At 31.3% G+C, this 64,683-nt stretch overlaps 7 protein-coding genes and 2 long non-coding RNA genes across 9 annotated transcripts; all 9 read right to left on the bottom strand.

Annotated features, from left to right (window-relative positions):
• Positions 1 to 7,490: 7,490 nt before the first annotated feature.
• LOC147658279 (uncharacterized) lies at positions 7,491 to 8,112 on the bottom strand. The gene is made up of 2 exons (XR_015290715.1): positions 7,740 to 8,112; positions 7,491 to 7,650 (listed from the first exon to the last, which is right to left on the bottom strand). It is a non-coding gene; the product is annotated as an uncharacterized LOC147658279 (long non-coding RNA).
• Positions 8,113 to 9,547: 1,435 nt separating this feature from the next.
• LOC116414682 (uncharacterized) lies at positions 9,548 to 12,654 on the bottom strand. Its single transcript, XM_086903218.1, has 9 exons — positions 12,102 to 12,654; positions 11,745 to 11,858; positions 11,474 to 11,591; positions 11,043 to 11,304; positions 10,865 to 10,978; positions 10,690 to 10,780; positions 10,454 to 10,593; positions 10,256 to 10,388; positions 9,548 to 10,005 (listed from the first exon to the last, which is right to left on the bottom strand). Exons 1-9 carry the CDS (start codon positions 12,243 to 12,245, stop codon positions 9,946 to 9,948), a joined length of 1,176 nt encoding a protein of 391 aa, XP_086759344.1. The 5' UTR covers positions 12,246 to 12,654; the 3' UTR covers positions 9,548 to 9,945.
• A 599-nt stretch (positions 12,655 to 13,253) lies between these two features.
• On the bottom strand, positions 13,254 to 15,796 carry LOC100866436 (uncharacterized). Its single transcript, XM_086903220.1, is given in 9 exon segments — positions 13,254 to 13,304; positions 13,386 to 13,518; positions 13,605 to 13,750; positions 14,053 to 14,173; positions 14,520 to 14,781; positions 15,081 to 15,198; positions 15,275 to 15,394; positions 15,602 to 15,634; positions 15,636 to 15,796. Coding segments are annotated over 9 exon segments (1,095 nt in total). The 5' UTR covers positions 15,747 to 15,796.
• Positions 15,797 to 16,644: 848 nt separating this feature from the next.
• LOC100866549 (uncharacterized) lies at positions 16,645 to 19,331 on the bottom strand. The gene is made up of 9 exons (XM_086903222.1): positions 19,191 to 19,331; positions 18,613 to 18,732; positions 18,421 to 18,538; positions 17,820 to 18,081; positions 17,568 to 17,684; positions 17,380 to 17,470; positions 16,995 to 17,140; positions 16,784 to 16,916; positions 16,645 to 16,710 (listed from the first exon to the last, which is right to left on the bottom strand). The coding sequence occupies exons 1-9, from the start codon at positions 19,329 to 19,331 to the stop codon at positions 16,660 to 16,662; spliced, it is 1,179 nt and encodes a 392-aa protein (XP_086759348.1). The 3' UTR covers positions 16,645 to 16,659.
• Positions 19,332 to 21,777: 2,446 nt separating this feature from the next.
• On the bottom strand, positions 21,778 to 23,187 carry LOC100869966 (uncharacterized). Its single transcript, XR_015290714.1, has 3 exons — positions 23,074 to 23,187; positions 22,880 to 22,997; positions 21,778 to 22,258 (listed from the first exon to the last, which is right to left on the bottom strand). It is a non-coding gene; the product is annotated as an uncharacterized LOC100869966 (long non-coding RNA).
• An 818-nt stretch (positions 23,188 to 24,005) lies between these two features.
• On the bottom strand, positions 24,006 to 27,268 carry LOC116415484 (uncharacterized). The gene is made up of 9 exons (XM_031920306.2): positions 27,128 to 27,268; positions 26,737 to 26,856; positions 26,547 to 26,664; positions 25,954 to 26,212; positions 25,778 to 25,888; positions 25,594 to 25,684; positions 24,663 to 24,808; positions 24,405 to 24,537; positions 24,006 to 24,328 (listed from the first exon to the last, which is right to left on the bottom strand). Exons 1-9 carry the CDS (start codon positions 27,266 to 27,268, stop codon positions 24,278 to 24,280), a joined length of 1,170 nt encoding a protein of 389 aa, XP_031776166.2. The 3' UTR covers positions 24,006 to 24,277.
• An 82-nt stretch (positions 27,269 to 27,350) lies between these two features.
• Positions 27,351 to 31,171, bottom strand: LOC147658278 (uncharacterized). The gene is made up of 9 exons (XM_086903223.1): positions 30,826 to 31,171; positions 30,435 to 30,554; positions 30,249 to 30,366; positions 29,664 to 29,922; positions 29,474 to 29,584; positions 29,292 to 29,382; positions 28,356 to 28,501; positions 28,102 to 28,234; positions 27,351 to 28,004 (listed from the first exon to the last, which is right to left on the bottom strand). The coding sequence occupies exons 1-9, from the start codon at positions 30,964 to 30,966 to the stop codon at positions 27,954 to 27,956; spliced, it is 1,170 nt and encodes a 389-aa protein (XP_086759349.1). The 5' UTR covers positions 30,967 to 31,171; the 3' UTR covers positions 27,351 to 27,953.
• A 748-nt stretch (positions 31,172 to 31,919) lies between these two features.
• Positions 31,920 to 35,118, bottom strand: LOC105737277 (uncharacterized). The gene is made up of 8 exons (XM_086903221.1): positions 34,532 to 35,118; positions 34,154 to 34,273; positions 33,953 to 34,085; positions 33,864 to 33,869; positions 33,371 to 33,587; positions 33,195 to 33,305; positions 33,013 to 33,103; positions 31,920 to 32,189 (listed from the first exon to the last, which is right to left on the bottom strand). The coding sequence occupies exons 1-8, from the start codon at positions 34,670 to 34,672 to the stop codon at positions 32,040 to 32,042; spliced, it is 969 nt and encodes a 322-aa protein (XP_086759347.1). The 5' UTR covers positions 34,673 to 35,118; the 3' UTR covers positions 31,920 to 32,039.
• Positions 35,119 to 35,262: 144 nt separating this feature from the next.
• On the bottom strand, positions 35,263 to 38,810 carry LOC147658277 (uncharacterized). The gene is made up of 9 exons (XM_086903224.1): positions 38,186 to 38,810; positions 37,808 to 37,927; positions 37,616 to 37,733; positions 37,021 to 37,279; positions 36,845 to 36,955; positions 36,663 to 36,753; positions 35,738 to 35,883; positions 35,486 to 35,618; positions 35,263 to 35,405 (listed from the first exon to the last, which is right to left on the bottom strand). Exons 1-9 carry the CDS (start codon positions 38,324 to 38,326, stop codon positions 35,355 to 35,357), a joined length of 1,170 nt encoding a protein of 389 aa, XP_086759350.1. The 5' UTR covers positions 38,327 to 38,810; the 3' UTR covers positions 35,263 to 35,354.
• Between the last annotated feature and the right edge of the window lie 25,873 nt (positions 38,811 to 64,683).

Genomic DNA, 64,683 nt, shown 5'->3' with positions numbered 1-64,683 from the left:
GCTTCGTTGAAAGGAGAGACGAGTTTGACCTTTAACCTGATTTTTTTATTCAAAAGAAACTCTTCTTTTTATCGTTCCGCGAATTTGGGGCAAAAAGGGGAAGAATTTTTTCTTGATTTTTGTGGGGCGGGAAAAAGATGTATATCTATTTTTCATAAGTTTTGGGTTACACAGATCTGAAAAAAAAAAAAATAATAAAAATAAAAAGGATTCAGAGGTCTCTCCTTTTTAAAGAAAGGAACAATTATTTTTTTATTATACGTCTAAGTATTGTTTCGAGAAGAGAAACCTTTGTTTCATCTGGATTTTATGACTCTTTCTACTCTTTCTCTTTCGCCTGATCGAGGGTATTGCGTTTGATTTACGAGGCTCGCCCAGTGGGGGAAAGTTAATTAATTGGTACGTGGAATTTCTTCGCTGTCTTCTCGATTAATGTGGCACGATTCTTTATAGATTACTTTCGATCTTCGCGCTCACGATTGCTGAAATATAATAAATTTTACGAATCTATAACTTAAATTAAACGAGCTAATAATAATAATAATAATAATAATAATCAGAAAATTATTCTGTAATTATATTATTTGTAGTTGTATTACACGCTGCAATTCTGAAAGGTCGAATCTCTCTTCTCTCTCTCTCTCTCTCTCTCAGTGATAAATCTCTATAATATACTTGACAAACTGTCAAAGAGTTAAAGTCTAATTATTATTTCTGTTTAATATTTCGAAAGGGGACTACGAGCCCCGGATACGATATCGAAAAGTTATATCGTCGATTACCTCGCTCGATTTCCTCGATTTCTTTTATTGTCGACAGGTAACTGTCGATTCGCAGGAAACATTTCACGCTCCGTCGAAAGGAACTTTTAATTAAAACGTCAGACCCCATCTCGATCGACAGTCGAGATTTCTATTCGATAATGATATCTCGATAATTTGTCTCGATGCCTTGTCCTCACGAATCTTTCGCGTTTAATCCCAAAAATTAATGAAAAAAAAAAAAAAAAAAAAAATAGATCCAACAGCGTGCACAAGATTCTTCAATTTTATTTTAAAAACTTAAAACGAGGTGCAGAATTCCAATATATTTCGATATACCATTATCTATAAAATAAAACAAATGTGTTATAAATATTATTAATTAAAAAATTCGAAATATTCGGATAATATTTTTTTCAACAACTTATATCGAGATAGTTTCTTCGTGTTGTTCAATATTTCGAATGCATTTTCGATATCGATTCAACAATCTCCAAGGATATAATTAGAGGATAAATTTCTACGAAACTCGACTCGAAGTGTTACACGCAACAAAGTTATCACGCAGGATGCGGCGTGCAACATCGCATCCTTCTTCCATTTGCCAATTAAAAAGCAATAAAGCACAGAGAGGGCACGACAACTTTTCAATTACTTCGATTCAATTCCAAAACCTTCGAGCGACACGCCCGGTGTAAATTTAAAAGGGAAAAAAAAGAAGAAAAAAAAGACTTCCCTTTGGATGAATTCGTGGCGGAGACCAGTTTCGAAATCCCTCCCAAAACTTCGTTCCAATTAATATATTTCGAACGGTGTTACGTCGATCGATCCTATGCCTCGTGTACCGATCGAACGGTTTCCCCTTCCACGTTTATTCCACGTTTCATTTCGTTCCAATCGAAAGGAAGGGAACGCGTAACTCTGTCTCTTTCTTTGAAATTTTTTAACTTTGTTTCGACGTTTGACGCTTTATTGCGATTCACACTTAAAGCGAAAATTTTCTTTTATTTAAAATAAAAAAGTTTGTCGGAATAAATCGGGATAAAATCTAACAAGTCTGTCAATTCAAACAAATCGTATCAAATGAATAGTAATAATAATTTTTTTCGACGATAATAAGATACTTCTTGCACTTTGTTTCATAATTTCTTCGGATAAATATTTGAAATTTCGAAATTTTCACCAGAGTTTCTTTTACCAGAGAAGAGTGAAACTGTATAATCTTCAAACACTCTCTCTCGACTCTTGATTCAAAAACATCTCGAAGCATTTAAATCTCCATCTTATTTTTTCCCCCTTTCGATTAAAATTTCCTCCTTTTTTCTTTTTTTTCTTCTTAAATCAAATTGGCTTCAACCAGCTCTCCAACCCGAGAATTCAAATTAAACTCACTTTTTCCTCATATATTCGCAGTATTCTCTATCGTCCCCTTTCGGAAACAAATCTTAATCAAGATCGGTAGAGGTGAAGTAACCGTAATCGAGAATAACCAACTGGAATTCTAGTTATTTCAGCGATGATAACCAGGGTTTGCATGAGAATGGATAGAGGAATACAAGGGGAAAGAAGGTAATCCTGTTATCATCGCGTCTTCCACTTTTTAATCTTCTCATTCACGAGTTACGTACGAGACCGTGAACGGTTTTAGTTTACAACAATGCTGTTTAAGGCTGTTCCTCACGGCATGGCTTGTAACGCGATACACAACGTGGAATATAGCATTGTTCGTGTTAAGTACGTTACTATGGAATTATTCGAGTTACCTTTCATTCCTACTCACGGACAGGATGTATTGTCCCGATTATGTAAAATTTTATCTCGTACCTTTTTTTTTTTTTAACAAAGAAAGAAGAAAATATTTTCATTTATATTTTTAAAAACACATTTGTATTAAATTCTTACTCAGAAAAAACATGATCGTTAATATTGGTCATTTTTTCCAAGGAAGAAAAGTTTTTCCAACAATCTCCCTCTATTTCTTTTTAATTCTTCCGAGATTCTTCTTACGAGAATTCAAATTCTGACCCAGTAAAAAAATAAAAGGCAAACTGCATTTTCATTTAACGATCCTCCGAAACAGCAGCCTCGAAACATATCTGCCTAATTCCCAGAAAGAAAGTTGCAAGGAAGCGAGATTTTTCCACCACTTCTCTTATTCGTTCCTCTGAACGAGCTCAACTACCGACTCATGGATAGTAAAATGGAACTGCGATGATTATTGCACCCTCGTTGTCTAAAGAACGCGCGTTCTTCGTGGGCCTTCGAGATCAAGTCGATGACCACGATTCTTTGAGAAGAATGGGGGTCGAAAATTGGTCCTTGGCCAATATTGCACCCTCGAATGGTGGCTTAACTATGAGATATACGTGAGGAGATCCTTAATTTCCTCGACGAGCAATCGACGAGGAAAATCGTCGCGTTGTGGTTCGTGGAAATCAATTTGGAAGAAGAAACTGAGAATGATTGGCTGTGTGAATGTGAGTGAATTTTGAATTTGTGCTAGAAATAATAAAAAAAAAAAAAGAGGAGAGGAGAAAATACTAAAGGTAAAAATTTAGTTTTGACGAAAGAGTTTCGATGATAAGTAAATTTTATTCCAAATCATTGTGATATTTCTTGGAAAATTTGTTATTTCGGATAGAAAATCGGATGCAAACTGGAACAAACTATTGGAATTTAATAAGGTCGAATAAGCAAGTGTCAAAAAGAGAAATTGAGTCGTGTGCATGTCGATGCAATAAAGCATGGGGACCGAAGTTTAAATCTGGCGTGGAATTAATTTCGTATCGTGAAAGTGGCTTGGAAGAGGAGCGGTTTATATGAGGCGGCTTGATATTGCATCGTGTGGCAATAACGAGCAGGCAATAATAGTGTATTAAAACAAAAAAAGTAGTAGAAAAAAAGAAAAGAAAGAAAGGGGGCCAAGCATCCTCGGAGAGGAAGCGGAGATATATTTAGGTGTAATAACCGTGCATTTGCTCCTTTTTCGAAGAAATTCGAGCTTCTTAATAAAGTTTCAAGCTTGGCTACTCGAAAAATCTGGCTCTTACCTCCGAATTGAACAATCTGATGATATATCAAGAAGTGATCGTTCATATACAGCCATTATTATCATCCTATTGAATCGATTAAGAAAATTATTCGAATATTGATACGTTTTCAGAGATCTTTCAAATTATCAAACAACAACCTTTGACAATTTCTTTGTATTAATAAATATCCAACATATAGACTCTAATTTTTCTTATTCAATCTATGATAATTTTAATCACCTCCCAAAAAATTACCAATATTAAAAATGAACACGAATCGTTGTACTCCTTCATCTCAATCTCCGCAATATTGATAAAAATAATCCTTCAGGAAATCATCTACAGTTCATTCTTCAACAAAAAAGTTTCAAATAAAGATTCTTCGATAGAGAACGGAAGAAAGGATCCACTTGAAAGCGCATCATCGTGGATATGATTAGCAGAGATTGGCATCGTTCACGATACTATTCGCGTGATTTCCAGCCACTTGCCCGCACTACACCCCTGCAGATAGTCACGGAAGCGATTTCGTGAGTAACAAGTTTCGCATGCTCCACTTTCCCGACTCTTCTTCTCAAACCCCCATTGTTCCACGCGTACACGTGTTAATGCACTTGCGGTATACATTTGAAACGTCGTTTCGAACAGGTTGAAATTTCGGTTCATCATTCGGTTTATTAATAGCCTAACAGCATTCATTTAAATTAGAAAAGATTTACATTTAAATATGGATGAAGATATTCTTTTTCATAATTAATAATTGAAACGATATGGAGACACATGTTTTACAATTCTTTTTCACATTTTTCCTCTTTCTTTTGGATCAATCCTCGATAAGTATTTCTCGAGGATTACTGTGTATCTGCACCCTTTCGAGGGGGGGAGTTGGCGATGAAAGTGGTTTACAGGAAAATGAGCTCCGCGCCCTATCTCGTCGCGGCACGCTTTTTATATATCGAGAATGAGATACACACTTCCGTTAACATTGTTTCCTTACGAGATTAGCTCGAAATTAATCCATCCATTCATTCGTTCCTCTCACTTTTTATAGTTCCTTTGAAACGATAACAGTTGTGGAGAAATTGAATCGTCATTTCTTCACATTGGAAGAACCAATGTATGGCGGATCTATATCGATAGATTCGTGTGTATATATAAGTAGATGGCGGGTTTGGAGATAATAATAGGTTGTTGGTGTCGTTCTACGTGGAGAGTCGATAAACTGAAACGTGTAGGGAATATATATATATATACAAGTATGAAAATATCGATATCACGCTTTACACGGAGTAAAGGAGAACGAGTATTCTTTTTATCTTTCCCACCAGAGACAAACTTGTATAAATTTATTTATTATTACTCTCGTGAAATTTACTTTTTCTTTCTCGCCCCTTGTTTTTCGTACCAAAAATCAAATATCAGAATATCGATCCGAATATCCTCGTCCAGTGGATAATAAAGACAAAAGGGATTGAATAGGGCGTCGCGGATTCAATGGAATTCTTTTTTTTTTTCAAGAGAGAGAAGAAAGGAGAAAACGAACGAGATTGATGATTATGGCCGTGTTGTTAAGCGGAACGTGGTAAATGAAGAGAGAAGGAAGAATGGCGCGGTGTAACGCGCATTGCACCCGGTTTCCTCTTAATAAACGGGATTGTTTTCGAGCCGACGTTAGAGATGTTAATGCGGGACATGTTAATCCGTCGCGGTATAATTGGATCCGGAGGTTGGTGAATTTGACCGCGAACTTCTGCCGCGAGAAACATGAAAGCGTGGATTATGGAGGAATGATGGTTATTAGGGATCGATGGATTACCCATTTTTATGCGAAATTCCTTTTCAATTTAATTAAAGGATGATATTCGTTCTGGAAGAATAGAATGCGAATTTTTTTTATCACGATTCTGATGTTTCTAATTTTATTATTATGTGGCCTATTATGCTATAATATATATATCTTATTTTAAAGAATTTAACGATATTCGATCAATTTCCCTTTCCACGTTATTTTTATTAAAAGTAATATCGATTCGACACGAAATGATTATACACGTAGTGGAATACCGATATCTATATTATATTACTATACGATAGTAATATAGCATTTCAGAGGCAGATATATGATATATCATTGACCAACGACAAATTATTGGATTTAGAAGCAATTCGAAATGAACTCGTTTCCTTGTGCTCCATAAAAGCGAGCCTCGAAATCGGAACAAGCAGCAAGATCAACATGGGTTACGTTCCACCGATCGCAAGAAGATTTCCCGAGGTACGCAAAGCGACGAGACTTGGAATAATTTCCACGGCGCTTGGAAACCATCGTGGAAACCAAGTTGCCGCCTCGAGCGATAATAGGAAACAGGCGAAAGGAAGAAGGGCATTGCCGACAATATGGCGGATAGAGACATTACCAGCCAGCACTTTAGATAAGAGGTTAGATTCAGGTAGCAGTTCTTAGTCGCTCGTTCGATCCATCCATTTCTCATCCTTTTCCTCTTTTCTCTTTCTCTCTTTTCATCTTTCTTTCCCTTCTCGATGATCCACACGCCGCTCTCCAAATGGACCGTGTGATCTCTCGCCGATCTCGGTCGCGAGATGCTCGGCTAGCTGATTACCGAGCAGACGCTTCACGCTTCGTTTCCCGCCAATTGCTTCCCTATTTCGTCGGGGATCGTACGAGGTTGACGGTGCCAGACGCTTGTAATTTCACGCCGCTGCGTGCTCATCTTGGTTTCTCGCGTATTCCGCCCGGATTCCGTGGCGATCTCTGCCCTTTTTGCCCGATCGATCGCGACGCCTCGAGACGTTTTGATCTCTTATCGAGACAGATTCTAAAGAAATCGCGGTTTCTTTCAAGCCCCCCTCCTTCCAAGGTTTCGTAAATTGTATCTTTTTATAAATTATCGTTCTAATTTTTATAGGAAGAAAAAGATCTTTGGATTGATTCGGTTTATTCGATCGAGTTAATAGATTCGACTGATGGATATCGTGTATATAGGAAACGCGTGTTCCGTAAAAAAGGTATTGGTAGTCGTTGTCCAAACTTGGTTCCAGAAGAAGGAGAAAGAAAAAAAAAAAATTGGATTGTTCCCTTGAGAAAATAATCTTGGATGGGATCGATCGAAGGCGAATATCATCAGCCTTAGCGGTAACTAAACTTTCAAAGAAGTTCATTTCTATTCACGAGTTGGGACACTTTTGTACTTTGATATCCGTTTTTCTTTTTTGATCAATCAAGATTGTGCACAGTCTTTATATCGTGACCAATGTTTGGAATATTGAATTTCTGAATAGCAAACCATTGAAAGTTTGTAAATAAATATATGAATATATTTGTTTTATATTGAAAGAGTTTTTATAATTGTTCATAATGATAACATAAAATGATTTTATTGTAAATGAAAATTGCGAAGAGATAGATGTAGTTGCAAAAAATGTTTACGCGATGGAACAAAAATATCAATTTATGAATAAATGTGCGTTTTACCTTAAACGAAGAATAATAAAATATATGTAAGTATATGTTTCCAATATTTTGTTGCTTGTTAAATTCTTTTTAATCGAAACAAAAGAAAATATACTTCACATTTTACACATTTATGTGTAATAGATAATAAAAATTTGAATGATAATAACACGACATTGAAATTTTCTTTAAAATTATGACACGATCATAAAAAAGAATAAAGAATACTTACTAATAAAATTTATTGTTACTCTTTTTATGGCTTTACAGTGTTCATGAATGATCTCTTCTATGTTGCTTAACGAATTCCAATCATTTTTAATTTCATCGTAAAATTAAAAACGGAATCTTTTTCTCGAATAAATTTAAATTTTAGTATCTCAATCTACGAAATAGTTACACAATTAATAACAATTGTAACAAAGACCAATATAGATCATAAGAATTCGATTAACGTTGTAATATCGAATCTACCTGCGAAGCCTTTTTCCATTCTTTGAAAGAGTTTGAACGACAGGCCATACAACTGAACACCCTACTATCTCTCTCCCCTTTTTTTCTTCCTTCATCGAATATTCTCACAATTTTTCCTTTTCTCGAATATTTTCCATATTTCCGATCACTATGGAAATCAAAAAGTAATAACGTTGACATTTCGTGTGACAAGTGACATATATTATAGAAATATTATAATTTCAAGCTGTAAACGTTTAATTGCATTCTGTAATATATTTCAATTCTGAGACAATAATTTTTAATTCTAAAGAAAATAAGAATTTCTTCGATTTTTCTATAACTCCATAACTGTAATTAGGAGATATCAATATTAAGAATTATATTTAACATATCGCTATTTTCCTAATGAATTTAATCGAATTTCCTTTTCGAATAAAAGATTTAATATCAATTAATACTAAATTACGAACATATATCACGAAAATAGTTTTTTTTTTTACGTTATTTTATTGATATCTCATTTTTCATCTTTTAGTTAATTGCATAATTGTTATATTTGGCTTTGTGTAATAGATACATGTCATTATGGAAATTTAATGCCGCCAATTTTCCTTTCGTCTGTTTTACGCATGGTCGTCCCCACCGTTTCATTCGTTCATTCTCGTTTCAACGTGCAACAAGTTGCAACCCTATTCTCACCAGCGGGATGCGTACAGTTCGTATACAAACCAGTGCTGTTCAATCTATCGTTATGGATATGGATGACCGCAGACAATTGCTGAGGGTAATATTGAGGCAAAGATATGAGCAATGAAACTAGTGGAGTAAATACTTCAGATTTCTCTTCTGAATCCTCTTTCTTATGTTACAATAGAAGAACTTGAAATTTTAGGTGCTACTTGGATTATTACATTAAGTTTGAAAATAATGCAGAAAAATTAGCAGAATGGACTTCAAACTTTAGATCTATTGGAGTAAATATGTATTGTCTGTGGCTGATGCTGAGAACAAAGTTATTGATAATTAATAGATTTTAAGTATAAAGATACAGTTCTTATATTGTATTAAACATCTGTTTGATATTTATTGTATAAAAATATATATATAAATGGAAGTTGTAGCGTTTATTAAAAATTATTATAATTTTACCTGCAATTTCTTGAAGACGCAATTTATGATATATAATTTTTAATCTAATTTTAATGAAATTTGAAAATCAAGAATAAATTATTACTTTGTTGTACACTTATAATGTTTGTAATAATTATCAAATTGTTTAATGGAATATGTTACCTTGAATTCTGATGAAATAATTATTTTTAATCTAATCCATATTTTTCCCACTTTTGTATCTTCATTATTTTTTCAAGAAAATTCCAATTAGTTTGGACATGATAGAAGTAGTTTTTTTCAGATTATATTCTTGAAAATCAAGTTTGCATTGATAAAATAAATATATATGACAGTTCACAATATCGAGTATGAAAAATCTATCAATGAAAGAAATATCTGAAAGATAAAAACAGTTACGAAAAGAATAAACATGTTGGCTTCGATAGGTTATTATGGCTGAATAACCTATTATTCGATAATCGAATATTCGATTATTATACAGACCAATAAAAGTTGCTGAATGATATTATAGTATTCTTTAGTTTTTTCGAAGAAAAAAAAGAGAAGAAAAAAGTTCGAATGCGTCAGACGTGTCATAATGACAATGGAATCAATTTTCAAACATAAGTAAATTAAGTAAACTTATGGGATAGACGGTTTTTCACCATTGTTTCACTTTTCTCCCGCGTTTTCTATAACTGCGCATGCGCATTTATAAGCGCCATTGTCAGTGCGCATCGTGAAGTGTTTCGATGAAAGTGTTTCAAAGAAATAAAAAGGATTTTTAATTATTATTTCTTCGTAATATCGTTTTATTTATACATACTGTGTAAAATGAATGATAAAGTGTCAAGTGAATGAAGAGAATTCCCGTGAAAATCTCTTAGTAAACTTTAATTGTATAATGTCGATCGTGAGTTTGTACATGACGTGTAAAATGTGTAATAATCGTAATAATGTGATCTTCAAATACGATATATATTGAACATGAAGTTGAAAAAAAGAAAGAGGAAAAGCAACTGTATGACTGTAATTATTAAAATCAACAATACGATGTAACGGTGAGTACGTAATTTTAAATATATATTTAGAGGTTAGGTTCACTTGTCAGTTAAGAATCATATTGAATCGAATACATTACAGTGAAGAAAGATATAGATATGTTGATCATCTGAAATTAAAATATTTTTTAAATCATATTTAAGTCCTTTATAATCGAGATGAAGTTATATAAACTATCATAGTAGACAGATTAAAACTTTCTTTTTTAACAAAATATTCATTAGCGTAATACAATTACTGTAGATATTATGTGTAATTATATTATAAAATTGTTGATTTCGTAACTAAAATTTGATAAAGCTTGACCAATTGATATCATAATTATCATAACCGGTTAATTATCATAACTAATTTCTCACCGAAAAAAAACCTCTCATAGACATGATATAGAAACTACCAATACCCTGAACGTATTGTTTCGAAGTTCTTAATAATCCTTGAAGTACGAATTTTTGTATTTTGAGCGGTTGTCTGTACCATTTTGTATCATACCTAATTTCGTAATAAAATCATACTTCTTTTTAAATTTCCTTTTTTCTTATTATCATTTTACTTACAATTCATAGAATGGATGCAATGAATAATCCATGATGATTTGACCGATATAGTTATGTATAAACGCATAAAATAAATGTACCAAAATACTATAACCATATGAAAATGCGTTTGTCGTGTCATCCAAATAAGCAGTAGTAAACTATGATGTAGAGTAGATTTGCAATAATTGAGATGTGTTAAAATTAATTAGACTAACAAAATACATTCTATAATGTATTAATTAAGAAGTACTCACTAATATCATATAAGTGGCTAAAGAAAATGCGATTATCAGATTGATGATGCAATTCATTATCGACAACTTTTTCAATAGGACATTGCACACGCTTAAATAATGAAAATTTTAGGTTAGATCTATGTCTTTAGCTTCTGAAATTTATTTTATCTGCGATATTAATATTAATACCGACTCGATACGTGTATAAGTTTCCATTGCATCGCAAATTTTCCTATAAGTTCGATCAATTTCAACATTCGCAATATTTTTTTCCGAATCATTATCAATTGCTCTTTGTATGCGATAACTGAAAAATAGAATTTTTTTTTGAAATTCAGTGAAAACAAGATTTTTTATTATTTTTTTATTACCTTATTATCCCAAATAATGCGCAATAATGGTATGCCAGGAGAAGGTGCGTAAACTCAACTGGTAATATTGAAATTATATTATTCTCCAGAAAACAAAAGTAGTATATGACAATTAGGTAAAAATGTTCGTCCTTCTCTGCATTATATGATCGTGCCAAGTCTATTGAGACATGTCGAGACTTATTCAGGGGTATGATGATATCCACAAAGATTGGAGATATTGGTATTGTAACGTAAAGAACCACGCTTATTTGAAATAATACTGAAATTATTGATAATACATTTAATAGATACAAAAATTTTTTTATAGATTTAAAATCATAGAGAATAAAAATTATAAATTGATCACTGATAATTATTACTAGAAGAATATGTGCATAAAAAGTGATATAGTATATATAAGTTTGATAAGATTTTAATCATGAACGTACGTGAAAGTAATGGAATTATTCGCTTTTGTTTTTTGGCGTAATCTTCCAATATTTCTAACTCTTTCTCATGAGCAAATGTTTCCCAATCATTGGATATTGAGTTAAAGGCAAATTTTATCTAAATAAGAAATAATATCACGATAAAATCATATTCTAAATAATAAACTTATAATTAAATATTATATTAATTTATTGCTACCGTTTGAAGTTTTTAGACATAGACAAGTTATTCCAATTAAATATTCTCTCAATACAGATTATGTTGACTTACATCGTTTTTCAAAATTATGCATAGTATGTATTTAATATATAATGTCAATGTCACTAAACAAAATCTACTAATGCCAAATATTTCAAGCAAACCAAATTTTTCCAACGATTTTATCTGAAAGAATCGATTAATGAAAACTTTATTCCTAATGGAAAGAAAATTAAAAAATTAAGCATTGTATAATACCACCAATATTTCAGTATTTATTTACTTATAATTTGATTTTCTTTTCGCGAAAAAAAAATATCAAGTTTTACTAATTTAAAAATGCATTGTACATCATTATTATTCAAATCGATTTTCAAAATAAATTATTATCAAAGTTCCATTAATAATTAAACATCATATGAATCATACCTGAAAAATTATGAAGGATATCGACACGAATATAATCACGAATCTTATTACTATGATCAGATTTGACTCACTGTATGGCCAAATACCGGCGATTATCATATGGACACGATAGTATTTGTAACAATCTTTTTCGAACACGTTCATCTTGCCATGAAAGTCGAAACTCGTCTGCCCAATATCCAATGAATCGATTTTCCATTACACCTTGTTGGTATATTTTATTCATCAGATTAGGAGTCAATTCTACGTAGGGATCGCTGTAATATTTTCTTAGAGATAGATAATTTTTTTGAAATTTATGGACAACATTATGTATACTCGATCGGAATAATATGCAGAATTTTCGCTCTCTTTGAAGAAAAAAGCGACTAAATTATATGGTATAAAAAATACAGAAGAGAATCAAAGCACGATAATTGACAGCAAAAGTTTTTCCTCACTGTGCAAGAAATGTCTAAAATTATCTGCTATGTCATTCGTATTCATCGATGAACATTTATAGAAACAGTTTCGATCTTCTTCTCTCTCGAATTGAACGGTATTTGTAGTTGTAGAAAATGATATACCTGGAGTAGAGAAGAGTGCAACGAAAATTTGATAATGTGAACCAATAAGAAATGGTTAATATTAAAATGATCGTTGTGAGTAACAATTTTGAAAGTATTACATTACAATTTTTCAATAAATGTTGCGGAAGAGTTTAATTATTACAGTTTAATTATTCGCGCTGACTTAAAATGAAAGTAATAAATCCATATAAAATTCATTCACTTGGTCTGAAAGATTGTCGTTGTTGTGAATATTTTTTATTGATAATGATTAAATGAAATAAATTTGAATCTGATATAAGAGCAATGATGAAAAAAAAGAAAATGAAATTTTTATTTCTCCCCAAGATTAAGGAATAAACGTACGGAATTTTTTTTAAGTTAATTATAATGATATCGAAATGATCAATAACAAAAAATGTGCGTGAATTAATTAACAATTCGAGAGTAGTTGATATTTATAGAATATTTGACCGAGCGAATGTTGAAAAAAAAAAACAAATTAATGAACAATAGTATCCATTCAAATCCAAATCAAGCATATATCAATAATAATTGTTTATTTCTGATATTAACACAATATTCTAATATGAAGCCATAGTTTTTATTGTATCGAGTATATCAGGGTGAAGTACGAAAACGACGAACTTAACATCTAAAATTTTCCGTAATTTTTTATACATCAATTTTTGAATCGAATTGAAATGTGATGTTGTTATTTAAAAAAAGAATTTACCGTTGAAAATCCTGAGTGGCACGGGATGAACAAATCTAAGATGTTGAATTCATATGTCGTTGAACTTTGTAACATGATCATCAATAAGATTTTTTGCGCTTTCAATGGCATGGAATACCACATCGAATTACATCTGTTCATTCAATGGTAATAACTTTTTTTTTCCGGCGCAATTAATATAATTAATTTCAATTACATAATAAATGAATTCAAACTTACAATTCATCGAACAATTCTTGACTACTGTTCATGAGTATTTGACCAGTATAATTATTGACGAATATAATCGCCAAGTGAATAGCAACAAGTGTGAAACAGAATAACATTTCTAATTGGTTCTTCTTAATTAAAATTGCATTTACTAGCTAAATCAGAAAAATTGAGAAAAATAAATAAGTGTAACTGTAAGTGTACATACTTATTTTAAAATAGAACATTTAAAACATTATGTTTATATATATATATACACGCAGTAAATAAGAGATGTTCACTTACTCGATGCAAATTTATAGCCAATGAGATCACGACTAGCAGATTAGCTATTATATAATGCATCCCTGCAGTACTTACCGTGAAATTGATAAATCTATCATTGAAATTTAAGAATATAATATTAACATAAGCATCTCGAAGACGAACTTGTAAATACAATCATATTTTAATTCACCAACTCGATAGCTTGATTGTGAATATCCACTATGCGATACAGCTCTACGAGTTTCGAGTCAATTTGTTCGGATGAGAGCTTAAACGTAGCCAAATACGTAACAATTTTTTGAATTCGATAACTGAAACATATAACACTTTTAAATTTATCTTATATTTAATCTACAGTTTGCAGGATTAATATATTCTTGAAGCTGTATTTTTGAAGCGTTCATTTTAAAAGAAAAAACAAGTGGATAAATTGATATAGAAAAATATCGATTAGAGTGAGAGTGTTTTGACTTCCTATTAACACAATTTCAATTTCTCAGTTTTAAATGAAGTTACATTAATTGTAACTTAATAATTTAATTTCAACTGACATAATCTACGAATGTTTATATTAATTCATGATTACTATTTATTTTGATAATTAATTTACGATTATTAATTCATGTAATATAAGATCAACATGAAAATTTCACTTACTTAAGAATTTTCAACAGCATGCATATATAATAAGTACAAATTCCGGTTATCGATTCCGAACATGTTATAGATAACAATCCAAATGTAGTAATAAATGTTACATCGAAGCATAGAATATCAAGATATATAGTTTGATCGTGAGAAAATGTTGTAAAGTAATAAGTAAGACGAATATGAGATTCGTTCAAAGGTATTATAAGATCTAATATTGCAGGATAAAATAAGCATGCACTATAAAATGTAATAGTCGTGTAAGTCATCCCTAAAATTTAGAGAGATTGTTTAGTAAGATGTTTAAAACAATTAGAATATTGTAATATCATTACTCAAAAATCTCTTTTTGTGAAAAGAAAAAAAAAAGAATTCTAGCAATATTTATTGAAAAAAATATAATAAATTATAAAGAAATAAAATGCATCAAAATAATTATATAAATAGTAGAAATGTAATAATAAATATAGATATATGAATATTTTCCAACATTTAAATGGTTACAATGCTAAGGAAATAATTACTAATTGTTTGTATAAAAGAAATTCACACAAATAATACATTTCTTACATAAAAAAATGTTGATTATATGACATGAATCATCGATCAATTTCATTCGTATTTGCGATTCTATTGAATCTCGAACTATACTTTCCTCTGTACGTATATGATCGAATACAATTTTGATCTGTCAAAGATAGAATAACATGTAGAAATGTTGATATATAAAGTATCAATTAAAAATAATTATAATTTTTACTCACTGTAGGAAAAAAGACTATAGAACCGACATATCGTAAAAGAAATAACGTAAATGGGCAGATTGTAGATAATATTAAAATACTGTTTTCTAATGTAATTTCAGATCTTAAAAGTGACATAACCTAAAAATACATATTTTGTTTGTATTATAAAGATAATAATTCAGGCTTTTTAATGATGATATTAATTCAATTATATATTAATCAATACATTAGAAACAGGTATAAATTATTTCAATAAACTAGGGAATAATAATCTAAAAAAAAAAAACTATAATATACAAACATATTGAAATTATATAAATAGGAAAAAATGATGATTTTCGTTACCTGAAATATTATATTTAGAAGAAAGGAGGTTAATTAACCATAACCTCTGAATCCATACATAGAATGAGTTATCGTATGGCCACAATCCTACAATTTTCAATACAATACGAAAAATACGATACTGTTTATCGAACACATCTATCATTCTGGTCAGATGTCGACTATCTTGTAAAATTCGAGGAATTATTCGACTATATCTCGGTTCCATGTATTACTCACATTATTATTTTTCTATCTTGAATTTTCATGGTGTCATCTGTTTGTAATAATCAACTATAATACGCGAAAGTTACAGTAAACTGCAATCGATCGATTTTGTTCTTTGCACTCATTGCAAAGAGATTCTTCACGATAAATATTGATTTCGAGAAAATTACAACTTTGGTATTATCATTCTTCTTTATACTTTCTTGCATACATTTCTTTTATTTCCCCTTTTCTATTTTTTTGTAACCAGTATTCCTATTGTCGTTCACACGTATTTGAGACATCGTTTCTCCTATGTTTTTTTCTGAAGTTCTGAGGTGTTAAAATGTTCAAAGAGAATTGTAATAGAAATCAAGGAATAAGAAATGTGAAACAATCTTACATGGAATGCAGTGAAATATATAACGTCATGATGTAAATTGTTCGAAGCAAAAATTTTATAAATATATTGTTGCAATTGTAAATATTCTCATACATTTTGTTGTATGAAATTTCTCCTTTTTAAGAAGAATAATACTGGCAAATTTTATTATTCTACAAATTAATTACGATTATTATTATTTTTTTTTAACTTTTTTTAATTCCTCTTAAAACAACATTTGTTCGATAATACAAGTGAATATTAATATAAATTATTGATGTGTTTGAAAAAATTAAAAGTTGTTAAATTAGATTTGATACAATTGTACACATCTTACATCTTTTCTTCTGTAAAATTAAAAATTTGAAATTAAGGAACTTATGAAGAAAGAAGGAATAACGATAAAAGATAACTATTTATTAATAATATATATATATATATATATATCAATAATAATTATTTATTTCTATATTAACGCATATAATAATTTCTATTGTATCGAATATATGAGAGTGAAATAGGAAAACGACGAACTTAACATCTGAAATATAGAAATTTTCATCAGTTTTCGTTGAATTAAAATGTTGGGTGACATAATTGTTCAAACAAGTTACCGTCGAAAATCCTGTATAGCATGGAGTGAACAAACCAAAGAGGTTAAACGCACATATTGTTGAACTTCGTAACATGATCAGCAATAAGATCTTTTGCGCTTTCAACGGTATCGAATACCACAAAGAAACATATCTGTTCATTCGATAATAACATTTTTTTTCATCGTGCAACTATCGCAATTAATTTCATGAATAATTGATTAAAACTTACAATTCATCGAACAATTGCTGGCTATTGTCTATAAGTATTTGACCATTATAATTATTTAAGAACATAACCATCAAATGAATGGTGACAAGCATAAAACAGAACGACATTTCTAATTGGTCCTTCTTAATTATACTTACACTTACTAGCTGTGAAAAATAAGAAAAATAAATATATTAAATGTATAATCATTTTGGGATTGGTTATTTCTTTATTTATTGTAAGATTTCAATCGTAAGATGCGTGAAGCGTTTCTTTTTCATTACATCATTAAATTCTAAGAGATTTTGCAAGATTGTTATTAGACATATATGATTAAATTAATATATTATCGGATGAATTTCGTTAAAATTATCGCGTAAGGAAAAGTTACGATATAGATACTTACTCGATGCAAATTTATAGCCAACGAGATCACAGCTAATAGACTAGCTATTATATAATGTATCGCTGAAGCATTTATCGCGACATTGGTAAATCTTCCATTACCACATGAAATTTTCGAACATTATAATATTAATATAAATTCATCTGGGAGACGAACTTGTAAATACAATCATACTTTAATTTACCAACTCGATAGCTTGATTGTGAATATCCACTACGCGATACAGCTCTACGAGTTTCGAGTCAATTTGTTTGGACGAGAGTTTAAACATAGCCAAATACGTAACAATCTTTTGTATTCGATAGCTAAGAACATTTATAACACAATTAACATATGATAAAATACGATTTGTGATCTATTAATTTTTGTGAACATTATAATTTAAATATTATAAATGTGTTAAGTATTGATTATATAATCAATATGATAAATTCACTCACCTAATAATTTTCAACAATATGCATATGTAGTAGCTGCAAACTCCGATCAACGTTTCTGTACATGCTATGGATAATACTGCGAGTATAATAAGAAACGTAATATTGAAACATAGAATATCGAGATACATGATTCGATCGTGAGAAAACGTTGTAAAGTAATAAATAAGACGAATACGAGATTCGTTCAAAGGTATTATGAGATCAAGTGTTACAGGATACAATAAATATAAACTGTAAAATGCAATAGTTGCATAAGACATCCCTAAAATTTGAAATGATTATTTAATAACTTATTCAATGATGTTTAAGCCAGAATATCAATATAATATCATTATTGACAAATCTTTCTTGTTATACAAAAAGAAGGAAAAATTCTGATATTTTTGTTATAGAAAGAATATGACGGATTATGAGTATTATGATCATATGAAAAAAAGAAAATATACTATTTATATAATATTAAATATATATATATATATATAAAATTATTGAATATTTAAATAATTAATAATTAAATGATAGTGGTATATCACTGGTATATATCAATTATAGATCAATATAATTATGAAATAAATTTACATAAATAAGAATAATTTCTTACAGAAAAATATATTAATCAAATGACACGAATCATTGATAAATTTAATTCGTATCTGTGCTTCTATTAAATCTTGAACTATACATTCCTCTACACGTATGTAGTTGAATACAATTTTGATCTGTGTCAAAGAATAACACATAGAAACATTCTTTCAAAAGAGATCAATTCAAAATAATTCTAATTTGTACTCACCGTGGGAAAAAGTATCATAAAACTTACATATCGTAATAAAAATAAGACAAATGGACAGGTCATAGACGATGTTAGAATGAAGTTTTGTAATGTAATTTTAGATTTTAAAAGTGACAAAACCTAAAAATATATTTGTTAAAACTTGGATGTTTAGGCTTTTTAATAGGCTTAAACGATAATATAATGATTCATATATTAAGTATCATAGCAGTATCATGCATATAATGAGTGTTACGTACATTGTTACAGTTTATTTCAAACAGAAAAATGAAAAATTTATCATTAAAAAAAAAAAAAATAAAAATAAAAAAGAAACATATTGATTTTAATCTATTCCTTTTGTACGTGTATATATTATTTTAAAATATGAATATTTTTATATAATTTAAAATAAAATAGGAAAACCTATTTACACAATATCACAGTAGATTTAAGATCGTATTATATGAATCAATATATTACGAATAGATATATCTTAATATTTAAAAAAAAAAAAAAAAAACAATAAAAATCCTATAAAATTGAATACAAACAGATTGAAATTATATAAATAAAGAAAAAATCATAATTTTCGTTACCTGGAATATTATACTGCCAAGAAAATAGGTTAATAAACATAATCTCTGAATCCATATACAAATTGAATTATCGTATGGCCATAATCCTACGATTTTCAATAGAATACGATAAGTACGATATTGTTTGTCGAACACGTCCATCTTCTTAGTCGGAAGTCTTCTTAACTGCCATGTAAAACTCGAAAAATCGTTCGACTATATCTCGACTCAATTATTCATATTATTATTTTTCCATCTTGAAATTCCATAATGTCACATCTGCAGTGACAGACTATAATACGCGAAAATTACAGTAAATTGATAGATTTTGTTCGCACCAGAGGTTCTTCTATATTTTTTTTTCTCTCTCTCTCTCTCTCTTTTTTTTCCCCTTATTTTTATTTATAATTTGAAAATGAAGAGTATTCTTGTACTGGTCAATTACGTAAAAGACGTCATTTCTTCTATAATTCTATAATGTTAGAGTATATTATAAAATATTTAGGGAGCTATAGTATAAATCAAAAAGTAAAAAGAAAAAAAAAAAAAGAAGAAAAAGAAAAAAAAATAGTTAAACAGTTTAACATGGAAAACAGTAAGATGTAAATTCTTTAAAGCAATGGTGTCATACAAATTTTACAAATGTATTATTGCAATAGTAAGTATTTTCTGTGTTGTCTATGAAACGTAATATCATTTTTTTTTCTTAATTTTGTTATTCATCAATTTGTAATACATTTCCTTTTAAAACAATACGCATCAAATCATATTAACTCAATAATATGACAAAATTTTCGCAATGAGATTTGCGTTTGTGTGATAATAAAATTAAGTGTACGATAAATTATGAATGTATCAAAAGTGAAAAAACTAAAAAAAAAAAAAAAAAAAAAAAAAATTAAATTTGAAACAATTGGATTTGACAAATATTTTTTTTTTTCTCTGGAATGAAAACATTCGATTTGGAAAAGGAGTCACAAAGAAACGAAATAAATGAAAAGGGATTATATTTTTCATCCAGATCAATTATATATGTCAATAAAAATTATTTATTTTAACACGATTCAACGATTTTTATTTCGAGTACATCAGACTATAATAAAACGATGAACTTAACATCTGAAATGCAATTTTTATCAATTTCCAATTTTGTTGTGCTGCAATTATTTAAAGAAATTACCTACTCTTGCGTGATACGAAATGAACAAATCTAAGATATGAAACGTATGTGTCGTCGAACTTTGTAACATGATCAGCAATAAGATCTTTTGCGCACTCAAACGTATGGAATACCACACAGAAATATATCTGCTCATTCATACCTTTCTGCTCAAGAATACCTTTTTAAAAAAAAATTAATTAAGAAATTGTCTATATTAGTGCAATAATAAATATTTTTTATTTAATTTTATTTTAATTGAAAAACGATCAATGGATTTATGAGATATAACATTATTTTTTAAAAATTTTATAATTTATATTCAATTTTCAAAATATCATTATTCAAATCCACGTGTATAACAACAATATCATATGATTACAACACTTATATTCAAGTAAAATGCTAGTATTATCCAAGAATATTTATTGAAGTGAATATATAACGGCGCAATAGGAGAAGGACGAACTGATCATCTATAATATCACAATAGTTAAAAGTGTTGAAATTCAAAATCATGTTGTAAGAAAAAAAGAAGTGAAATTACCGACATAAAGCCTGCATAAGACGGAGTGAATAAACCAGAAAGACATAATTCACAACCCATTGAGCTTCTCACTATCATAAACAATAATAGTTTTTGCGCTTTTAAAGGAATGCGATACCACGTAGAAGAGTGTCTGCATATTATTCTATTATTTAATACATTCCAATAATATCGTTATATATTTATTATAACAGAGTGATAAAATATGAATTATCTAAACAATACAGATGTAAAGATATAGTAATTATTCGAACTTACAATTCGTTAAATATGCCAAGACTACTGTCAATAATTAATTGTCCATAATGATTATTGTAAAATGCGACCATTAAATGGTACACAACTATAAAAGCAGAACCGAAGATTTCGATTCGATCGTCCATAGTTGTTATTGCATTATATAGCTATTAAATAACCAAATAATATATTTAATTCTACATTTTCAGTAATGAGTAATCTAGAGAACGTCGCAGTTATTTCACAGCTGATATACAAAAGATATGGTATATTATTGTTGCATACTTCAATTTTTGTTTAAAGAAATTAAAAATTATATCTATTAAAGGAATCATTAAAATTCATTCAGAAAATAGAGAAAATTATATACTATGAATATCTCAACCTATTGCCAAAATATAAGAAATTTCAATAGCACTTAACATAGCGCCAAAATTATGAATATGCTTATGACCATTCAATGACATATTTTTTTTCTAGAAATTACCCAACATTTGTTACATATATTTTGTTGTTTAGGATAGACCAAATGTAAGCGAAAAATCCGAATAGGAAATCACGAGGTACACAGTAAACAATAAAAAAATTGTTCTTTTCCTTAAACGATAAGCTCGCAAACTGGAAATCATATCGGATGCAGTAACAAGCATTTTTTAGGAGAAGATTTCGCGATTCCAATGACTTTTCACCCACCGATTGAGAATAATTATTTTCGAAATTCGAGCAATTTAAATTTTTCTTAATTTTAATAGGATTTATTCGACTTTCAAGATAAATTCCGCTTAAGATTTCATAAATTTTTAAGAAATAAGATAGATAAATAGCATATAAATACATTAAAAAATACTTACGCGATATAGATTTACAGAGAATGAGAGTATGCAGATAATAACTGCCGTCAGATATTGTGTCGCTGTGGCATTTGTGCCCATGTTAATCTTCCAAGTACAACGATATAAGATACGTGAAAAATTAATATCATTTAAGAAATTATTATTATTATTAATTATTCTAATATTTTAATTTACCAATTCGATAGCTTGATTGTGAATGTCCACTACTCGATGTATATCTGTAAGTTTCAAATCTATCTGTTTCGGCATAGTAAGTATACCGAGATCCTCAATGATTTTTCGTATTCGATAACTAAAAAATATTTGAAATATAGATATGGATAGAAATTTATGTAACATAATAAGCAATTTACCTGGCAATATAAAATTTTCTGCATATATAGTAACTAAAAATATTAGTTAACGATTCTGTGCCTATTAAAGACAATAATCCGAATAACATAATTAACATGAAATTTAAGATTAAAAAGATTTTAATACACGGGCTTTGATCATCAAAAAGGAATAAAACATTGAAGTGAGTGCGAGATTCGTTTAATTATATCCAATGTTACAGGATTCAGTAAAAATATGATGACTGCTGCAATATCAAAAAAACTCATCCCTAAAATTTCCAAGTATTACTTAATATTTCAATATTATATATAAATAATTTCGTATTTTTGAAATAATTTTTATTTTGATAAAAGAATTGTAACATTTTTAGAAAAAGTTCTAATCAAAACGGAGAAAGTACTAATAAAAATTAATTAATATATCAAAAATTGTAAAATGATATAGAATATTTCTTAATATTTTTATATATTATTTATTATAATATATATATATACGATTTTCATAGTCACGATGACAATAAAAATTGTTGATTGATAATTAAATTTAACAAATTAGTGTACACAAAGTGATTTCTTACAGCAAAAAATGTCGATAATGTGACTAGAAATATCGAGATATTTCGTTTGTATTTGTATTTCTATCGAATCTTGTAACAGATGTTCTTCTGTAAGTAACTTATCGAACAATAATTCTATCTGTACAACAACAGAAACGTACATTTATATAAATGTTCAATAATATAAATAATTTTATTTTTCGAATTTCACTTACAAATGAAAATATTGTAATAAAATGAAGATATCGTAAAAAATATAGCAATACAGGACAAGTCATAGATAACGTAACGATGAAATTTTTTAACGAAATTTCAGATTTTACAAGCACGATAATCTAAAATATTATATTCGTGAAATTAAGATTAAACATCTTAATGTAGTCATCAACAGTAGAAAATATTTCTTTTATCAAATATTTGTGTTTATTATTGATTTTGGTTATTTAAATAAAATGTTGTCTAAACATTATGGAACATAAAATATTTTAAACTTATCTACATAATATTTTCGTATATTGATATATTTAATAATTTTAGGATTAGCATGCTAAAATAAAAATAATTTACAGATTTCTACTATTGACAAAAATAAAAAATTAAAATTTTATTACCTGAAATAGTATAATGATAAGAAAAAATATTAATAAACATATTCTTTGAATCCATACGTAGATCGAGTTATCGTATGGCCACAATCCTACAATTTTCAATACAGTACGATAAGTATGATAATGATTGTCGAACACGTTCATTCTTCTTGCTAGATATTAACTGCCACGTAAAATTCGAAAAATCATTCGTCTATACCTCGATTCAATATATTATTCACATTATTATTTCTCTATCTTAAATTCTATAGTGTTCTCTTCTTGTACTATAGACGAGTATACGTGAAAATTATAGTAAATTACAATTGATCGATTTTCTTCGCACTCAATACTAAGCGATCATTATTTCATAAAAGATTTTCATTCATATATTTCTTTTTCTTCTTTCTTATTTTTTCCACTTTTTGATTTGAAGGTAAAGCACTGTCAGTATTTTTATAATCGTCGATTACTAACGACAATGTTTCTTTTGTAATGCTAAAATGTTAAAAGAATTATAATAGAAAGAAATAAGAAAAGTGAAACAGTTTCATGTGAAAAATAGTGCAACAGATTATTATGATACAAATAATTTAAACTTATCGTGTTGTAGAAATTTGTTATCATATATTATTGCAACAATAAATATTTCAATAACTGGAAAACGATTAACAGATTTGTGAAATACAACATTATTTCGTTTACATTTTATTACTTAAATTGTGCTTATATTTCACAAATATCCATTATTCAAATCCACCTATATAACAACAATACCATATGATTGCAATATTTATATTATAAATAAAATGTCAGTATTATCCCAAAATATTTATTGAATTGAATATATAACGGCACAATAGGAGAAGGACGAACTCATCATCTGCAATGTCACAATAGTTAAAAGTATTGAAATTCAAAATGATACTGTATAATAACAAAAAAAAGAGAGAAATTACCGACGTAAAACCTGCATAAGATGGAGTGAATAAACCAGAAAGACCTAATTCACAACCCACTGAGCTCCTCAAAATCATAAACAATAATAGTTTTTGCGCTTTTAAAGGAATGCGATACCACGTAGAAGCATATCTGCATATTATTCTATTATTTAATACATTCCAATAATATCGTTATATATTTAATAAAACAGAGTGATAAAATATGAATTATCTAAACAATATAGATGTAAAGATATAGTAATTATTCGAACTTACAATTCGTTAAATATGCCAAAACTACTGTCAATAATTAATTGTCCATAATGATTATTGTAAAATGCGATCATTAAGTGATAAAGAACTATAAAAGCAGAACCGAAGATTTCGATTCGATCGTCCATAGTTGTTATTGCATTATATAGCTATTAAATAACCAAATAATATATTTAGTTCTACATTTTCAGTAATAAGTAATTTCAAGAACATCGCAATTATTTTACAGTTGATATACAAAAGGTATGTTATATCATGCTAAATGATGTTCTTATATTCTTTATATTAAAATGATAGCTTGTTGTTACATACTTTAACTTTTGTAAAAGACAAGAAAAAAATCAAAAAATTAACTTATTTATTTAATACAATTTTATTATCAAGATTTACTTAAAAAATATAGAAAATTATATCATTGAATTCCCTATTTGATATTTCTATCCGCTTCCTTCCATAGTACTTAATATAGCGCAAAAGTTATGAATCTGCTTGTGATCATTCTATGATAAAGTTTTTCCTAGAAATCGCGTGTATCATTTGTCTGAAGTATCGCATAGGTCAGTGGGACCATATGCTAGCGAGAAGTTCAAATAAGAAGACAAGATAAATAATAATCTAGAAAAAATTACTCTTTTCTTTAAGCTACGACAACATCGCACATTGAATGTTATATCAGATGTATTAACAAGCATTTTAAAGTACAAGTTTCCGCGGTTCTAATGATCTCTCATCTATGGATCAAGAATAATTATCTTCGAGATTGTAGCTATTTAAATTTTTTTTAATTTTAATAGAATTTATTCGAGTTTTAAAGTAAATTCCACCTACAGCAATCTAAACATCAATGATATATCAGAGATCCTAAATCTAAGATTTCAGAAATTTTTTAGTTGAAATAAAATTGATAAATTGCAGTACATTAAGAATTACTTACGCGATAAAGATTTACAGAGAATGACAATATGCAGACAACAATTGCCAGCAGATATTGTGTCGCTGCATTATTTGTGGTGAAATTAATATGCCTTCCAAGTATGACAATATAAAATACATGAAAAATTAATATTATTTAAAAATTTATTATTGTTACTATTTTTCATAATATTTTATTTACGAACTTGATTGCGTCGTTATGAATGTCCACAACTCGATGTATATCTGCAAGTTTCAAGTCTATTTGTTTGGACAGAGGCATACTAAGATCCTTAATAATTCTTCGTATTCGATAACTAAAAAATATTCGAGATATTGACATATTAGATAAAAATATATGCAACATAATGAAGTAACTTACCTGGCGATATGAAATTGTCTACATATATAATAACTAAAAATATTAGTGAACAATTCTGTACCCATTATACATAATAATCCCAATGATACATTTAACATGCAGTTTAAGATTAAAAAAATTTTAATATACATGTTTTGATCGTCGAAAAGAAATGAGACATTGAAATGAACGCGAGATTCGTTTAAAGGCATTATGAAATCCAATATTATCGGATTCACTAGGAATATGATGCTCGCTGCAATAAAAGCGAAAGTCACGCCTAGAATTTGAAAGAGTTATTTAATATTTCAAAATCATATATAAATAATCTTGAATTTTTCAAATTATTTTCATTTTGAGTAAAGAATATAATAATTTTTAGAAAAAGTTATAATAAAAGGTGAGAAAGTAATTATAAAAATTAATTAATATACTGAAAATTGTGAAAATATTGTAGAATATTTCCCAATATTTCTATGTAATATAATTTTTTTTCAATAGATATATAATTACAGATAATTATAGATATATAATATAAGTAATTACAATGACAATAAAAATTGTTTATTGTTAAATAAATTTTACGAATTTATATGCATAATATGATTTCTTACAGCCAAAAAAGTAGATGATATGACTAGAAATATCAAGATATTTCGTTTGTATTTGTATTTCTGTCTTATCTTGTAACGAATGTTCTTCTGTACGTATGTGATTGAACAAAAATTCAACCTGTACAAAAAAACATACATATGTATAAAGGTTCGGTAATTGAAATAATTTTATTTTTTGAATTTCACTTACGCATGGAAACATTGTAATATAGTAAATATATCGTAAAAAAAATAGCAGTAGAGGAAAAGTCTCAGACAACGTAAGAATATAATTTCGTAATGTAATTTCAGATTTTAGAAGCACGATAATCTAAAAGATTATATTAAAATTACGATAAAACATGAAAGAAGAAAATATTTTTTTAATCTTTAATTATTCAAGAAAATAATTTTTTTAATATACTTGTTAATTTTGATTATTTAAATAAAATCATTTTCAAATAATAATCTTATAGAGAAAAAAATATTTTAAATTCAAATATAATATTCTGATATTAATGTAATTAATAATTTTTGGATCAGCATGTTAAAATAACATATAAATTATTACTATCGATAAAGAATAATAAAATTTTCATTACCTGAAATATTACACCGCTAAGAAAATACAATAATAAACATATTCTCTGAATCCATACATAGATTGAGTTGTCGTAAGGCCATAGTCCTACAATTTTCGATACGATACGATAGATACGATATTGTTTGTCGAAAACATCCATCTTCCCGGTTAGATATCGACTGCAGTGTAGAATTCGAAAAATAATTTTTCTACATCTCCGGCTAATATATTATTTACGCGATTATTTTTCTGTCTTGTATTTTCACAATATGGCTTGTCTATAGTAACAGACTATATAATGTCCAATAATTACGATAAATTGCAATCGATTTTCGCACTTATTACTAATTCTCCATAACAGACATATTTTCATTCATATATTTCCTTTTTTCTTTTTCGCATTTTTCTATCTTTCAATTTGAAAGGAAAGAAACGAAGCTTTGTCAGTAATCTTACAATTCTTACTTGCTCACGACGCTATTCCTTCTATAGTGCTAAAATATTAGAATTATAATGGAATTAAAGTAGAATAAAAAAAGTGAAACAGTTTTACGTGAAATAGAGTAAGACACAACGTTATAGCATAAATAGTTTCCATTAATAATATCGTAAAAATTTATCTACACATATTTTTACAATAATAAGTTCTCTATTTTGATTTCACTAACTGAAAAACGATCAGTAGATTTATGAAATAAAACATAACTTTTTTGAAAATTTTATTATTCCAATTGTTTGTGTTTATATTCAACAAATTACATTATTCAAGACCACAGATATAATAACAATATCATATGATTACAAAACTTATATCGAAATAAAATACCAGTAATATTCAAGAATATTTATTGAATCGAGTATATAACGGCACAATAGGAGAAGGATGAACTCATCATCTGCAATGTTACAATAGTTAAAAGTATTGAAATTCAAAATGATATTATATAACAAAATGATACTATATAACAAAAAAAAAAAAAAAAGAAAAATTACCGACGTAAAACCTGCATAAGATGGAGTGAATAAACCAGAAAGACCTAATTCACAACCCACTGAGCTCCTCAAAATCATAAACAATAATAGTTTTTGCGCTTTTAAAGGAATGCGATACCACGTAGAAGCATATCTGCACATTATTCTATTATTTAATACATTCCAATAATATCGTTATATATTTAATATAACAAACTGATAAAATACGAACCAAACAATATAGATGTAAAAATATAATAATTTTTCGAACTTACAATTCGTTAAATATGCCAAGACTACTGTCAATAATTAATTGCCCATAATGATTATTATACAATGCGATCATTAAATGATAAAGAACTATAAAAGCAGAACCGAAGATTTCGATTCGATCGTCCACAGTTGTTACTGCATTATATAGCTAAAACAATCAAATAATATATTTAATTCTATATTTTCAGTAATAAGTAATCTCAAGAACATCGCAATTATTTTACAGTTGATATACAAAAGGTATAATCTATCATACTAAATGATGTTCTTATATTCTTTATATTAAAACGATAGCTTGTTGTTACATACTTTAACTTTTGTAAAAGGCAAGAAAAAAATTAAAAAATTAATTTATTTATTTACCACAATTTTATTATCAAAATTTACTTAGAAAATATAGAAAATTATACTACTGAAATCCTTATTTAATATTTCTATCCGTTTCAGACAAGTTCTTTCCATAGTACTTAATAGAGTGCAAAAATTATGAATCTGCTTGTGATCATTTTATACAGTTTTTTCTAGAAATCGCGTGTATCATATGTCTGGAGTATCGCATAGGTCTGTGAGACCATATGCTAGCGAGTAGTCCAAATAAGAAGACAAGATAAATAATAATTAAGAAAAAATTACTCTTTTCTTTAATCTATGACAACATCGCAAATTGAATGTTATATCAGATGTATTAAGAAGCATTTTAAAGTACAAGTTTCCGCGGTTCTAATGATTTTTCATCTATGGATCAAGAATAATTATCTTCGAGATTATAGCTATTTAAATTTTTTTTAATTTTAATAGAATTTATTCGAATTTTAAAGTAAATTCCACCTACAACAATCTAAACATCAATGATATATCAGAGATTCTAAATCTAAGATTTCAGAAATTTTTTAGTGGAAATAAAATTGATAAATTGCAATACATTAAAAATTACTTACGCGATAAAGATTTACAGAGAATGACAATATGCAGACAACAATTGCCAGCAGATATTGTGTCGCTGCATTACTTGTGGCTAAATTAATATGCCTTCCAAGTATAATATAAAATACGTGAAAAATTAATATTTTTTAAAAATTTATTATTATTACTACTTTTCATAATATTTTAATTTACGAACTTGATTGCGTCGTTATGAATGTCCACAACTCGATGTATGTCTATAAGTTTCAATTCTATTTGCTTGGATAGAGGCATACTGAGATCCTCAATGATTTTTCGTATTCGATAACTAAAAAATATTCGAGATTTCGATTATCTTATATTGGCATATAAGATAAAAATATGTGCAATATAATGAAGTAACTTACCTGGCGATATGAAATTGTCTGCATATATAATAACTAAAAATATTAGTGAGCAATTCTGTACCCATTATACATAATAATCCCAATGATACATTTAACATGCAGTTTAAGATTAAAAAAATTTTAATATACACGCTTTGATCGTCGAAAAGAAAGGAGACATTGAAATGAACGCGAGATTCGTTTAAAGGCATTATGGAATCCAATATTATCGGATTCACTAGGAATATGATGCTCGCTGCAATAAAAGCGAAAGTCACGCCTAGAATTTGAAAGAGTTATTTAATATTTCAAAGTCATATATAAATAATCTTGAATTTTTCAAATTACTTTCATTTTGAGTAAAGAATATAATAATTTTTAGAAAAAGTTATAATAAAAGGTGAGAAAGTAATTATAAAAATTAATTAATATACTGAAAATTGTAGAATATTTCCCAATATTGCTATGTAATATAATTTTTTTTTTAATGGATATATAATTACAGATAACTATAGATATATAATATAAATAATATCACAATGACAATAAAAGTTATTTATTGTTAACTAAATTTTACGAATTAATATGCACAATATGATTTCTTACAGCCAAAAAAGTAGATGATATGACTAGAAATATCAAGATATTTCGTTTGTATTTGTATTTCTGTCGTATCTTGTAACGAATGTTCTTCTGTACGTATGTGATTGAATAAAAATTCAACCTGTACAAAAAAACATATACATATGTATAAAGATTCAGTGTTTGAAATAATTTCTGAATTTTACTTACATGTGGAAAATTTGTAATATAGTAAATATATCGTAAAAAAAATAGCAGTAAAGGAAAAGTCTCAGACAACGTAAGAATATAATTTCGTAATGTAATTTCAGATTTTAGCAGCATCGTAATCTAAAAGATTATATTTAAATTACGATTATACATGAAAGAAAAAAATATTTTTTTAATCTTTAAATATTAAAGAAAATAATTTTTTTAATATACTTGTTAATTTTGATTATTTAAATAAAATCATTTTCAAATAATATTTTTATAGAAAAAAAAATATTTTAAATTAAAATATAATATTCTGATATTAATGTAATTAATAATTTTTGGATCAGCATGTTAAAATAACATATAAATTATTACTATCGATAAAGAATAATAAAATTTTCATTACCTGAAATATTACACTGCTAAGAAAATACAATAATAAACATATTCTCTGAATCCATACATAGATTGAGTTGTCGTATGGCCATAGTCCTATAATTTTCAACACCATACGATAGATGCGATATTGTTTGTCGAAAACATCCATCTTCCCAGTTAGATATAGACTGCAGTGTAGAATTCGAAAAATAATTTTTCTACATCTCGGGCTAATATATTATTTACGCGATTATTTTCCTGTCTTGTATTTTCACAATATGGCTTGTCTATAGTAACAGACTATATAATGTCCAATAATTACGATAAATTGCAATCGATTTTCGCACTTATTACTAATTCTCCATAACAGACATATTTTCATTCATATATTTCCTTTTTTTTTTTTTCGCATTTTTCTATCTTTCGATTTGAAAGGAAAAAAAAGATGCTTTGTCAGTAATCTTACAATTCTTACTTGCTCACGACGCTATTCCTTCTATAGTGCTAAAATGTTAGAATTTTAAGAGAATTATAATAGAATTAAAGTAGAATAAAAAAAGTGAAACAGTTTTACGTGAAATAGAGTGAGACACAATGTTATAGCATAAATAGTTTCCATTAATAGTATCGTAAAAATTTATCTACACATATTTTTACAATAATAAGTTCTCTATTTTGATTTCACTAACTGAAAAACGATCAGTAGATTTATGAAATAAAACATAACTTTTTTGTAAATTTTATTATTCCAATTGTTTGTGTTTATATTCAACAAATTACATTATTCAAGACCACAGATATAATAACAATATCATATGATTACAAAACTTATATCGAAGTAAAATACCAGTAATATTCCAGATTATTTATTGAATCGAGTATATAACGGCACAATAGGAGAAGGAGGAACTCATCATCTGTAATATCACAATAGTTAAAAGTATTGAAGTTCAAAATGATGCTGTATAACAAAAAAAAAAAAAAGAAATTACCGACGTAAAACCTGCATAAGATGGAGTGAATAAACCAGAAAGACCTAATTCACAACCCACTGAGCTCCTCAAAATCATAAACAATAATAGTTTTTGCGCTTTTAAAGGAATGCGATACCATGTAGAAGCGTATCTGCATATTATTCTATTATTTAATACATTCCAATAATATCGTTATATATTTAATATAACAAACTGATAAAATACGAACCAAACAATATAGATGTAAAAATATAATAATTTTTCGAACTTACAATTCGTTAAATATGCCAAGACTACTGTCAATAATTAATTGCCCATAATGATTATTATACAATGCGATCATTAAATGATAAAGAACTATAAAAGCAGAACCGAAGATTTCGATTCGATCGTTCATAGTTGTTATTGCACTATATAGCTGAAACAATCAAATAATATATTTAGTTCTACATTTTCAGTATAAGTAATCTGAATAACGTCGCAATTATTTTACAGTTGATATACAAAAGTACAAGGTTGATATACAATTGATATGTGCTATATTAGGCTAAATGATGTTCTTATATTTTTTATATTAAAATGATAGTTTGTTGCATACTTTAACTTTTGTAAAAGGCAAGAAAAAAATTAAAAAATTAATTTATTTATTTACTACAATTTTATTATCAAAATTTACTTAGAAAATATAGAAAATTATACTACTGAAGTCCTTATTTAATATTTCTATCCGTTTCAGACAAGTTCTTTCCATAGTACTTAATATAGTGCAAAAATTATGAATCTGCTTGTGATCATTTTATACTACAGTTTTTTCTAGAAATCGCGTGTATCATATGTCTGGAGTATCGCACAGGTCAGTGGGACCATATGCGAGCGAAAAGTCCAAATAGGAATAGCAAAAAGCAACGAGATAAATAATAATCAATAAAAAATTACTGTTTCCTTTAAGCGATGATAATTTCGCAAATTGAATCTTATATCACATGTATTAACAAGCATTTTAAAGTACAAGATTCCGCGGTTCTAATGATTTTTCATCTATGGATCGAAAATAATTATATTCGAGATTATAGCTATTTAAATTTTTTTTAATTTTAATAGAATTTATTCGAGTTTTAAAGTAAATTCCACCTACAACAATCTAAACATCAATGATATATCAGAGATTCTAAATCTAAGATTTCAGAAATTTTTTAGTGGAAATAAAATTGATAAATTGCAATACATTAAAAATTACTTACGCGATAAAGATTTACAGAAAATGACACTATGCAGACAATAATTGCCAGCAGATATTGTGTCGCTGCATTACTTGTGGCTAAATTAATATGCCTTCCAAGTATAATATAAAATACGTGAAAAATTAATATTATTTAAAAATTTATTATTATTACTATTTTTCATAATATTTTAATTTACGAACTTGATTACGTCGTTATGAATGTCCACAACTCGATGTATGTCTAGAAGTTTCAAGTCTATTTGCTTGGACAGAGGCATACTGAGATCCTCAATGATTTTTCGTATTCGATAACTAAAAAATATTCGAGATATTGGCATATAAGATAAAAATATATGCAACATAATGAAGTAACTTACCTGGCGATATGAAATTGTCTGCATATATAATAACTAAAAATATTAGTGAACAATTCTGTACTCATTATACATAATAATCCCAATGATACATTTAATATGAAATTTAAGATTAAAAAAATTTTAATATACATGCTTTGATCGTTGAAAAGAAAGGAGACATTGAAATGAGCGCGAGATTCGTTTAAAGGTATTATGAAATCCAATATTATCGGATTCACTAGGAATATGATGCTCGATGCAATAAAAGCGAATGTCACGCCTAGAATTTGAAAGAGTTATTTAATATTTCAAAGTCATATATAAATAATCTTGAATTTTTCAAATTACTTTCATTTTGAGTAAAGAATGTAATAATTTTTAGAAAAAGTTATAATAAAAGGTAAGAAAGTAATTATAAAAATTAATTAATATACTGAAAATTGTAAAAATATTGTAGAATATTTCCCAATATTGCTATGTAATATAATTTTTTTTTTAATGGATATATAATTACAGATAACTATAGATATATAATATAAGTAATCACAATGACAATGAAAAAAGTTATTTATTGTTAAATAAATTTTACGAATTAATATGCACAATATGATTTCTTACAGCCAAAAAAGTAGATGATATGACTAGAAATATCGAGATATTTCGTTTGTATTTGTATTTCTATCGTATCTTGTAACGAATGTTCTTCTATACGTATGTGATGGAATAAAAATTCAACCTGTACAAAAAAACATATACGTATGTATAAAGATTCGGTGTTTGAAATAATTTTTGAATTTTACTTACGTATGGAAAAATTGTAATATAGTAAATGTATCGTAAAAAAAATAGCAGTAAAGGAAAAGTCGGAGACAACGTAATGATATAATTTCGTAATGTAATTTCAGATTTTAGCAGCACCGTAATCTAAAAGATTATATTTAAATTACGATTAAACATGAAAGAAAAAAATATTTTTTTAATCTTTAAATATTAAAGAAAATAATTTTTTTAATATACTTGTTAATTTTGATTATTTAAATAAAATCATTTTCAAATAATATTTTTATAGAGAAAAAAATATTTTAAATTTATCTATTAATGTAATTAATAATTTTTGGATTAGCATGTTAAAATAACATGCAAATTATTACTATCGATAAAGAATAATAAAATTTTCATTACCTGAAATATTACACCGCTAAGAAAATACAATAATAAACATATTCTCTGAATCCATACATAGATTGAGTTGTCGTATGGCCATAGTCCTATAATTTTCAACACCATACGATAGATGCGATATTGTTTGTCGAAAACATCCATCTTCCCAGTTAGATATAGACTGCAGTGTAGAATTCGAAAAATAATTTTTCTACATCTCGGGCTAATATATTATTTACGCGATTATTTTTCTGTCTTGCATTTTCACAGTATGGCTTGTCTATAGTAACAGACTATATAATGTCCAATAATTACGATAAATTGCAATCGATTTTCGCATTTATTACTAATTCTCCATAACAGATATATTTTCATTCATTTTTTTTTCTTTTCTTTTTTCTTATTTTTTTGATTTGAAAGAAACGAAGCTTTGTCAGTAATCTTACAATCCTTAGTTGCTTACGATGCTATTCTTTCTATGCTAAAATGTTAGAATTTTAAAAGAATTATAATAGAATTAAAATAGAATAAAAAAAGTGAGACAGTTTTACGTGAAATATAGTGAGACAAAACGTTATAGCATAAATAGTTTCAATTAATAGTATCGTAAAAATTTATCTACAGATATTTTTACAATAATAAGTTCTCTATTTTGATTTCACTAACTGAAAAACGATCAGTAGATTTATGAAATAAAACATAACTTTGTTGAAAATTTTATTATTCCAATTGTTTGTGTTTATATTCAACAAATTCCATTATTCAAATCCATGTGTATAATAACAATATCATATGATTACAAAACTTATATTGAAGTAAATATGCCAGTATTATACGAGAATATTTATTGAATTGAGTATATAACGGCACAATAGGAGAAGGAGGAACTCATCATCTGTAATATCACAATAGTTAAAAGTATTGAAGTTCAAAATGATGCTGTATAACAAAAAAAAAAAAAAAAAAAGAAATTACCGACGTAAAACCTGCATAAGATGGAGTGAATAAACCAGAAAGACCTAATTCACAACCCATTGAGCTCCTCAAAAACATAAACAATAATAGTTTTTGCGCTTTTAACGGAATGCGATACCACGTAGAAGCATATCTGCATATTATTCCATTATTTAATATATTCCAATAAGCGGTATATATTTAATATAACAGATAAAATATGAATTATCTAAACAATATAGATGTAAAGATATAGTAATTATTCGAACTTACAATTCGTTATATATGTCAAGACTACTATCAATAATTAATTGTCCATAATGATTATTGTAAAATGCGATCATTAAGTGGTACATAACTATAAAAGCAGAACCGAAGATTTCGATTCGATCGTCCATAGTTGTTATTGCATTATATAGCTATTAAATAACCAAATAATATATTTAGTTCTATATTTTCAGTAATAAGTGATCTAAAGAACATCGAAAATTGTTTTACAATTGATATACAAAAGGTGTGCTATATCATGTTAAATGATATTCTTATATTCTTTATATTAAAATGATAGCTTGTTGTTACATACTTTAACTTTTGTAAAAGGCAAGAAAAAAATTAAAAAATTAATTTATTTATTTAATACAATTTTATTATCAAAATTTACTCAAAAAGAAAATTATATCACTGAATTTCCTATTTGATATTTCTATCCGTTTCCTTCCATAATACTTAATATAGCGCAAAAATTTTGAATCTACTTGTGATCATATAATGACATTTTTTTCTAAAAATCGTGTCTATCATTTCTCTGAAGTATCGCGTAAGTCAGTGGGACCATATGCGAGCAAGAAGTCGAAATAAGAAGCAACGAGATAAATAAGAATCAATAAAAAATTACTGTTTCTTTTAAGCGATGATAATTTCGCAAATTGAATCTTATATCACATGTATTAAGAAACATTTTAAAGTACAAGTTTCCGCGGTTCTAATGATCTTTCATCTATGGATCAAGAATAGTTATCTTCGAGATGACAGCTTTCAATTTTTTTTAATTTTAATAGGATTTATACGAGTTTTAAAGTAAATTTCACCTACAACAATCTAAACATCAGTGATATATTAAAGTTTCTAAATCTATGATCTTAGAAATTTTTTAGTTGAAATAAAATTGATAAATTGCAATAGATTAAAAATTACTTACGCGATAAATATTTATAGAGAATGACAATATGCAGACAATAATTGCCAGCAGATATTGTGTCGCTGCATTATTTGTGGCTAATTTAATATGCCTTCCAAGTATGACAATATAAAATACGTGAAAAATTAATATTTAAAAATTTATTATTATTACTATTTTTCATAATATTTTAATTTACGAACTTGATTACGTCGTTATGAATGTCCACTACTCGATGTATGTCTATAAGTTTCAAGTCTATTTGCTTGGACAGAGGCATACTGAGATCCTCAATGATTTTTCGTATTCGATAACTAAAAAATATTCGAGATATTGACATATCAGATAAAAATAAATGCAACATAATGAAGTAACTTACCTGGCGATATGAAATTGTCTGCATATATAATAACTAAAAATATTAGTGCACAATTCTGTAGCCATTATACATAATAATCCGAATGACACATTTAACGTGCAATTTAAGATTAAAAAAATTTTAATATACATGCTTTGATCGTCGAAAAGAAACGAGACATTGAAATGAGCGCGAGATTCGTTTAAAGGCATTAAGAAATCCAATATTATCGGATTCAGTAGGAATACGATGCTCGCTGCAATAAAAGCGAAAGTCACGCCTAGAATTTGAGAGAGTTATTTAATATTTCAAAATCATATATAAATAATCTTGTATTTTTAAAATTATTTTCATTTTGATAAAAGAATATAATAACATTTTCAGAAAAAGTTATAATAAAAAGTGAGAAAATAATTATAAAAATTAATTAATATATTGAAAATTGTGAAAATATTGTAGAATATTTCCCGATATTTCTATGTAATATAATTTTTTTTCAATAGATATATAATTACAGATAATTATAGATATATAATATAAGTAATCACAATGACAATAAATGTTGTTTATTGTTAAATAAATTTTACGAATTAATATGCATAAAATAATTTCTTACAACAAAAAAAGTAGATGATATGATTAGAAATATCAAGATATTTCGTTTGTATTTGTATTTCTGTCATATCTTGTAACGAATGTTCTTCTGTACGGATGTTATTGAACAAAAATTCAACCTGTACAAAAAAACATATACATATGTATAAACGTTCGGTGATTGAAATAATTTTATTTTTTGAATTTCACTTACGTATGGAATAATTGTAATATAGTAAATATATCGTAAAAAAAATAGCAGTAGAGGAAAAGTCTCAGACAACGTAAGAATATAATTTCGTAATGTAATTTCAGATTTTAGAAGCACGATAATCTAAAAGATTATATTTAAATTACGATTAAACATGAAAGAAGAAAATATTTTTTTAATCTTTAATTATTCAAGAAATTAATTTTTTTAATATACTTGTTAATTTTGATTATTTAAATAAAATCATTTTCAAATAATATTTTTATAGAGAAAAAAATATTTTAAATTTATCTATTAATGTAATTAATAATTTTTGGATTAGCATGTTAAAATAACATATAAATTGTTACTATCGATAAAGAATAATAAAATTTTCATTACCTGAAATATTACACCGCTAAGAAAATACAATAATAAACATATTCTCTGAATCCATACATAGATTGAGTTGTCGTATGGCCATAGTCCTATAATTTTCAACACCATACGATAGATGCGATATTGTTTGTCGAAAACATCCATCTTCCCGGTTAGATATCGACTGCAGTGTAGAATTCGAAAAGTAATTTTTCTACATCTCGGGCTAATATATTATTTACGCGATTATTTTTCTGTCTTGCACTTTCACAATATGGCTTGTCTATAGTAACAGACTATGTAATGTCCAATAATTACGATAAATTGCAATGGATTGACTTTATTCGCACCCTTTGCAAAAAGGCTTCTTCATAATAAACATTGATTTTGAAAAATTTTATCGAAATGAAATCCTTGAGTTTATTTTCTTTGTATCTTCTTTTTTTTGTCATTCTTTTTTCTGTCAAAGTTTATGACGATGAGTAGTATCTTCTGATTATTTCCCGACATAACTTTTTGCTGTATTTATATTCTTTCTGTTGTCATTTTGTTGACGAAACGTGATAGAAAGTAATTGCATTAATTTAGCAATATTAATTATGTCGAACTTTGTATCCGTGCTATAATACATTATCATTTTAAATTGTTGTTTTTAGAAATTATCTTGAACGAGCAATTTTGTTTTTAGGAGAATAATGCAACATGGAGCGTGAACGAAATATTTTGAAAAATATAATTTATTAGAAATTGAGGAAATGGATATCATAATATCGATCTTCAGTATAAACTGTAAACGATGATTAATTTAATTTTATTATTACCGAGATAAATTTGTGACGAATAACAAGGAAATCGATACAAGATAATTCGAGAAGAGATATTCATGCAACTTTTGCTTGAACAAATAAGCACGAAGCGGATAAATAATATACAACTGGGATCATCAATTGCATCGAGATGGAAGAAATTCAGGTATTTATCGTTTTTTAATAAAAACAGAGACAAGAAAAAAATAAGAAGGAGAACCTCATTTTCCTTTTGATCTTATAAACTTCCAACATAATTTATGAAACATACAAATATAGAGATATTTTTAGAAAACGTAATCATTTTCAAATTTAAAGAAGAAATTGTTTCTAATCTAATTGTTAAATATTTTGCAAGAATATTAATTACAAAAAAAAAAAGTATCTCTTCGTGCACAAGGAATATTCGCGGAAAGAAAAATTCTTGGTAATTGTTCGAATTGGAGTCAAATCTCGAAAACGGATATAATGAAAAATTGCACAGTGCCACTATTATTATAAAGAATAAAAACACGGGTATATAAACGCACTTTTGCGTCCACGAAATCGGCGTCCATTATTCCCCGATCAATCCAATATTTTACACTCATTATGCTACGTGGGAAAAAACGTCGTTTCGTTTTATACACCACCGATCTCGAAAGATACGAACGACGATGGCAGGAACACGAATCATCGAGCCTTAAACTCGACGCGAGTAGGCGTATCTATATCGATACTTGGTGCCATGACACTCCTTTCAAAAAGACCCTCGAGGGGTTCAATCGAGAGGCTGATCCTTTGTATTTTACACGGCTCGAGGATGTAATTTTTCTTCTTAACGACCGCTCGATTGTTGTCTCCACCGACGACCGTTCCTGCAACGACGGTGTTTCCGTTTTTTTTTTTTTTTTTTTTTTACACGCGACATTCGCGAGGAATCAAAATTACAGATATTTCACGGGTATCCTGATTTACGTACGCAGCATTCGTTGTGGTGGAGGCTAGAATTAATCGATTTCTTTATATATATACTTTTATAATTTTGTTTTCCATTATTCGATCGGAACGATTTATGATTTGGAGGATCGTAGAAAACTGAAACGTGTAATTGACGAAAGTTGAAATTACAATCCAAATATCGAGCGAAGACGTAATAAGACGTATACGGAATAATACATTTCAATTTGTAAACGATTCTTTTAAAATTTCGAAAAATCAAATCGCGAATAATATAATAATATAAATTATTCTTCCTTATTTAATTTCTATATCACCCTCATATATAAGAAGAAGAAGAAGAAGAAGAAAACATAACAAAATTCTTACATTTGGCCAAGATGTTGCCATGACTTGCACGGCAAGTCCTCAATCACCACCTCAAACTCTACCCTCATCATAATTTCATCTCTTAAAAATAACACTTTTCCTCGCGAAAGCTCCTTCATTATCCCCCCCCGAAGTATGAAAGTGATAGTGATTCCCTCTACTCGTTTCATTGTGAATCGTAATGCCAAACCGACACACACACACACGCGCGCGCATATATGCATACGTACTCACACAATATTTACGCATTAACTGCCGAGCACAAGTTCATTATCCGTGTGATGCTTCTCATTGAGCCACTCGGCCGGATTATCGTCCGACTAATTTGCGAACATAAAAGGAAACTGACGCGCAATTTCATCGTCCGCGTCGAATAGGGCCTGATGACGGGTTTCGAGAGTAGTAGTCTTGATTAAAGTTAAAGCGAGGAGGGGGCGAGGAGGATTAGTCGTCGATGACTCGACTTCTCTCCACTTTCGATCTCTTCCTCCTCTTTCGATGGCCGGGCCAAAGGAGGGATTCATAAAGGAAAACGATGACTTTGCTAATTACAGTGCGCTCGTGGGATAAGAACGGTTTGGGGAATTGGTGATGTTATACGGTAACTCGCCCGATTAGCTCGTAACCTTAATCGTGACCGGGGATTTGACGTGATCCTGATTAACCTTTTCAAACTGTTTGATAAATACCTATCAGAGACGATGTTTGGAGATTAATCGTGGAGTTGAAGATTAATTGGGAGTTGGACAAGGACAAATGACACTCTAACTAAGTGGTTAAATTTTGAAAAAGTGAAACTGAAGTTTAGCTTAGTAGATAATAATTTTTAATTGGATTCTTTTCTTTTGGGGGATAAAGTAAATTGTGCCTGTTAAAAATCTTGTTGAAAGTTTGTTTTAATAAATATTGTGTTCTGAAGTAGTTAACGGGTTAAGTATTTATATCGTTATGGGAAATATTTAAATAATTAAAACTTAATTTATGTAATAAATTAAAGACAGTATATACGATCAGATATTTATAATTTTGAAAAGAAAACGATATGTTAAAACGATTATTATAAGTTCGATTTTGTATCCATCAGAGCAACAACTTATCTTCACGAAGATAGTAATAAATATCACAATTAACAAATACTTTTCCACTGAATCAACTTTTGTCTCAACATTTAATCTCGATTCACAGGATCCTAGATAAACTTTGGAACCTGATTGACCAAAGAAGAAGAAGAAATTTAAGAAGAAGAAATGTACGTTGCAAAATAACTTTCAATTTCGTCAATGAAACATTACTTCCTTTCTTTCGAACTAACGAGACGGAACGCCTCGAAACACTGGTGGACGTGGAAAAAAGGAAAGATATTTTTAGATTCGTCGGTTCGTGATTTTATTCGTGAAACGGGCGTACAGTCGGAGGCGGCAAGGTCGACGATTCAATGGCAGTAGGTGTCTCTGGAGAACGGCGAGCGAAAACAAGTTGGCCTGTTTAAAAAGGCGTGTCTGGACCATGGTTGGCCACAAAGGCGCCGAAAACGGCTGCTCTTCTATGGAAAGGGACTTCATTAAAAATGCACCGGCAACTTCGGTGCACGCACTGTCTCCAGGAACAATGCGTGCACGAAATATGCGGACTGGCGTCAAGAGGATCGAACGAATGCGTAAGGAGAGGCGTTTTCTTTTATGGTATATCGAGGATAAAGTTGAATTTTATGCAAATATCAGGTTGTCCTATAAAAATTTTTCATTTTCGAAACCTTCGAAACGCGATTTCATTTTTTTCTGAAATAATTATCGAGACGTATCATGCTCGGATGCTTTAATGATATTTTGTTATTTGTAAAATCGTATGCGAATCTTGATCTCTAAAATGGGACAATCTAATAGCTTCTTTTTATATATAAATCGAATAAATGGAATCTACATAGATGTTTGTTTCTCTTTATAAATTAGGTTACATCGAGGTCATCAACACTTATTCGATCGAATAATTATCATGAGATTATTTTATCAACGTTGTTTGACTGACACAATTGTCCAATTATTGCGATTATTTCATCGCAACTTTATACGTACCGTTATATTACATCATTCAATCGTAGACGAGGTGAGTTTTTCTCATTTATCTATATTAATTTTAACAATTTTTCCAATATTACGACCGTCCATTTGTTAACGTGTCATTAATATTTCTTAATAACAAACGTTACAACTAATTATATTATTTACAATATTACGAGTAAAACGAGGCTAAAGTTCGTTTCGATTTTGCGCCAAAATTTTCTTCCAACGAACGAAATTCAGATAAACTCGTTCACTCGTATGGCGAGTTCTCAATAGTTCCAACAATAAGCGTGCGTTCCCGGATTCGATATAGGTAGCCCCCGATTCCGTGCGTGTGGACCCCGCCTAGCACATAATACGACGCGGTATTTCGTTTTAACCCGCGATGCAGTTAGGGAGCCAGGTCTTCCTCGTCGAATTTATCGCCCGTCCGAATCGCGGACCAGTCCATATAACCCGTTCACGATCGGTTCCCACTTTGAGAAGAGAGAAAGACAGAGAGAGAGAGAGAGAAATATATATATATATCCAAAAGGAAGAAACGGTGTTTCGCGTCTCTTCCTTCTACTCTTTCTATCCACGTTGTTTCTCCCATCGCGTGCACACACATACGCAGGCCGAAAGCACTGTTTTCATTCTTTTATAAATCTTGCAGAGGGTAATATATATCGGCGTATTCACGGGTGTATTCACTCGCGGCCGCGTTTCATGTATCCTTTTTGCATACGCGCCGCATTGAAATTGATTTCGGCCAGGCCGATGGGGTGCGCTTCGACGGCCACCGGAAAGATTAATACTCGCCCTCTTTCGCTCCCTGTTTTTTTTAATCAGGGCAACGTTGTTGTTCGGGGCAACGCGTGGAAAAGCACACCTTACGACGCATTTAGAACATTTTCTTGATTAATCGGCGAATCAATCAGGTGATGTTGAAACGAACAGTTCTAAGTTCCAATATATAAATTGACAGATAAATTTTCTGTATTTCTAATTGAAAATTAGTATTTAAAATTCAATCCATCTTCTTCACACGTATATATTTTTAATTAAGTTTAAACGAAGTGTGTTTGATCTCTATTTCGTCGTTTTCCATATCTACTTTTCAGAGCAATTTTAACGTCGTGTCTTTTTCGATAGGATTAAGTTTCAAGATGAAATTGAAAAGAAGGGTTTCAATAATTTTAATTGGAAACATGATGAAAATAAACGGGAAACTGCAGCAATTGTCCCTCCTTCTTTCGTTTTGAAAATAATATCAATTTTTCTTACAAATGGAACGATCTGTAATCGGAACTGTAATCAGACTTTGATGATTTTATCACAGCCCACGGTTCTAAGATATCGGGTAACCCAAACAATGTCCTGTTTTTTTCTTTTTCCGGTTCACTTTGTTTCTTCAATTAAAATTTTGCTTCCAAAAATAACTTTTATATTTGCTTCTTTAAATCGAATACGTGTATTGCTGATACGCGTTGATATATTTTTAATCTCCACAACACACGTTTTTAATTACACGTGTATTCACTACGATCCATATAAATATTTCGATACATTAAAAGCTGATTGCTTAATCACGTGTTATTTTAGATATTTTTAACTTTTTTTTACATTGTCATTGATAAATATCCGTTCGATCATATTGGCAAATTATTTGCCGTGACAAATGAGAGGATATATTTGACAATTGCGATGAAAGCAAAATTCGATATTTTTTTCGGGCGATAGTCTCTCGTTACTCGTGCTTGCGAAGCGGTTTTTCAGAGAGAAAATCGTTCCGCCAGGAAACCGCTGACTAAACGTTTGAATTTCAATAGAAATAATAACGGTTTAATTTTAATGGAAAAAAACATGTTTCGCGATGTTCTTTCTTTCATCGTTTCGAATCTATCACATATCATCCTCAAACATTTATTTTGACGGTATAAAATTATATGTTACGTTGTACATTCGATTACAAGTAGAAGATTTATTGATCGTGGTCACACGATTGAAATAAGGAAAATAAGGATGAAAAGAGAAATTTTTTTTTCGACAGATTCCTCGGGAGGAAGAGGGGAGATATATATTCATCCAGGAAGGAAGTTGGAGAATGTAACGCACGAAGAAGAGAATTGCACAGGTGTGAAATATTATCCAGGAATTTTGGCAAGAACAACAGAGCAATTTACGTGCACGAGTTTGCAGCTCGGTGAAGTGACTAATACTCCTCCAAAGTTATCCGTTTAGGAATCCACCATAAATAGTTGAGGTTGGCACAGATCAGGAAAATGTTTGACGCCCTATTATCCACGCCAGGAATCGAAATCCTCCACCACGAATATTTCTCGAACGAGCTAAATATTTGGAGCTTAAATCGCGAATTCGTCTTTGGAAACATGGCCAAGACACGCTTTCCCCATTCGTCATTCTCATTGAATCTAACGAAAATCTCCTCCTCGTTTTTCAATTACGAAACATATTCCAATTTTTAATACTTTTTCTAAAAAGTATTAAAAAGTACGTTTTATTTTAATAATTCAGACAATTTTGGTTTAGACAGATCTGAAAGATTCGAAATATGCTCTTCACACATTTATCAATCACAAATACTGAACGTGCAAACGATCCAGATCCAACTTTCTCCGGATATAAAAAGCAAAGCCCTCCATCCATTACAAAACGGGGTGTCTTCGCACAGCTGCGAACCCATAGGCACGAATCCAGTCACGGTGGTTGATACGGCAACTTAACCACTTAGGAATACGCGCTCCCTAATACCGGAGGGATGGCCACGGTGGGGCGAGAATCGGTTGGGCGGTTTGGAGAGTTTCGCAGAAGTAACGGTGGCTGTTACCAAGTTGGGATAAACCGAGCTAAGTTCTCCTGGCTGTGGAGTACTATTGGTTGCCTACCGACGAAAACGAAGTTTATTCTCTCCCCCTCCATCTTTCCTCGTTCCACTTCTAAGAGGAACGATCCAAAGAACACCGATTTACGTAACGAATAGATTAATTAAGGAGGGGGGGCGTAGCAGTAGTTTGGATTGTTAATCGAAAGGATACGTCGAATATTTGGGGGTCGAATAATTATCGACGCGCGTTTTAAAAATTAAGAGAAATTTCTCTGCGTTGACACGAAGTCCAGTGGATTGAAGGGATGTTGAAGGGGTTGAAACGTTTGGAACGATAACGAGGTGTTTGTGGTAGGCCAATATAGAGGGAGGAGTTGTCGAGTTGGGAGATGGATCGAAATTTGTGCATCTTGGGTGTGTTTGTTTTTACCTGTTTTGTTAAGATGAGGCAACGTTTACATGTTTGTTGCGACGTTAAGGAAATATTTTTGAAGGGAGTTACTTTGAACGGAGAATAATTTGTTGTTGTTAATAATAAAAAGGATTAACAGGGTAAGACACAGGGTAATTTTCTATGGAAATAATATTTACCAATATTAGTCACACGATAATAAATCTAAAAAAAAAAGGAAAAAAAAAAAGGAAAATGGATAGCGACGCGTAAATTATAAAATAATTTAACGAGCCAATATTCGTTTCTCGATATTAGCGAAACGAGAATAGTCAGTGTATATTATATCGAGGAATTTTTCATTTATCAACCGGGTGAAAGAGCAAACGTCGACAAAAGAATGTTGATATTAATATCGCCATAGAGGCAAAATATATACGCGAGCAGGATAATGCTATTTTTTTATCACAGAAGCACGAACTAGGAATTAAATTTTGAATTGAACATCAATCGCTGTACACATTGTTTTTTTTTCTTTCTCTTTTTTTTTTTTTTTTTTTTACTACGTATTTAATATTCTATTCTGTGGAACAATGTCTTTGTGTTCCGCATATTGACATATTTAATTCGCTTAAAAAAAAACTCTTTGTGTTCACAAAAATACTCGAAAATATTCCATTTATTCGATCTTTTCGTTTATTTTACGCGAATCTTTTTTTGAAAAAAAAAAAAAAAAAAAAATTAAATTCACAATATCAAATATTCTCCATTCGTGTAAACGTAAAAAACGTAATTTCTTTTCAAACTTTTTACGATTACGCCATAAATAATCGATATTAAAAGCAAATCGAGCAAGAATCATCTTTCTCTGAAGGGGGAAATTCTGTAAAAAAAGAAACGTGTCAGAATATATTCTTCCTCTTTGAAACTCCATTTTTTTTTTTGTTTCAAATCGATACGACTATCCGTTCCCGAGATATAATACAGCTTTCCAAACGAAATATGATAATTTCTCCCTTTCGTTTACGTTTCTTTCTCGCTCCTTTCTCACTTCCTGTCACTGACCTATCCCAAGCGCAGCGTCCTTGCGCTGGTCAGACGCTGAATCAGCAGCTTTTTTTTCACCACTGGCTACCTACTATTACCACGCGACGTACGCGAAACAATATAGGTCACGTGAATTTCGCCATTCAGAAATCTTAGCACGCTTCCAATATTAAGCTTCCATTCTATCCGGGCAACTACTAATCGAGATATCGATTTGAAACGAAAAAAACTACTGTTTCTCTTGGACATTTGTAAATTCTTTTTCTCTCTCGATATCGAATATAAATATAAATTTCTTCCAAGTAAGAGGTATTTTTCTTTTAATAAAATACGAATTTTTCTTCGACGCGTTCCAACTCACACCCGGAAGCGGAATAATTTATTCGAAGAATCGTTTGTGTCGAATCTAGAATATCTTATATTCTGGAAATACTTCAGGAATAAAAAAAAAAAAAAAAAAAAAAAAGGGAAAAAAACTGGATATTTTTACGTATTTCTTACGATACGATTCGGGCAAAAGTTCTCGATGATATGATATTTCCGAGAATTAATCCGACAGCCGTGTAAAATATGGAAGATTGAAGATTGTATCCGACCTAGGATTAGGATTTAAAGCGTTTCAAGCGCGGCTGCTGCTCTCTGCAGATAAGATTTTCATTGTCCGTCAAGGTCGTGGAATATTTGTTCGATCCCTCCCCTTCCCTTGAACGGTCTCGATTCTCAAAGGATTACCTTGAATCCCCGTGGGAACTCTCCCAGGGACGAACCCCGTGAACCCTTGTTCTTCTTATTTCTATTTGCCCATTCCTGCCCCTCGCATTCTGTCAACGACTTCGCATAATATATCTTACCTCTTTGTCCGAAGATTAAACATTCGCATCGCCCTCGCACATCTCGCTTCTTTGTCCAATTAAACATTCATATATCGCCCTCCCCCGTTTCGTAAAAAAAAGTTTCGTTGAAAACTTTCCTCTTCTTCGATAAAAATTCGATTACTCGAAACGCGACCACCGTTCCCCAACTTTTTCTTTTCTCGGAATTCTTTTCAGGCATCGCAATTTCTATTCTATTCTCCTTCTCTTTCGTATTCCGTTTAAGAACGACGAATTCGATATTCTCGGAATTTAAGGGGAAAAAAAAAATTACTTTTCCTAAGATATTCCACTCCCTTCCAAATAGCTGGTCAAAATTGTCAACCGAGGATTCGGAGGATTCATTCCTACGATCGTCGAGCAGAGAGTGAACGCATTTGCACGAAGTTTGACAAGGAAAAATCGTTGATTTAGACGCGCAAGTTCGGAAGTTCCAATTCCAAGTTCGAGGAAAATTGCTTTGGACGAGCGCGTACGGAAAATAAAATAAAAAGAATAAAGTTTGAATTAACGCCTCGAATTTAACGACAAGATACTATTCTGTTACCTGTTCGGCTAAACTGGCCTTGGACATAGGTCACTGTTTCGAACGATACCATACAACGCACGAACATAAAACGTCTCATATGTAAACACGAATTTGAATTTGTTTGTTTTAATGGATTTTATGTAAAAGTAATTATTTGAATATAGCTTCAGTTTTTATAATGCAAACGTTAAACGTGAATATTTTCTTTACAACCTGTCGCCCACAGCGACGGCTTCGTCCGCAAAGGGTTAAAACAAAATTCTAAATAGTCTAAAATATACATTCACGTTTCAGATTAGTACCGAAACTCTGGCCCACGATTTCGAGATACTTTTTAAACTCCATCGTACGATTTGAAGAGAATGGATAAAGTAGAGAATTAGTGTACTCACGATGTCGAAGTCGAGGTTCTCGGCTATCCAGTCCCGGCCTTGCTTGAATTCGTCGTGAAGGCCCATGATGTAGAGAGTGTCGAGGCCGTCGACGATGGTCGCCCCCATGTTCGACGCGCCGAAGATGCTCGCGCTGTGACCCCTCTTCGAGATCGGTCTCAGCTCGTTCTTCCCCCACGCGTATCTCACGTAGTTGTCCCAGCCATGTTTCATCATCTGTGCGCATAAAACGCGGCCGAGATTAATATAAGTTTACCTTTATTTTCACAATAATTTATCGCGAGTCAATATTCGTCCCTCGAGTTTTCTTTCTTCTCGAGTTTTCAGAATTTAAGAATTTTAAAAAGATTGTGAGCATTTGTTGTTATTACGTTGTAATAATTATATATATATTATTTCCTGGAGGATAAGAGAAACTTTTATCGAGGGGATCGAATTAAAACTTTTATATAGTTTTAAAACAATTGTTATATATCGTCTTGTCCTCCATTCTTTCATATACGCGAGGAAAATATCAAATTTCGATCAATCGACGATCTGAGTCAAAGTGGAAATATAAAGTGGGATAATAACATAACACGAGTTGAAATGAAATTTTAATGCACAGATTGCCGTCATTCTTTCTTTGCGTTTTTGAATTCTACAGGTGTCAGCCACAACGCGATTGTTAATATTTTAAGAGAAGTTACGAGCGGACGTGGTTACAGCCTGGTAGATTGCAATCGTGCACGCGTATTCACCTGGGTAATTACGTGGAGAAATAAGTTTCCGTGCGAAGAGCGGGAAAAACCGATGTGTGGCGAGTCAAAGACACCATCAACTCCTCGAAGTGGATTCACTTCGGCCAACGTATCAACTTCTTCTTTTTTCTTCTTCGCGCTTTCTCGAAGAAGAGAAAAGAAGAAGAAAAACGCGCTTCCGTTTTGTCCGCTTTCGTCGTTGAAACGCGCTCGTTCGAGATTTTTCCAGGAAAAATACTCGTTTCGATGTTATCTCGTTCCCTCTTTCTTCTATTATTCCTTTTTTCTTTTATCATCAAGATTAAGACCTCGAGAAGAGACCGTTATAAAATACAAAACACTCAATTTAAACGGAGAAGAGAGATCTCTTTTCAAAGAATTTCGAAAACTGTCAGCAAATTTCAATTATTCTTAAAGAGAACGGATAAATTTCTCTAATTGAAACGGAAACCACGATCGATTAATAATCACGAATCGAATTATTCGCGAAAATAAACCTAAATTTGCAAAAACTATAACGTCCCATCTAATTATCAAACAATCATGGGCACGTATCGTCGCCATTAAAACTCGATCAAAATCCGATTAAATCGAACCACATCTTTGAAAAAAAAAAAAAAAAAAAAAAAGGTAACCACATGATACACTCTTTCGAAAGTTCATCGACGAACTTAACTGCACTTGTTCTCGAATCCCTCTCTTCATCTTCATCCGTCATGAATATCGTGGCGTGAAAAAAAATCCCACCCCTTTCATCCTTCTCTCCATAGATTTATTGTTTTTTTTTCTCTATCACTCTCTCTTTCTCTTTCTCTCTCTCTCTTTTTTTTTATAACCACGATGACCGCAGAGAGAAGGACTCACTTCTGTTGGTGCCACCGGCCAGGGCTCACAGATATTATACTGGCCCTGAATTATACCGCCATAAAAACGTGATGAAGCGGCTGCGGACTGGCAGAGGCCGGCAAATGGCTCGAAAAATCAAAGAGAACGGGAATAATGGTCAACGAACTGCTGGACAGACTAATATATTCGTTTTTCTCGGTACGATCCGCGTAGTTCACCAAGCATCCGTCTGTTATTTCTGTCCGGGTTTGACGAATCTTTCGCCAAAGTTTCTTGAAAATTTGTTTCCTCGTATTTTCAGAAATTTTCTCTCTCTCTTTCTTTTTTGGTTTTTATCGGGACAATCTCAAAGATTAAACGTATATTTTTTACTTTCCCTTGATGTAATTTTAGATCTCTCACCAAGTTCATGTTTTCAAAAATGAAAAAAAAAAAAAATATTATTTCTAAAAAGAAAAAAAAAAAAAAGCACACATCGAAGTGCGAGTTGTTCTTAATAATCTTAATATTTTCATTCTCAAAGAAATTTATAACGGTGGAGCAGTGGAATTGGAAATTGGAAATTGTAAGGAAGGAAGGAAGGGTACAAGAGATATATGGAATAATTATGAACATTCGCGAGCCAGAGATTAAATTTCAAGGAGGTTAATAAGGTAACGCTTGGATTTAAATTCAGTTGTCGACGGAATCCTATCGCTCTCCAAAAAAAAAAAAAAAAAAACGTGAATGCACGAAACGTTGACAAAAATGTGATTCGATTATTGAAATTAACGGATGGATGCCATTCGAATATTTCCCTTTCGAAAAATCTAGGTTCAATGATAGTTTCTATACGAAAACACTTTTTTCAATCCCATTCTCAGATCAAAATTAAATAATCTTTCTTTCACGAGGAAAAATTTGCAATATTCCCTTCTCTATGTAATTCACACCGGTTAAGGTAGTTTCTAAAATGCAGTTTAATCGTCAGATCAAAAGTTAATCGATCCCTTTGACGATACACCGATACACCTCGGCACACGATATGAATATTGCAAGTTCAATCCTCTTGTATCTGTAGCCCAAAATGTCCTTATAAATTATAAATTAATCGATACACACAACAGATTTATCGATTCAACATATATTAACGCAACCATTTTATCTCGCGGAAAAATAATACCTTTGTATTCTTCCCTTCTTCCGTGTACCGTGTAAAAATCGTGCAAAACTCGTAAAAGAAGAATAAGAAAATCCGTGTCGCTCTCGTTTACTTAAAAAAAAAAAAAAATAAAATAAAATAAAATAAAATTATTCTCCTTCCCGTCTCCGAAGAAGAAGAAGTTTTCGACACGATTCGACGCAAAAACGCGAGGTGGACGACAAGATTCCATTTAAAATTTTTTTCGAAACGTATCGAGTTGTCGCGTCCCCACGGCTTCGCCACCACTCACCACCGAGGCACGAAATCGAGGCGGCATAATCCGTGGAGCGTGGAGGCCGAGGAAGGAGGAACAATCCTCGGGTCGAGAGGTTGGTGCCCCTGCACGAAGGGGAGCGACGTAGCAGAAAATTGCAGAGGGCAGCCATCGTGGCGCGAATCGCGACGTTCCACCATCCCCCTTTTTGTCGTTATCCAGGTAATCGCGGCTAATTTGTTCTGGAGCGACCGCGGCCTTCCTCCTCCTCCTCCTCTACGTCTTTCGATGGTAATCTGGTTAACATCCGTGTTAGGATTAAACCATTAGCCCGGAAGAAAGAGCGCGCGGTCTTGTTCGATTATTTCTTAAGGGATTTTCTTCCGGGATTCGATCTTTCTTCTTCTCTGTTCTCTTTTCACTTTTCAAGGTTGGATCGATTCGTTGGAATTTCGTGGAATATTTTTAATATCATTATCGTTGAAACGTTGATTGAAATTATACTTATCGTAACATCTATGACCACGCAACTTCTCCTTTAAAATTTCTTTCTTTCTTTCCCTGTTTTCTTTATTTGTATTTATTTTATCACTCCAAGCGACTCGATCGCGTCTTTTCTCCTCGTATCCTTCACCCTCCCGCACCGCTTTGTGCCGTTTGTTTATTAATGGAAACGCGGTGCAGCGTTTCCTTGAAAAGAAATTTTTTTTTTTTTCCTTTCCCAAGCTCGAAGAGGAGGAAGTGTGTTCCGTCGAGTGGCCCGTTGTTACGGAGCAGGAGGGAAACCAACAGGGATTTATAAGGGTTTTTATACAGGGTGGCCTGGTACACGGAAGTATCACGAGTTGTTTTCTCGTAAATTATTAGAAATACCGAGGATTTTTTTTTCTTTCTTTCTTTCTTTCTTTCAACTCTTCAACCGTGAAAATCACGGATTCTATTTTGTTAATTTCCACGGAATTATTTAGTCTCGCGTTTTTTTTTTATTTTCAAGTAAGCGTTTAGTTTGTTTAAACACATAAAATGTGAGGTTGGTTCGTCTTTAAATTTAAGCGAATTGCAAGAAATCCTGCTAATTCCAAAGCAAATGCACGATAATAAACTATAATCGAAAAAGTGTGTTCACTTAACTAACACGCTAAACACAAGCGTTCAAATGCCGTTGCTAACAGATTATCTTGCCAAATAGAGCCTGTTTGACGTATCAACTAACGGTTGTTTACAGAGCTCGCGTTCCCTACAAATAATTGCACGTTGGTCCTATCCTGAACAGAGAAACGCTGTTTAATCCATTGCGTCAAAATTAATTGCCAATCCAATACGATCAACCATCCCTTCTACTTCTCCTCTGATAAACGATAAAACGATAAAACGACAAACGATAAGAAAAGGATAATTAAATGGAGGGAAACAATCCTCAAAAAAACACAATGTAATTCCTTTAAAATGTTTATATACACTTTTGCATGTATCGTAAGAGATAAAAGAATTTTAATTCGTTCCAATTATTAAATTTTCGTCTAAAATTATTGTTTTCAATATCTCCAAAAAACAAGAGATAATATATTCCAAATTCTTTGAACGATTATTACAGATATAATAAATATAGCGCAACACAGTTAAATACAGAAAGTAGATACGTTACAAATCTACATATCGTATATCTAAATCTGTACACAGTTTGATCGCTCACGCTTTTCTCCCCTCTTCAATTTTAACTTCGAATATCACCCCGTTTTCTTTCCCCCGTTTCGATTTAACTTTTTAATAGTATTTCGATTCGTTGCTTCCATTTTCCACGTGCATTTCTCCTGTCCCACACTCGCTTGGACATCTAAATGGAGAAACACGTCTCTCTATTTTCATCGATTTTATTCCCTTTTTCTCTCTTTCTCTCTTCCCTCCTCTGCTCTCCACTATCTTTCCACTACTACGTGTTGCGATTCGTCTCGTTTGCATGCATAAATCACCTCTCCTCCAACCCTTTACCACCACGTTCGAATTTATCTCTTCCAAACTCTCCCCGACCACTTTCCCCCCTCCTACCCATTCTATATTCTTTCTTTATCTCGTATTTATTCTTACCGTTCCTTCTCCTTTCATCCCTTCCTTTTTCCAACTCCCTTCATCTCTCTTTCTCTTCCTGCATTCAATTCCTTTTTCTCTTTCCGTTTCCAGAGACACATATTCTCCCTCTATTAAATTTCTCTTCTCTGTTTCGTCAACTCGATTGCGAGTTCTCCAGTTCGTCACGGAATTTCTTCGTTTTCGCTTATTTCACTTTTCTTCCTATGTATAAATTCTTCGTCCCTTTACTTTCTTCTTTCTCTCCTTTTTCTCGACCTTTCCTGAATCTTTTTACTTATCGTAGATTTCTACTCTTCCTTCTACCAAATTTTCCAATCTTCGTCCTTTTACTTTCTCTTTTCTCTCCCATTTCCCTCTTTCTCGCCTTCTCCTTTCCCGAATCCTTCTATTTATCGCAGAATTCTTCAATTTCTCGTTTTCCTTCTACCAAATTTTCCAATCTTCGTCCCTTTACTCTTTTCTTTCTCTTCCTCTATTTCTTCTTTCTTCCCCTTTCCTGAATAGTTTTACTTATCGCAAAATTCTTCGATTTCTCTTTTTTCACTTTTCCTTCTATCAAATTTTCCAATCTTCGTCCCTTTCTCTCCCATCTTCTCTCTATTTCTTCTTTCTTCTCTCGATCTTTCTCTCCTTTCTCCCCTTTCCTGAATCGTTTTACTTATCGCAGAATTCTTCGATTTCTCTTTTTCCTTCTACCAAAAATTTTCCAATCTTCGTCCCTTTGCTCTCTCCTTTCTTCCCTCTTTCCTCTCTTTCCTTCTCCTTTCCCGAATCCTTCTATTTATCGCGAAATTCCGCGCAACAGAGTGAATATTTTTCGCGAGATCGGGGAGAAGCCCATTTAAAGAGTCGCCGTCCTCCCTCCCCCCCTCACTCCCTCCATAAAAGGTTCCCACAAAGTTTATGATCCGCTCGACGCTGAGATATTACTAACCGCGGTTTCGCCGGCTCCATTAAATTACGCAGAAGAATGCAGGGAGGACCCGTTTTATCCTCACAGCGGTTTATGAGTTTCCGATAAAGGTCAAAGGATAGAATTAGTTTCGAGGATATATGTAGAGAGGCTTCCACCACCCCCCACCCCCACCACATTTGGTCGGAAATAGATGTTTCGTTGTTCGAGTTTTATTTAGCGAGGGAAACAGCTATAACAGATGCCGGTTATGGGTTTTGTTCTGTTATCTTCGTGTTATCGATTCTACATTTGTCGGGGAAATGATCGTTTCCAGAGAAGGTGGAATGGTTTTAACTTGTTTTTCTTTTTTTTTTTTTTCCTTTCTTTCTTTTTATCGCGTTGCCCGGGAAGGTGGGGGTCATTAAATTTTGACTTGATCGAAACGTGCGTTTGGAATATCTTATTACTTTTTTTTTTTTTGTTTCCCTTCCCTTTTTCGATTGAAATTCTTCTTAATAAATATTAATCGTGCGTTATACGTGCGTTTCACATATCGTTTCGATGAAAATTTGCGTGGCAAGGATTGTTATTGTTCGCGCAGCGAATGCTTTTAATTTTATCGGAGAGGAATGCTTAAAAAAAAAGGCAGCGGTTGTTGATTCGTGTTAAAAAATTATCAGGAATGGAACTTCTTTAATAAAGGATATTTCTTGAATTTCATTTCTGCTCGCAGGATACAAGCTGGTGCACACAGTTTACAATTTCTGTGTATAAGAGGGGATGGAAACGGAAGTTGTCCGACTTCTTCGAAACTTTTTTCCCTTTCCGCCGATTCGTCGTAACCGTATCTCTCCGCTACCTTAACGGGATCTTCGTTAAAAATATCTTCGCTCGTGCTTCGAAAGATTGTGCCGGATAGGATTGAAAAATATCGAGAATACGACAAATATTTTATGATCCTCGACTGATGACAGAACAAACAACAAAGAATGGAAAAGATCCGAGAGAAATCCTCCTCCACGGGCTTGAACATTCGAAATTTAAGAAAATCTTACTTGCTTTCGTTGTTATATATATATATATATATATATATATATATAAATCTTTGTGCAAGATTCTTCTTATCTTTTTGTGAATGATGAAAAACTTTATCCGTATGTGAAATTTATATTTCACAAGTTTTGATTTTGATTTCTGTATATACCTTTCCCTTAGTATTCGAATATTTTATTTTTAATCGATTAATTCTAATTTTCAAAACTATCAGATTTCATTTTTCGTTCGTTACTTTTTACTGGTTTATTCGTAATTCTTAATCTTGCTACGATTCTTATTAATATTCATTTCATGGAGCAACAATGACCGTAATAATACCGTCTGAGATTTCGAAGTAACGAAATAAAAAAGAAAAAGAATTTATCGTTTTTCTTGTAAAATAACTCGCCAGTCGGACAATGGCGCTATGTAAATTTAGTTTAAATTTCACGAACTAGTTGCACGCACACAAGTTCGATACAACTATATTCGCGCTATCTTGCTCGTACTGGCAAACTCGATTGTATCCAAAAGTCCAATATCCTCTGACACCAGCCGCAAACCAGAACCGATACAACGCATAATACTAAGTTTCTCGACGATATAAACCTTTGAATTATGATAAACGGATCCAAACGTGTGCTTCCAAAGTGATAAATACGATTTCCAGGGATAAATACTCGAAAGAGATTCGTACGAAAATAATTTTCATACGTAAGATATGAGAGATATAGTTGCATCTGGCTGATTACAACGACAATTGCAATGATTAATTAATTTATAACTTCTTTCTTTTTTTTTTTTTTTACACAAAATTTTATTCAAATATATTTAAAATGAAAATATATTAAAAAATGTATTTAATATATCTATTTGAAATATATTTAAAATTATTCAAAAAAATATATTAAAAAAATATGCTTAAAATTATTTAAAATATAATTTTGTTTAAATAATATTCTTTCGAGGAGAGAGCGTGGAGAAACACGTCCGTTCGGCTCCGTGTCCGGGAAACGACTCCGTTAAATCGATATTTTCGATATCAATGACAGCCGATGTTTTCGTTTTCTGTGCCGCGATTTATATTCGCGCTCGACATTGCGGCCGTCGTTACGGCATATAATCGAATATATTTTTACAAAATTTGTATGAAACATATTTCTTTTTTTATATTTAAAATATTTATATTTAAAATAAAAAAAAATATTACGGAAAAAGTGCTTTTTTATAAATTTGACGCGAGGAGATATATTACGTAGCATAATTATTGTGTGGATTGGAGGAGGAGAGATTATATATGAAACTGACCTTAGTTTTTTTTTTCTTTTTTAAATGGATAATTTTTAATATGCATGAATCGAAACAGTTTTGTCTTTCTATTTTATAAAAGTTTATCACGTTTGTCACGTTTCTTCGTCTTTCGTATAATAAATTTCTAAATTAACGATTCTTCGAGATAGTTTAACACTCTTTTAAAGCAAATCGCATCCATCTACGTTTTTTTTAGACGAAATATCTCGCAAAATTTCAATTACAACTCGGTTCGATGCCAATTTTTCTTATCTATTCGGCGTAAAAGTAAAATTCGGCTAGGTAGAGATCCTCAGGGATGCAGTGTGGCACGCTTCTTCGACATCCCGAAGGATCATCGGAGCAAGAACCGATCTTCACGAGGCCAATTATAACGTCAACTCGTTATCGAATATCATTAATCGAGAAGAAATTTCAATTCAAGTTTCGATCGTTTTCGAATCTTTCATCGAAGAACGGTGTAAAAATGTAAAATATATAATAACGAAAAAAATAAAGATTATCTCTTACACGAAGAACTTTTTCTTCTTTCGTTTTTCAAAGGAAATAAATTTTTGCAAATCAATCGAATATAATTAACATTTCTACGATTATTCCGTGCTCGATGTAAACGAAGTGAAAACGAACATTCTAATTTTCTGTCGGTCAGATTTACCAATTTTAACATGTATACATTTATTTTAAGGTATTCGTTAAACTTTTTTCACATTCTTCGCATTCACTTTTCAATGACTTCACCACTGTAACTTTCTCATATCTGTATGCACATTCCGGAGAAAGAAACGACAAACAAATTTCTATTCGACGATGAATCACGCAAATGAATACTCATCAATAGCATCTTGCCGATTTTTTTTCGAGCTACGAAATAACGAGTGCTATTATAACAGAATATAATGGACAAACAAGTCACGCATCTTCAAATCACGCATATACCTAGATTTTATAACCGAGGATACGTATCTGCAAACTGCATAAACTCCAGGTATTTATGCATAATTTCAGTAAAATTCAGAAAAACGCGTGCGCAAAAAAAAAAAAAAAGAAGCAAAGTATCCAATTAACTATTTTTTATTCTTTACAACGCTAAAACTATTAGGCGAAACATGATGACTATATGTGATATAACAATACAGACAAAACTTTCTATATAATAAACGTATACCAGAGAAAGTCGAAATATCCGACAAAAGCATTTTCAATGACCAAATCTTGCAGATCTAACTTGCGCGAGACGAATTGCACGCCCTTCCACCCATCGTTTTCTCCATCATCCACATATTTCCAAATATTTCCAATATTTCCACAACGATACCTTACGAAACCGACCGTCTCGAAATTATCCACGGTTCGATCGAAAGAGCCGTGAGAGAGCCAATGGAAAGCCCACGAACCGCTTACGAACGACACTTGTTTGGTGTACGTTCGTAGTTGGATCAAGGGAGAAGAGGAGGGGGCAAAAGACCGGAATTCTACACCGACGACGACCCCTCACGGAGGTCTACGCTATAATTATGTCGTCTTTGTTTATTGTCGAGATGGCGCAAGGCTCATTGTGCAGCTTGAGGCTAATAGCGCGAATTATTCCTCGTAACGACCCTTGCACCACCCCCGCCATCTTATTCTCTCGATCCGTGAATGAAAGCTCGCTTCAACCGGCCGTTTACACACACGACCACGATCTTCTACTCGCTTTCTGTCTTTGTGTTTGAAGGAGAGAGAAAGCGTAGAGGTGTCTCGAGCAATTTGGGATCGAGGGTTGGTTTGTGGGGTGAAAAATGCGGTGGAGGAGGAATAGGAACAATTTTGCGGAGGCTAGCTTCTTTTCGTTGTCGAAAATTGGTTGTTTTTATTTGGAAAATATGAACTTAAATTTTGTTCCAATGAATTTTTTACAGAGGAATTATTCTATATCGAATAATATTCTATGATTTTTTTTTTTTTTTGTATTTCAATCATAAACACAATTAGTTTTTAATCGAAGCTTCATCGAAGCCAAACATCGTATGATATTTATACAATTTATCGACTCGGATCAAATATTATTTTCTCTATAAAAAAAAAAAAAAAAAGAAAAAAAAATCACGAACAGCTTAATCGAGGTATAGATGTATTTACTTTCGAAAACCGACTTCATCGTCACGAATTCGTTATTTGTTTTACACGCGTATAATAGAGATAAGGGGCGTTGATTGAATTTCTCGATCGAAATTCAAGCTCCAGAAAGAAAAAAAAAATCTTCTTCAAATCACGCGATATACATCGAATAATTCCAATTTGTTGCGTTTCTCTATGTCTATGTTTCTCGGTCGTGGTTCGTCGAATTTCTCATTAACCGAGGCCACGATTTATGAAACACCCTTTCCCCTCCTTCTATCGTTTCTCCCTTAACCAGCGTCTCATTAAAAGGAACCGCTTCCATTGTGCCAGACCCGTTCACCCGACGGACAATGCGACTTTGTCGGAAGGTCCATTTGTTCGAATATCATCGCACGCCTTCCTCCTCACCGGAAATGGTAATCAGAGTCCAAGAAGATCTTTCTTCTTCTCCTCTTCTTATTCTTCTTCTTCTTCTTCTTCTTCTTCTACAGCTTTTACCGAATTTGTAAAATTAATTTACTAAAGATACGTTTTCCTTCTTCTATCTTCTAGGATTTTTTAATCCGACCGTTTAATTAATAAAACTCTTTAGAATCGTTTTTCACAGTATTCTCTCGAAAATAGATAAAGTGTACAAAGATATGTCGAATAGAAGATAGAAATATTCTTGTGTTAATCATTTAAACGAATATATTTTTTCCCCCAAGATTTTCCACTCCGTAACTTCCCTCGTTGTATTTATTATTTTCCTTACATCAAGGCAATCTTCAATCCCTTTTTTTAAAATTTTATTTCGTCGAGGTACAGATATAGATCTCGAGGGGATAATAAGCCAACGTACGTCCACGATTATCGGCTCGAAACATATCGTTGAAACAGTATATTCCAGCTACACGGTATACACGATTTGCATGCGTGCCGATAATTAGAGGCAACGTTTAAAGCTCGATCCCTAATACGTCGGGATTAGTGATCGTTTGAGTAGCGCGCTGCTTGGCCCCGTGTAATCAGATCGACGTCGTGCGGAATCGATTTTGACGCCATTTCGGCCGTGTTACACGAGCTTTCGATGCACAAGAGACGTTTCTCATTGGTTAAGGTATTTCCAATCCAATCGAAACGTCTCGAAATTTGACGTTATCGCCCACGATTATGACAAATAATTTTGATCAATCCTCCGGTTTGTAAATTAAACGCGTGATTCTGATTGAAAATAATAACGACGCGCGTCCAAAAATAATTTGCCAAAGAATACGTGTTTACGTATCGCATCTTGCACGGTTACTATAAATTTAATTAAACGTGTTTTCGTTCGGTGTGTAATGTAAATGTCCAATTAACGCGAATGGAAAAACCGGTTGAAATACCGGGTGTGGAGTATGGAAAAAGAACAAGTGTATTAATTAATTGTTCTCGTTTTTATACCAGAATTTTAATACGTTCGATCAAATGTATAATTAATCGTCGAAGAAGAGAAAGAGAAAAGGGAAAAAGACTTAATTTCTATCTGAAATATCGATCCTTCGTATTATTATAATAAACGTACGATATGCGAGGGGAAAGAAATAATATCGAAAAAATAATCGAAAATCGATGTTGCATGTACAATCTGTAAAATATTCACAACCAGTTTAAAATTCCAATTCCAATTTCTCTAGTCGGACGATCGAAAAGAACGAATCGAGCAATCGCAATTAACATTAATCGAATTTCGTATAATTCACTGTCAAAGATTCACCATCATTTCAAAATTCCAATAATTTTCGATCGAAAAGAACCACCACTGACGATCAACGCTGACAAAATTTCGATAATTCACCAAAATCGTACCTGCCCAAAATATTACAAACACAACCCTCGATCACTACGAAATTCCTTCCACACTTCTTCTCACTCACCGCCTTCACTACTACTTCAATTCTAACATTCCCAACGGTTTAAAAACCGTTTAAACCCACCCACCTTTCCAACCACACTCTCCTCCTCTTAAACAAGCAATTTATATTCAAAACGATCGAAAAACGGTCGAATCCACCGAGGGAAAAGAAACCGCTTTCTTTTTTTTTTATTCCGTCAACCACCTCCGCCAAACCCCCACCTCACGGATCCATCCAAGATGGAGCGGCGCCGCGAACGATAAATCGAGATCCATATCTCGAAACGCGGTTTACCCATTTCGTGAATTACGCGAGGTCCACTTGCAAAGCAAATTGCCTCGTTCGGAATGAACGATGTGCACACCTCGGCCCGAGCCCGAGAGATCTGTAAGCCCTTCCTCCCCTCTAAAGGTGGGCATAACGAAACACACCAGTTTCCAGAAGGGAGGGATTTACCCACGGGAGGAGAATTCGTGGCGACTGGGATCCAATTACAGAACTAATTATATCCCCGAGAGCGTAAAAATAGCGAGAGCGCTGTTATAGACCGAGGAATAGAAGGGGTAGTTGGGCTTCTAAAAGGAAACGGGGGAGGCGAAGAAAGGGGGGGATTTGTTCGAGATTCCGACGGTTGGACGACGGTTTCGTGAATGGAATTTAAATCCTTTGAGAGGGGGAATTTGTCGAGACCAGGGAGAGACTTGTTTTTTCGGTCTGGTTTCGGGGAAAGGAAAAATTCGCGCGGTGGATTCGGAGGTGGAAAGGGATATTGTGAATTAGAGGGGAGTATTGCTTTTATCAAGTTGAATTCTTTAGATTTCCCTTTTTGGGGGGAAGAGGAGAAAAATTTTGTATATTTTGATATCACTTATTTTGAGAGGAGAATTTTTTTTTTTTTTTTTTTTTTTAGAAATATCACTTTCCTCCATTTTTTGAAGATAATATTCGCAGAATTTCGTATTTACAGATTCTCTTATTAATATTTATTATGGCAAAAATTCGAAAATTCTTCTCTTCTTTTGCAAATAATAACGGCATTTCACATTTATTTGCTTATAATATTCCGACAACGAATCGAAGCTTTTATTAATTCTCTTAAAATGCAGCATTATTAATAAATTTAAATCGAATCTCTCTCTCTCTCTTTTTCTTTCTTTAAATAATATTTCGCGTTTATCGATTCGAAAAAAATTCGAAGGAACAAGATAAATTCAATCTTCAATCCGAATTCTAAAAATGGAAAGCTATTGTTTTTACGATGTCACTGTTAATTTTTCTAGAAGAGGCGAAGGCCAATAAATCGATTCGATAAACCGTATAACGACACTGGTTGATTGTTCTTTTAATAAAATCGGAACCGATTTGATGCGGCAAGTCGATTAAATTGCGAATAAAAAAAAAAAAAAGGAAAAAAAGCAAGATTTGTCCGATTTGTGGGCATGCATTAGTATACGCTCGATTGACACTATTAAGAATAATCCCATTCTATTCCATTTTTTCCTTTCCACATCGAACCATCCATTAAACGAACATTTCCATTTCGATTTACTTCAAACTAAACGTTTCGAGCTAGTCTCTCTCTCTCTCTCTCTCTCTGCTTCTTTTTTCAATTGATTAGAAAAATTTAATAACACCTATAAGATACTATTTCTACAATCGCTTAATATACATATTTTAGCGTTCTTATTTAAAAATATAATCAATCAAGAACAATCAATAAACCAGGAATCAATATGAATATCGAGATATATACCTAAAAATAATACACTTTATACATACGCTTTTAATTATCCTTCTTAATTTTCTCGAATCGGTTTGAGACTCGTTTCGATCGTCATTTTATTAACAATAACTCGATTCGCACGATTGGATTCGCAATTTCGATTTACAATTACTTTGTGCTCGGCTGTAGTATACAAAGTATATTCTTCTTTCTTCGCGTTCTTTAACGCGTTCTCTCGCGCCATAAAATCGAAATCAAGAAACGGGGGGAGAAGGAGGGTTAATTTATCGAAATCCCGATATATTGGACCACAATTATCCATGGCTTTCAATTAGCGAGCACTGTTTCGGATCCAAATCCATCGTCCAGAAGGGATTGATGCGGATGACGATAATCAGCCGGTCGAAATAGATTCACAGGAACGCGCATAGGGAGAATTAGGGGATGGAAAGACGGGCGGAGAGGTTTCAAAGGGATAATCGTTCCGAACCGGCCTTAATGTGATTGACTCGTTTTATCGCGCCGATCTTGCTCCCCGAACGGAATTATCGCGGATATCCAGTTTACCGCTCTTTGCTAAATTAATTACGCGGCAAGACGCAGCCAACTCCTCCTCATCCTTCTACCAAACAGCCGCCCAACTCTCGAATTTTCCTCTTCGTAATTTCATCGATTTATTTCTCCAAGCTCCTCGTTTCATCGAGTTATACGCACGATGTTTCGATCGAGTATTCGATAATTTTCAAAGGGCGAAATAAACGTGTATCGTCTGGATTGTTTTGGAATTTTTCCTCTTTCCTCCGTGATAAAATTGCGAGGCAAGCATGTAATATATCTCGATCGATAATTTATGCAATTACGAGAGATTTCAAATTACCGATGATTCTATCGTGGCGAATAAAATTCTTGCAATCGTATGTTTCCACGGTTGTTCTTTTGGCTGCGAAATTACTAAACCTAGCTGTCGGTTTTCCCGTCCCATTGTCTTCGCTCTCTTCGTTTCATCCCCATTTTCTACGCGGCGAGACGATTATTGGCCGACCCCCGACAAAGCATTTCCATTGATTTTCCTTTCGCGATTCTCTTTAATTTCCGCTCCTTTTTGACGCCGCGCAACTTCGAGCGAACCGCGAACCCCGATGGAAAAATCACCAAATTTTTCAAACTCTGTTCTCCCGACTTTCAACCATCGAGAAACGTATCGGTCCTCGCTTTCTCCGCCGAGATTGAATTTAACCGATGAAATTGCGTTTGCACGCGGGCCGATGTTTCTCAACGAATCTAAAGATGAATTTTTTTCCTCCCACCCCGTCGATTATTAATAAATGAAAATGTAGTCGCAAGGAAATTCATTCGATACGAAGGTCGATGATTTTTGAACGAATATTCGTATAAATGCAACGCGTACAACGTTTCATTTCTTCCGTCCAACAATTTTATCGAGGGGGTGAGATCAAAATTTCAAAATTTTTTAAACGCGTTTCGAATTTTCACACGATTTTATCCCGGGATATTTTTCTTTTTTTTTTTACAACGGAATAACAAGGTATTAAAATCCTCTGATAAAACATTTTACGCGTTTAAAGTGATCCTCTATCCCGTGACAAAGTTATATTTAAAAAAAAAAAAAAAATTATAAAAACATCGAGAAACTTTAAGGGTTGATTTCACCCCTTCAAAGCGAAATAAAATCCAGCTAAAAAAAAAAAAAAAGTTGCTCCGTAATCCATTATGCTCTACATAACTCTGCGAAAGCGCGATTCAATCAAAAAGCGAAATTTCCATTTTCGTTTCTCGCTTCTCTCCAATCTGACAATAATTCAAGAAATTCTCTTCTTAATCCCATTGAATCGATCGAAATTTGTTTCCAAATCATCTTTCGCTTTCGCCCATTTCCGCGGAAACTCGAATTACAGTTCCAAGGGGCGCGAGAAGAGAGGATCGGTATCTCTATTTGAACAACGAATTGCCGGTTTCCCTAAACAGGAGAGTTAGGGAGGGGGGGAGGGGGCCAGGTAGGAAGAAGTCGGGTTAAAACTCGGGTTTCAAATTGAGCAATCGTTGAATCACTGGCGCAGCATCCAGCGATGAACGTTTCCACGTTGTGGCCAACGCGCCCATCAATTACCTCGATCACGAAATGACGGATAATTTCAGTCGTATCCAACGGTATCGTTCCAAAGATTACGTGTATTACGCCAAGAGAAGAATTACTTCTCCCTTTTCTTTCATCCGTCGAATGAATGCATATTCACTCCTCGACAGAACTTTCTTTCTT

The sequence above is a fragment of the Apis florea genome, unplaced genomic scaffold (genome assembly GCF_048593485.1).
Source record: "Apis florea isolate Af1SG1 unplaced genomic scaffold, ASM4859348v1 contig_2291_pilon, whole genome shotgun sequence".
Lineage (NCBI taxonomy): Eukaryota > Metazoa > Arthropoda > Insecta > Hymenoptera > Apidae > Apis > Apis florea.
Note: the sequence above shows the minus strand (reverse complement) of the source record. Positions and strands in the feature narration are given on the sequence as shown.

Coding starts and splice junctions, on each gene's coding strand:
- LOC147658277 (XM_086903224.1), bottom strand. CDS start 38,326: ATGGATGTTTTCGACAAACAATATCGCATCTATCGTATGGTGTTGAAA. Junction 35,619..35,737: donor CTTGACATATATAACGAATT/GTAAGTTCGAAT, acceptor AATAATATGCAG/ATATGCTTCTACGTGGTATC. Junction 35,406..35,485: donor CTTATGCAGGTTTTACGTCG/GTAATTTCTTTT, acceptor GTGATATTACAG/ATGATGAGTTCCTCCTTCTC.
- LOC116414682 (XM_086903218.1), bottom strand. CDS start 12,245: ATGAACGTGTTCGAAAAAGATTGTTACAAATACTATCGTGTCCATATG. Junction 10,594..10,689: donor TAGCCACTTATATGATATTA/GTGAGTACTTCT, acceptor TCTACATCATAG/TTTACTACTGCTTATTTGGA. Junction 10,006..10,255: donor CTATGAGAGGTTTTTTTTCG/GTGAGAAATTAG, acceptor TTTTAATTTCAG/ATGATCAACATATCTATATC.
- LOC100866549 (XM_086903222.1), bottom strand. CDS start 19,331: ATGGACGTGTTCGACAAACAATATCGTACTTATCGTATTCTATTGAAA. Junction 18,082..18,420: donor TTTGATTAATATATTTTTCT/GTAAGAAATTAT, acceptor TTCAAATTTTAG/GGATGTCTTATGCAACTATT. Junction 17,141..17,379: donor TGGCTATAAATTTGCATCGA/GTAAGTATCTAT, acceptor TATTTTTCACAG/CTAGTAAGTGTAAGTATAAT.
- LOC105737277 (XM_086903221.1), bottom strand. CDS start 34,672: ATGGATGTTTTCGACAAACAATATCGCATCTATCGTATGGTGTTGAAA. Junction 34,086..34,153: donor ATATTACAATTTTTCCATAC/GTAAGTAAAATT, acceptor TTTTTTGTACAG/GTTGAATTTTTATTCCATCA. Junction 33,104..33,194: donor ATTCATAACGACGTAATCAA/GTTCGTAAATTA, acceptor TATACTTGGAAG/GCATATTAATTTAGCCACAA.
- LOC116415484 (XM_031920306.2), bottom strand. CDS start 27,268: ATGGATGTTTTCGACAAACAATATCGTATCTATCGTATCGTATCGAAA. Junction 25,889..25,953: donor AGACAATTTCATATCGCCAG/GTAAGTTACTTC, acceptor AATATTTTTTAG/TTATCGAATACGAAGAATTA. Junction 24,538..24,662: donor TTTGGCATATTTAACGAATT/GTAAGTTCGAAT, acceptor AATAATATGCAG/ATATGCTTCTACGTGGTATC.
- LOC147658278 (XM_086903223.1), bottom strand. CDS start 30,966: ATGGATGTTTTCGACAAACAATATCGCATCTATCGTATGGTGTTGAAA. Junction 29,383..29,473: donor ATTCATAACGACGCAATCAA/GTTCGTAAATTA, acceptor TATACTTGGAAG/GCATATTAATTTAGCCACAA. Junction 28,235..28,355: donor CTTGGCATATTTAACGAATT/GTAAGTTCGAAA, acceptor AATAATGTGCAG/ATATGCTTCTACGTGGTATC.